Genomic DNA, 72089 nt, shown 5'->3' with positions numbered 1-72089 from the left:
AGATTCAAATTTACTACACCAGTCTAACAAACATTTTTAATGGTGGTTTGACAAATACATGGCAGATCACACAGGGAATGTGCACGTTACACATTTAAACCAGTTTCATTCAGGGCCAGCCTCAGGTTATCTGGCACTCGAGGTGAGGCCCCACCTCCTCACCCCACTGCCCTCCACTCCACAGCCTGCACCCTTCCTCCCCCCATCCTCACCCCAACGAGGGCAAGGGTGAGGTCAAAGCTTCTGGAAGTTGAGCAATGGCAGTTGGGCAGCTCACGTACTCTGAGGCGCAGGAACTGCTCTGCGTCACCATGCTCGCTTGCTTATTTCTCTCACCGAGGAAATTAGGGTAGGGAGGAGGGCCCAACTCTGAGCCCCCCAACGCCTCGCCCTAGGCAGTCACCTAGGGCTGCCAAATGGATGGGCTGGGCCTGGTTTCATTAAAACTATTAAGTCTTCTGAAATTAAAATCCTTTAGTAAACACTAAAGAATGCTGTCAGGATTTCAAACCAAATAATTTTTTGTACATTCACACTGTTTTACCACTTCAGAGACACGGAACGTCAGAACCAAACTACTAAGTCTCACATTGTCCTTTTCTGACCAACAAAGTTTTATTCAGAATGTATATGCATTCATACTTCTCCAGATGAGGGGACAGGGTACAGTGGGATGAAATACATATAGCTGTTGGGTTAAGTGTAGCCCCCTGGCGCAGAGTGTTAATGCTGCAGTACTGCATTCCTAAGCTCTGCTCATGAGCTGAGTTCGATCCCAAGTGGAAGCTGGGTTTTCAGGTAGCCGGCTCGAGGTTGACTCAGCCTTCCATCCTTCCAAGGTCGGTAAAATGAGTACCCAGCTTGCTGGGGGGGAAGCGTAGATGACTGGGGAAGGCAATGGCAAACCACCCCGTAAAAAGTCTGCTGTGAAAATGTGTGTCAGGTCTTTGGTGCCCCTCCCGGTCCCCCGGCGTCGCCGTTGCCCCACCCGGGCACTCTGGGGCGTTCCCCGGAGGTCTCAGAAACAGGGGGGTGGGCACTGGGTTACTTCACCGCAGGCCCCCGTTCCCTCCTGGCTGTGCTATGGCTCCTGTCCCTCTCTCTCGCGAGGCAGCCTCTTTGCGCATCAGCCAGCTCTCCTCAGCGACCTCCTCCCTCCCTCCTTTTATGCTTCCCGACCCATCCTCCCCCCTCCCAGGACCTGCCCCTCTCTGGCTCCTCCCCCCTTCAAAGCCCCAGACGCCCAGGAGAGGTGCCTCGGGGACGGGCTGACTGGGCGTGCCTCGGGCGTCCCAGCCCTCAGCGGCGTGCTGCAAGGGAGCGTCTCGTGCTGCGACGAGCTGAATGGCTCTCCCTCTTGCTCTCCGGCGTCTTGCCCCGGCCAGACCTCACGGACTCGAAGCCGGGCTCGCCGTCTGGGAGGCGTCGCTCGGGTGGCTGCTTTCGCCCCGTCAGTCGAGGTGAGGGGTGGGGCCTCCACAGGGGCTTGGAGAGGTGGGGGGGGGCTCTTGGGGCGATGCCGGGGGCTTGGAGCGGCTGGCAGGCGCCGGGGGGTCTCCTCCGCGCAGTCCCTGCCCGGGCTGGGCGGGACAATGTGAAAGCAACGTCACCCCAGAGTTGGAAACGACTGGTGCTTGCACAAGGGACTGTTCCTTCCTAAGAGTGTAAACTGATACAAAGTTAGGATCAAATGGTGAAATAGCGTAATAAATTGGAAGACCATTTGGACTGGACAGCAATAAAAGTTGCCTGTTAATTGCTGTTGCTGCAAGTCTAGGTAAAACAAAAGGGCATGTATTTCCTAGTGATGTCCTTGTCCACCTAATTTACTTTTAAACATTATTCTATACATTATAAACATCATTCCAGTTTGCCATTAGGAAAAAGGAATACATGAAAACAAGCTAAGTGTATATAATGAGATAAAGAACCAATATCCCTTATTTGAGTATGTCAGTACAAAAAATTATTCTGATACACTATTCTAAAAGAGAAATACATTGGGATACTGTGGATGTATAGCTATGCTCAGTGAGTGGTTTTAGCATATGTAATGAGATTTTTAAAAACTCCAGTATCCCTGCTCAATCCTAGGGAGGTGTTTGTTCCAAGTTTCATAATAATTTGTAATTCAGCAGTTTCTCTCTTCATTCTGTTCTTGAAGTTTCTTTGCAGTTCTTTAAGTTCTTTTGCAACAGGCTCAAGGTCACTCAAAAGCTTCCATGGCAGAGCAGGCATTTCAACCACGGCCTTCCAGGTCCCCAGCCTAGCACTCTAACCACTACACCATTCTGTCTGTCTCATCCATCTCTACCTCTGCTTGTAAAAAAAAGAGTATTCCTAATAATCAGCTCTTAGCTATGCAACACTCATTTTGGACAGGAAGCTCACAGGATCTGAGCTCTGGAACCAGTTGGGTGTAGTGGTTAAGTGCATGGACTCCTATCTGGGAGAACCAGGTTTGATTCCCTACTCCTCCACTTACAGCTGCTGGAATGGCCTTGGGTCAGCCATAGCTCTCGCAGGAGTTGTCCTCGAAAGGGCAGCTGCTGTGAGAGCCCTCCCAGCCCCACCCATCTCACAGGGTGTCTGTTGTGGGGAGAGAAGATATAGGAGATTGTAAGCCGCTCTGAGTCTCTGATTTAGAGAGAAGGGCGGGGTATAAATCTGCAGTCTTCTTCTAAATTTTATTGTGCTCTTTCTTTCTCCCCCCCCCTTGCTTCTGGGCTCTATTGTTCAACCCCTCTGTGAGAATTCTGCTGAACTCTAAGATTTGACAAACTTTCTAATATTTTTCCCCACAAAAAATGTAATGATTTTTGTAATAAATCAAAAGTAGATTCGCAACTTAATGTCAGAACTTAAGAACTTCAAACGGACCCCATACTTGATTTCAAAGCTAGGATTTTATTAGAGAGAACTAAGTACTGGAAGAGACGAGATAACAGTGATGGCGAGGGCCAGCACTGGTACAGTTTTATACACTAAAGAAAACACCTCACAAAGCCACAATTCACACCAGAGCAAGCACATCTGTCTTCCCACCATCCACTATCAGTAAGGAGGTTGCCTCCTTGTTCTGAAGGCCACACGGTTTGGCTTCAAAGGGCACGAGTGTGAGAATGTGCAGAGACACACCATAATTCAGTCTACAGCCCTAAATATTTTGGATACCAGTAGGGCAAGGTTAATTACTACAAAGGCATTCAGGGTTGTTAAGAGGTTACAACATGGAGTCAGTTTGGTTCAGTTACAATCTGAGCATGAGCAATACTGAAAGTACAAAGCAGGTACTGGTTACATTACAGTTAAGCCTCAGCAGTAGTTACAAGTTCTGACATACTGCCCCCCCTAAGCGCCCCCCCCCACGGGGAACGAACTTGGGCTTGTGTGGGTACAGTAGGTGAAACTTTTTCAGCAGTTGCGGCGCAGATACATCCTGTGACTTGACCCACTCGTCACAGCTCGGAGGGAAGTGTTTCCATCTGATCAAATAATACAACTGGCCCCTCTTTACTCTGGAATCCAGAATTTCCTGGACCTCATGGTGACTCTGACCCCTCACTGTCGTCGGAGGGGGCGGCGGGGCCCTGGGATGGAATAACGTAGCACCAGGGTCTTTCCGAAGAAGGCTGCAATGAAAAACAGGATGGATCTTACTTAGAGACTTGGGCAGTTCGAGTTCTACGGTCACCTTGTTTATGACCCTTTTGATTTTGAAGGGCCCCAGGAACTTTAGAGCAAGCTTGCGGCATGTTTGTGGGAGGGGGAGGTTCTTTGTAGATAGGAAGACCGTATCCCCCACCCTCAATTCCCACTCGGGGGAATGTTTCTTGTCGAACTGCTTTTTGTATGCTTTTTTCGCCTCCTCCAGATTTTCCTGAATACCTTTCCAGCCTTCACGAAGGCCCTCCCACCATTGCTGGCAAGAAGTGGGCTCGGATGGGCTGGCGGGGAGGGCGAGTGTGGGGAATGGCTTGCCCTCGTAGCCGTTAATGATTTGGAAGGGAGAAGTTTTGGTAGAGCTGTGGAGGCTGTTGTTATAGCCATATTCAGCGAAGGGGAGGAGGTCTACCCAGTTGGACTGTTGGAAATTAATAAAACATCTGAGATATTGTTCTAGAAGGGCATTAACCCTCTCAGTCTGTCCGTCCGACTGGGGGTGATAGGCGGAGCTGAGACCCTGTTCAATGCCAGCAAGTTTGCAGAACTCCCGCCAGAAGTTGGCAACGAACTGAGTTCCGCGGTCACTAATGACCTTGTCAGGGAACGAGTGTAGTCGTACAATGTGAGTGAAAAAGAGCTGAGCGAGCTTTTTTGCTGTGGGGAGTTGCTTACAGGGGATGAAGTGGGCTTGTTTAGAAAAAGTGTCGACTACAACGAGAATGACCGTTTTTCCCTGGGAGGGAGGAAGCTCAACAATGAAATCCATGGAGACTACTGACCAGGGCCGGTTGGCTGTGGGGAGGGGAACCAGGTGGCCGGGGGGTTTACCCCCCCTTCGTTTTGCCATGAGGCAAGTGGGGCAGGCGAGAACGAATTCGGAGACGTCTTTTTTGATTTTTGGCCACCAAAACTGTCGGGTGAGTAAGTTGAGCGTTTTGACATAGCCGAAATGGCCGGCCAGGCGACTAGAATGGCAACGTTGGAGGACTTCCTTTCTGAGGGGGCTGGGCACATAGATTTTGTCGTTGTGCAACCAGAGACCGTTTTCACCCTTAGTTAGGTTAGGTGGACGGTCAGTTTCTAGGTTTGATTCAGTAAGGAGCCGGGGTAAAAGGTCTCCGTCTGGAGGGGAGGTCTGTTTCCCCGAGCGGGTGGTGACTCCCCCCGAAATGGCGGACGGGGGAATGAGTGAATCTACGATTTCCTCTCGGAGACTGTCGTGTTGGGGCATGCGAGAGAGGGCGTCTGCCAAAAAATTTTTTGAGCCTGGAATGTGCTTCAACACAAAGTCAAATTTTGCAAAGAAGCCCGCCCACCGGATTTGTTTTGCAGTCATTTTGCGGCGCCTGGTGAGGGCCTCGAGATTTTTGTGATCGGTCCATATTTCAAACGGCACCCGTGCTCCTTCAAGCCAGGAGCGCCAGGTTTTAAGGGCAAACATGACTGCAAACGCTTCCTTGTCCCAGACAGACCAATTTCTTTGCTCGTTGGAAAATTTTCTAGAAATGTAGGCACATGGACGAAGCACCCCGTTCTCCCCCCTTTGCATCAATATGGCTCCGATTGCGGCGTCGGAGGCGTCGCATTGAACCACGAAGGGTTTCAACTCGTCAGGATGCGCTAACACGGGTTCTGAAGTGAAGAGGCGCTTTAATTCGGTAAAAGCCTTTTGGCAGTCTGGCGTCCACGTTAAGCGTGCGCCTGGCTTTTTCGCCTCTTCACTTTTGCCCTTGGTTTTTAGGAGTTCGGTTAGGGGCAGCATGACTGTGGCGAACCCCTTGATGAACTCGCGGTAGAAATTTGCGAACCCGATAAAACTTTGGAGCTGTTTGCGGGTTTGGGGGGGTTCCCACTCCAGCACCGCTTGGACCTTTGCGGGGTCCATTGCCAGTCCCTCCCCCGACACTCGGAAACCCAGATAGTCAAGCTCAGTTTTGTGAAATTCACATTTTGCCAACTTGGCGTACAGTTTGTGTTTACACAGGGTGCTCAACACTTTCCTGACTAGCGGAACATGAGATTTGAGATCTTGCGAATAGATAATGATGTCATCAAGGTACACCACCACCCCCTTAAATAGGAAGTCACGTAGCACTTCATTGATAAAGTTCATGAATACCCCTGGGGCCCCCTGTAGTCCGAAGGGCATGACTAGGTACTCGAATTGTCCTAGAGGGGTGTTGAACGCTGTTTTCCACTCATCCCCCTCCTTGATGCGGACGCGGAAGTACGCGTCCCGAAGGTCAAGTTTGGTGAATATCTTTCCTTTTGCTACAGTGTTCAACAAGTCTTTTATCAACGGGATCGGGTAGGCGTTGGACATCGAAATCCCGTTTATCGCACGAAAATCTGTGCAAAGTCTAAGCGACCCGTCCTTCTTCTTTCGGAAGAGGACGGGGGCGGCGTGGGGGGCTGTGGCCGGGCGTATGAACCCCCGCTTAAGGTTTTTGTCCAAAAATTTTCGGAGTTCTGCTTTCTCCGCCCAACCCATGGAGTATAGTTTCGCCTTGGGGAGCTGTTGCCCCGGGATCAATTCAATGGCGCAATCCGTGGGGCGGTGGGGTGGTAGTTCATCTGCTTCCTTCTCGCTAAAAGCTAGTCTTAAGTCCCGATACTCCTTGGGAATCGAAGCGACTTCCTCGAGTGTGAGGCAAGCTCGTTCGTTTTGGGGGGGAGCGTGCGGCCCCCATTCGGGGCGCCAGTGGTGGTGTTCGCACCTCCAATCGGGGAATCGGACGATCTGTTCCGCCCACCTTATGTCGGGTTGGTGGCGGGCGAGCCAAGCCGAGCCCACCACCACATCGAAAGAGCAGGAGGGGGCGATTACGAAAGTTTCCATTCCCCAGTGCTCTTCGGTTCCCACCGGGACCGCTTGGGTCTCAAGAGTACACGGTTCCCCCCTCATGGGTCCCCCGTCCATCTGTTGAAATTGCATCGGCTGAGGTAGAGGCGAGGTGGCTAGTCCCAGTGCCTCTACTAAGCGGGGGGTAATTAGGTCTCTGTTACACCCTGAGTCGATTAACGCTCGGGCGTGCATGAACCGCTTTAAGTTTGGATTAAGGAGGGTGACTGCCATAAACAATAAACCCCCAGTGGCTCTCACCGTGAGGAGTGCCGGCTGTTGCTGGACCTGCTTTGCGGCACCCATTAAAGCAGGTCGCTGTCGTTTCCCGCCGACTCGGTCTCGTCCGACTCCTCGGTCGATTCTTCCACAGCCGTCAGGTCGGTGGTAAAATCCTCGTCAGTCGCCAGGGAAGTGGCGACGGAGCCCCGACTGGGCTCCTTCGAGCGGCTGCTCTTTTTCTTCTTCGGCCCCGAGGCGGCAGGTTTCGCCGAGGGTGGTGTTGCTCCTGCTTTAACTGGGCAGTTGGCGGCGAGGTGATCCGGGTCTCCACATCTGAAGCACCTGCGCGCGGCGGCGGGGGTTGAGGTCGCTGGGGTCTTCCTCCCTTCCGCTTTAGTCGGAGTGTGTTTGGCTCCCTTCTTCCCCAACTGCTGCCGACGCATCCCCACATGTTGGAGGTTGGTTTCCACCTCCCCGGCCAGTTGGATCCATCCGACCAGGGTGTCGGGTCTCCCTTGGCTGTAGCAGCGGTCGAGGATGTTCGGGTTCAACCCGTTGCGGAACGCGGTGTACTTCATGACTTCGTTCCACCCCCGGGCCGCTGCACAATATCCCAGGAACTCAGTAGCATACTCGCGAGTAGTGCGGTTGCCTTGCTCGATGCGCTGGAGGGCAGCGATGGCTTTCTCCTCTCGAAGGGGGTCGCCGTACTGGCGGAGCATCGCGTGCAGGAAACCCGCGACTGTTGCCAGCTCGGGCTTCCTTCCCGTGTAGAGCCCCACGTACCATTTGCGGGCCGGGCCCCTCAGGCGGGATGAAATGTGGTTTACTCGGCTGGCCTCCGTCGGGTAGTCGGCACCCCAATGGGTGAAGAACGTGTCGCATTGTATCATGAAATACTCCACGTCCTCTGGATTCCCGTCGAATGTAATCTTCAACTCTCGGCCCCTGCCGTCGCCCCCACCAGGAGCCGCAGGGCCAGGGACCGCCGGGGGTCCCGCTGGAAGCGGGGCTTGGGGTACTGCCGGCGGCGGCACCGGGCCTGGCGGGGCAGGCAGCGCCGGGGCGGGTGGCGCCGGTTGCACCGGGGCGGGGGGTGCCGGTGGCGCCGGGGCAGGTGGTGCAGGCGGTGGCGGTGCCGGCGGAGCCGGGGCGGGTGCCACCGGTGGTGCTGGGGCTGGTGGGGCCGGCGGCGCCGTGGGCGGTAGCCCCAGCGGCAACCCTCCACCCAACGGCGGGACCCCCAGGACCGCAGTTTGCAGGGTGCGAAGCTGGTCGTAGATCGCGCCCAGGTTCTGCTGCATGTCCTCCGCCATCGATACGCGGGACCTGTGCACGTCGTCGTGAATTTCCCGCACCCAGTCGAATAAGTCGTTGCGGAGGGTCCGGATCGGGTCGTCCCCACCTCGCACCCCGGGACCTTCTCCCAGGTCCTCGTCTTCGTCTCCCGTTCCTCCTTCGCCCAACATGCTCCGGTAGCGCTGCTCCGCGGCGTCGATCGCGGCCGTGGACTTCCGCGGGCTCCAGGGTCGTGGGGCAGGGAACGCGTCGACCGAGAAAGGCGCCGGGACCTTAATTTTTCGCCGGACCCCCGTCACCTTCGGGTCGAGCGGCGGATCGTCTGTAGGGGTGGTGGGCTCTCCGCTGTCTGGAACTTTTGCCGCCATCGGACCAGGTTTCCAGTTCAGATGCACACCTAAACAGCACACTCAAGATTGCTACACCACAGGCATTGCCTCTAGGTTTTGATGCAATAATTCAGCGCAAAAGCTGTCCGTTATCAGAAATAGTTAAGTAAACAGAATATTGCAAGAGTGCTAATCTTTTAAGCATATTTTAAGGGGTTTTTTTTTAAAAAAATAATCTTTAATTGTGTTTGTGTCCTTTATAAAGTTCAGATCTCTGCTATCTGGCATTACATTTTATGACACACATGACCCAGCCCGACAAGGTCTCATTTATGTCAGATCCAGCCCTCATAACAAATGAGTTCCATGCTCTTGCTCTAGAAGGAGGGCAGGAGGTTCTGGGAAGACGTTGCCTGCCTACAGGAGTGGAATTCCAGTCCAATCACACCTTTATTGGCATAATGAAAAGAGATAGAGAGAGACTTGTCAACCAAACAACAATCAGATATGTCTGTTCAAAGCATAAAACTAAAATTAAGATCGCAATAAAACCTGTTTAGAATAATTTTGACAATTTCAGCCAAGAATTTGGCAACATAAGAGAACATAAGAAAATAAGAGAAGCCATGTTGGATCAGGCTAATGGCCCATCCAGTCTAACACTCTGTGTCACACAGTGGCCAAATATAGATATACACACACACACACACTGTGGCTAATAACACTGATGGACCTCTGCTCCATATTTTTATCTAACCCCCTCTTGAAGCTGGCTATGCTTGTAGCCGCCACCACCTCCTGTGGCAGTGAATTCCACGTGTTAATCACCCTTTGGGTGAAGAAGTACTTCCTTTTATCCATTTTAACCCGACTGCTCAGCAATTTCATCGAATGCCCACGAGTTCTTGTATTGTGAAAAAAGGGAGAAAAGTACTTCTTCCTCAACTTTCTCCATCCCATGCATAATCTTGTAAACTTCTATCATGTCACCCTGCAGTCAACGTTTTTGTGATATCGATTATGTTGTCATTTAGTAGGCTATCTAACAGAACCTTCCGGAGATTAGTATACAGTTAGCAGTTCAATCAAATATGTTGGATTGAATCCGGCGAGCTTGACCCACACAGACAATGTCTCTTGCCAAAGGGGACTTGAAGAAATCTCTCATAAAGAACATTGGATTGGCTACATCAGGGGTGTGTGGCCTAATATGCAAAGGAGCTCCTGCCAGAATTCTACCCCTGCTTGCCTATGATCATCTATAGAATAAAGTGCTGAAAATTTGTAGAACCTCCCTTCTTGTTCCCCATCTCTTCAAACTTCTCTTTTGATTAAAAAAATTAAAAGCAAACCCAAATTCCTAATCAGAGGGGAGGAAACTATTTGTTGGGTTTCAGTGAAAAATTAAATAAAGAGGAATGAATAGAATTCATACGCGTCCCCTTTTTGTTGTTGTTGGGTGTCTGAGCCGCAAAGCATCAGAGAGCGTTCTGGTGAGCCATCTTCTGTGTCCACGGCTTCTGTCCACCTGGCAGTGAACACTAAAAGAGTTAAATCGATGGGTTCACAGAGAAAGTAAGGCTTGACGGGATGGTTCAAGGAAAGGAAGGAAGAACCACCAAGGATTTGAGAAAGTAAGGCTTGACGGGATGGTTCAAGGAAAGGAAGGAAGAACCACCAAGGATTTCTAGGAGGGAGTTACAAGCATAAAGGGAAAGCGAAAGAGCAAAGTCTTTGAAGACAGCAGGAAAATTTAAGGGAGCTGAAGATGGTTGGGCTGGAGGACCTAATGTCTTGGACTGAAGGCTGTAACAAAAGGGCAAACAGAAAGGCTTAGGTAAAGCTAAGGAAACTTTGAAAGCTGAGGATTTGCTGCTGGAAGCACAATTCCCTTTTCTGACTCTGCTGCCTTTTATCCGCAACTTAGAAAGTCATCCTCCTGTTAATGATCCTAGAAGGCGCTCGACCTAAACGTGAAGAAAGCTCAGAGAATTAGTGAGGTAAAATGCATTTGCTTTTCTGTCTTTGAAGGGTGTTGACGTTTGAATCTCAGAACTGTCAGCTGAGGTGATAGCCGAACAATAGACCTCTGAGGAGATCTAGAGTCAGAGAACAAGTTCACAAAAGGCACAGGGAGCCTTCTGTAGTTCTGTCTCACAAGCCAAACCCACTTGAATAAGGGAGTCCTTATAACCCCCTTTAAAGGACCAGCAATCTCTGATTGTTGTATACCTGAATTATGGTTTAAGGCCAGTCCTACTAAAAACATCAGCTCAAAGAAAAGATTGGAAGTCGAGCAAGAATATACAGTTTAATAGCAGACAGTAGCATTCTGTTCAGTTTTACTGTTGAATTTCTTCCTCTTAAATCTGGGAAAGGGTAGGTTCTTCCGTTCCGTTAAGACTTGTCAATTATTTGTCAATATCTCCTGAGCTATCATACATTCACATTGAAAATCAACTATGGGTTATTTAATAAAGTTGTAACTATACCCCCCCCCACACACACACACAATGAGTACCAGAACATTGTAGATATTTTCCTGTCTATTCACCATAAACTCTACTTTGATGGCTTTACCTTTCAACAAGTTTTCCCAGCAGCTAATTCTCTCGACATTGCTTCTGGTATTGACATTTTCCCACTTGCTAATGCTCTGTGGGACTGCATTTATATCAAGGTGTGTTTAATTATAGCAAAAGCTAACCTATCTTTAGACCAAGGGCATCGATGTTCGATGGGTTCGAAGACCCAGCTCTCTCTGCTGCAGATGCTCAGAGTCCATGCTCAAAAAAAGTTTTAATGAATGCTAATTTTGGACTGGAGGTAGCAGGGGTGGAATTCTAGCAGGAACTCCTTTGCATATTAGGCCACACACCCCTGATGTAGCCAATCCTCCAAGAGCTTACAAGGCTCTTTTTTGTAAGCTCTTGGAGGATTGGCTACATCAGGGGGTGTGGCCTAATATGCAAAGGAGCTCCTGCTAGAATTCCACCCCGGAAGGTAGGATGAATGGCTAATGTCTGAACATAAATCATGCCAACGAATTCCATCGCAAACTTCCTTAGGCACCTTCATCAATACCACTGCTGCTCCCACTACACCACTTTTCAAATCTCGATACACCTCTTGAGCTCCCACCACCCAAACAGCCAAGCTTAATTCCCACAACCCAATATTTAACCTCCAACATACAAGTCCAACCTGCCTACTTGCTAGTCCTAGGTGACTGGGTAGAACATCAGTCTTCACCGCAACTGCAGGGGTGCCAAGCCAGCCCTCCGCACGGAAACAGTGATCTTGGCTATGGCCCACTGCAGAAAGCAACACCCCTGGATGGTGCCACCACCCAACAGAGAAGAAAGGGGCCTTGTAAGGACCACCACCATCATGCCATCATCCCCACACCCAGCCTACCTGCCTCAGGTTATGTTATACCCTGTGTGTTTCTCTGAGAGGAATGAGATGAAACCAGTTTATTGAGTCTGTGTTTGCATTTAAAGTGCATGTTACCATGTAAAGGGAGGCCCTCATAAAACCACAACGTCCAGAATATTAGTTCGGCTAATGGGACCATTGAAGGAAGATATGAGTAGGCTATATTGGCGGGCAAGTCATGAAGAGCTTTAACTGAGCAGTGTTGCTCTTCTGCTGTGTCCAGAACTAGATAACTTGTGTCTAGATAACTCTGGCCAGCAGGCCCACCTCACCTTCCTGAGGTTTCCCAAATTCCTGGAGAACTTTTCTTTTTCTTTGGGGCAGTTGCTACCACCACCTGCCCTTTTTAAAGCATTTACCCACAGGGGGGAGGGGGGAAGAGGACTCCCAGCTTCCCTTTTCAATTCTGAGGCCTTGCCATTGTGTCCCCCACTGCCCGGCATCTGGCTACCATGGGGAAAGGTTAATGCCTTGGATAGCCTTGGAAGAACAGCTGCTTATCAACCCCCTGGCTCCCCTCTTCAGGTAGCTTATTCATAATGGTGGTCTGCGTGGTACAAAGTTTAAAATTTAAAGTATATATATTTTTATAATGTTTACAACCATACCTACAGCACACCACCAGATTTCAGCAAGGAATACAAAAGACTTTAATCAGGGGTTGAATTCTAGCAGGAGCTCCTTTGCATTTTAGGCCACACACCCCCTGGTGTAGCCAGCCCTCTAAGAGCTTACAAAAAAGAGCCTTGTGAGCTCTTGGAGGATTGGCTACATCAGGGGGTGTGGCCTAATATGCAAAGGAGCTCCTGCTAGAATTCCACCCCGACCTTGGTAAAAAAAACCCTCAAATCCTCTGTCACTTTCTCTATACATGCTCAACCAGCTGTTACAATAGGACAGGGTCCTTAATTTTAGCTAGTTACAGATCTCTACACAGTATTCACTACCTCCAGCTTCCTTCAGATGTCCAGGAGAACCACATGGTCAGTGGCCACCTGATCCCAGCTCAGCGCTCTTCTGACCACAGCATACCAAAAAAGAAACTACTTCCTGTGGCAAGGAAGTTTTATCTCTTTTCCCATCTCCCACTTGACCCAGACAAGCCAAGTCAGAGGAACATTTCCTTCAGCCGCTTCCTGGAGATTATCCCTGGGGCTTTTCTAGCTTCCAGTCCTCCAGACTCTGTTGCCCGCCTGGAGTAATGGGGAGATGGATGCTCAGTCATCCCTTTCTCTGAACCCGTTAGCATTTCTTAAGAGGTGAGCAGGGAGAGCCGTTGAAGGACTTCCTCCCTCCCAGCAAGTTCTCTGCCCAGAGAGAAGGAAAAGAACTTCTAAAACACCAAGTGGAGGTTTGCTGCTTGCCACCTCCCAGGAGAAAATGCATTTCTTCACCTGGTGTTTTAGTGCAGTCACTCTACCTTTGCCTTAACAATTTAATTTAATTTGCGATTTATACCCCGCCCTATCTCGCAAAACAGGCCCAGGACGGCTTACAACATTAAAACATTGCAATAACAAGAAATATATCCAATTAAACACAACAGATTTAAAATATCTCATAGACATAATACATAAAATAGAGAGTCATAACTCCAACAGTAGTCCAGCCAAAGGCCATAGTTCAGCGGTTGGTACGACTTAAGCCAGTTAACACCACTTAGCACAGCTTCAGGCCATTGACACTACTTAAGGTTGTAACTCAAACCCTTGACCCAACTCAAGCACATGGGCAGTAAAGTGCTGGGGGAAGCTTTCAGAGGATGCCCAGTAGATTAAAACCTGGCAGAAGAGCTCCGCCTTACAGGCCCTGTGAAACTTAGCTAAGTTCCGCCGGGCCTGGATCTCCAATGAGAGCTCATTCCACCAGGTAGGGGCCCAGACTGAAAAGGCCCTGGCCCTCGTTGAGGCCAACCGGGCGTCCTTAGGATAAAGTTGTTGTGTTCTCTTATCACTTTCAGTTTGTTCTCGTTTCATGAATAAATTGACAATTCCCACATTATTTTGCATTGTTATACACACACACACACATTTTTCCTCCTGCTGCTATATTTATAAGAAACAGCAGGAGGAGGGTTATCAGTTTGCTCCTTCGGAAAACAGTTTTGCAGAATCGGAGGCCATAAAGGTACAGCGTTCCTTTAGTTGTCCTTTGCAACCAATGAGGATTCCTTTAGGGTTGATGCCTGCTGTTTATGCTAATGTCATATTGATGTCAGTGCCAAAGCAAACCTTTGAAGCCAAGGCCAATGGAATAATCAGCAGCCATCGCTGTGAAGGTCTAGTATTCTTTTTTTTCATCCCCAGGCAAAGAAATTCGATTCTGACGCGGGCTGGTTCGTCCGGTGGCACTCATGAGCTGCCATTACAAAATGGGGGAAATGTGAGATCTGAAAGTGAATTCGCTTTTTTGCCAGGGGACAGAAAGGACACCAGATCACTCGGATGGCGACTGAAGTGATTCTTTTCTGTGCCAAAAGACTTCGTTGGTCTTAGCTAAAGGCGTTATGAAAATGTGCTTTGGTCGATCCCAGCAGGAACCATTTCTATTTTCTACATCTTGGGAAGTTTTTTCTTCTTTTATGAAGGGATTAAAAAAAGGAAACCATGGACAGTGATACATTTCTTTGTCCTGCCTCCAAAAAGGAGCTCTACAGGAATTCATCTTCCCTCAGTGAAGCATAATGAAAGAGGAGGAGGAAGAAGAAGAAGATGATGATGATATTGGATATATGCCCCGCCCTCCACTCCGAATCTCTGGCTGACTTCACACTGTGAAATTGACATGATTTTATCCCGTTCCGAAAAAAATCCACTGAACTTTGAACCATTTCCGGACAATCAGACAGCTGCTGTTGCAGCGGCAGGATCCTGGCAGCGGTCAATGGATCCCGGCAGCAGTCAATTCACACTGCTAGCCCAACTCAACCACAGACCCGCTGCAGAAAGGGTTGTCTTTTTAAAAAAGGACCCAGTGTGTGCACTCAATTGGAGAAGTGGAGAAGCACACCTCGGAGAGCGGTTGGGGGGGGGACCCCGACCTTGCCAGAAACGGCTTGGTGCAATCACGCAGCTCTTCTTCTTATGAGTCATCCGAGGGCATTCAGACAGCAGCTGATTATGCAACCTACATCCGATTCAGGGGGATGGTATCGGGAAAATACAGGTAACTTTTTGAAGCGGATCAGAGGCGTCTGGAGACAGGGTGAGTGTGGGTGCAGTTTGGAGGGCAGATATACTTGTGTGATCATCCATTTTTAATCTCAATGGGAGGCAGGGCTCGGTCAGGGCAAATCTCCTGTGCAAAACCACCCTCAGAGTCTCAGAGCGGCTTACACTCTCCTTTATCTTCCTCCCCCACAACAGACACCCTGTGAGGTAGGTGGGGCTGAGATAGCTCTCCCAGAAGCTGCCCGGCAGCCTACCTTGAAAACCTTTATTTCCAACAGTGTAATGCAGCCTGGTGCTTTGGACATGTTGGAAACCGTGTCCGGGGTCCTGGGGGAGGTGTGGGAGACAGAAATTCTCCTATACTATATATACCTGTTGGCAGGGCTTTTTTTGAGCAGGAACGCCCAGGAACACAGTTCTGGTTGGCTTGGTGTCTGGGGTATGTGGCCAAATATGCAAATGAATTCCTCCTGGACTTTTCCCACAAAAAGCCCTATGTGAAACAGTGATGAGATCAGGGGGTGTGGCCTAATATGCCAATGAGTTCCTGCTGGGCTTTTTCTACCAAAAAAGTCCTGCCTGTTGGTGTACCTGCTGGTGGACAGACAGCTTTCTGCCTGCCTTGCCAGCAGATACCATCACCAGAAGAAATCCAATCAGCAGCAGCTGTCACTAACACAGTAAATTCAGCCAAGGAAGAGGGAAAGGGAATAGTACCACAAAGGAAAGGAAAATAACAAAACTAAAGTAATATTATCAGAAAAGGGGGGGAATGAATGGAACTATTGGGGGGGGGACTTTTAAATGGTACCTGAAAAAGTACACACCTCTTTGGTTTGTTCACAGCATTTAGTGATGAGAGAGATGATTGTCCTGAACATGGCAAGTCTAGTTAGATGCCATTTATAAAGGCAGTCAGCCATTTTCAACGCTTGTAACCAGTGTTCCCTCTAAGCCAAGTTGGCGTGAGCTAGCTCACAGGTTTTTAGCCTCCGGCTCACATGTTTTGTCTTCACTCAGGAAAAATGGCCCCGGAGCAAACCGATTTATGCAGTAGTAATACCAATAGCTCACAAAGTAGAATTTTTGCTCACAAGACTCTACAGCTTAGAGGGAGCGTTGCCTGCAACCCCCACCCGAACACACACACTTTTATATGACATTTCTGAGAGAGGGTGTGTGTTAAGTGTTGTCAAGTTGCTTCTGACCTATGGTGACTCTATGAATTATGACCTCTCAAACATCCTTTTGTTAACAGCCTTGCTCAGGTCTTCCAAACTGAGGGCCCTTGTGGCTACCTTGATGGAGCCCTCCATCTCATGTTGGGTCTTCCTTTTTTCTTACTGCTTTCAACATTTTTTCAAGGCCAGTCCTAGGGTGCACAGCACACCAGGCAGACTTGCCAGCCGCCACCCCCTCCGTGGCGCTGCCACCCCTAGGCTTCCCCCCTCCCCTCTTGCGCTCCCACCACTGATAGAGAAACTGCGTGCCAACCAGGAGCCCTCCGCACCCCTCTCTGATGATTTCGATCATCAGAGAGGGGCAGGGAGAGCTCCTGGCCAGCACGCAGTCTCTGTATCACTCCCTATCTCAGATGATAAAGAGACTGCGCGCAGACCAGGCAGCAAAATGTGGGCATTTTCCTATGGTGCCAAACCAGGATGGTCCAATTTGGCACCCTCCCCAGCCCAGCACCCTAGGCAAATGCCTAGTTTGCCTAGTGGGAGGGCCAGCCCTGCATTTCCTAGCATTATTTTCCTTTCCAAGGTGTTGTGTATGTGAAACTGTCTAATGTTGGTTACTAGTTCCTGCCCGGCTGATTGGAGCCTTTAGGACTGAGTCTGGGGACACTGGAACAAAGCGAAGCAGGGTCCAAATTTCGGTTTCCCCAGACCAATCGCTAGCCCCCTGCTGGTTCAAATGATCCAATGACATACAAGTGCAGGAATTTGGGGCGTGTATATAGTTGGCTCTGTTGGCTCAGTTGTGCAGTCTTAGTAGTCTTAGTTTAACCGTTGCCATGGTGTAATCGCTAATAAAGAGCTTTGATCAACTGTTACCAAGTCTTTTTCCTTTTCTTTTACTGTATTAGTCGTGGATCACACCTAATAGTAATTACTCGATAGTAATTTTTGGAATAATCTGTAATAGTTTGCATAAAAATTATTTAGGCAGTTAAGAATTCTTAGCAATGCTTACTTAATAGTTTAATGATAATATGGGTTCAATTGGATTGATTGTATTTTGATGCAGGGATTATTGCCTTAACTTTAATCTTGTTTTCATCTTGCTCTTTCTCCTTGGATAGAAAATGGTCTACATATCTAGACACATCTATATAACTTAAAATTCTTACTAGATATTTTATTGTATGTATGTAAGCATCTATGCTTGTTTATAACCTGATTCCATAAGATGAATTATATATGAGTATTAATATTGATATTAACTTGTATATTTTCAAAATTCAATAAAATATAGAAATGAGAACTGTTACGAAGTCTCCTCCTGCATCGAACTCAATACATTTCACAGGGACTCTTGCCTTCTCAACCTTCTTGGTTTACAACTTTCCGTTAAAGCACAAAGAATGCATTTCTAAAAACAGTTGCGTCCATCAAAGTCCATTGATCTCTGTGCACCTAGAAGCAGAAGAATAAAGAACGCTGCAACAATGATAGAATCAAATCTTTTTTGTAAGCTCCTGGAGGATTGGCTACATCAGGGGGGTTGTGGCCTAATATGCAAAGCAGTTCCTGCTAGAATTCCCACCCCTGGTGGGGGGCATAGAATTTTTAGGTGGGAGGGGGCTTTCTAAAAATTCAAGAGCCTCTCCCACCTAAAAAATCTAAGCTACACCCCACCTGTTGACCACATATATCTTGTTGAACCCTTCTAGGTGATCATTTACTTCTAAGCCTATATATACATGGGATTGATTTTGGAACAGCCTGGGATTGATTTTGAAACAGAGAACCTGGGGGGGAGGGGAGAGTGAGTAATAACATTGAATTATTCTTTTAAAAGCATTAGAAAAGTATGATAAACAATGGCTCTAATTCTGACAATTTGTCATTTTGCATGCTTTCTACTTCCCCTCCTGCCACATTGATTTGCCCAAGGAAGGGAGCTGATAATTGGTGATTTTGCTGTCTCATAAGGTGATTTATTTGAAGCAACGCATCTGTTTTCAAACTATAAATTTAAATTGCTAATATTGAAGTTATTCACTCCGATTCAAACCGGTATTCATTATAGGCCCCGTGAATTCGCCTCCGCTGCCCGTTAACTGTTATCTTAATGAGTTTTGCATGGAAAAGGGGGGGGGGGAAGGGAGAGAGACATTTATTAACGGTGCCCATGCCCGCATGAAGGAAGGAACCAAATCGGACAAAGCCCTTTAAAAGCTACTCGGAAATTATTGTGGTCCTCACCTCTTTGTAGAAAAAGCCAGCACCGATTGTATAATTAATAAGCAATTTGAATTTTGAAGAGGAAGTTTGGACTGCTCTGGTTAGACACATTTTTAAAGGCAGGGGAGAGAGAGGACAGAACCACCCTTGATATATAAAAGAAGAGAAACCTGATCCAAAGGAAGATTTTTCTAAAAGTAATAAATATAGAAGGACCCTTATTTTATTTTATTTATTTGGTTTATACACTGCCCTCCCTGCAGAAGCAGGCTCAGGGCGGCTTACAGGACAAATAGCGATTAATAAAATATTTAAAACCAATGTAACCACTAAAAAACATATAGGTGCTATATTACAAGTATCAGGGGTGGAATTCTAGCAGGAGCTCCTTTGCATATTAGGCCACACACCCCTGATGCAGCCAATCCTCCGAGAGCTTACAGAAAAGAGCCTTGTAGGCTCTCAGAGGATTGGCTACATCAGAGGTGTGTGGCCTAATATGCAAAGGAGCTCCTGCTAGAATCCCACCCCTGGGAGGAACCATGACAGGATCTCCCTTTTCAAAGCCGGGGAGCCCAAATCATACCAGAGAAGTAGTGCTAGAAGAGGAGTAGGTTAGCTCTTTTGCACTGTAGGGTTGCCAAGTTCCAGGTGGCTCCTGGAGATTGCCCGCTATTACAATTTATCTCCGAGGCAATCAAGATCAGATCCCTTGGAGAAAATGACTGCTTTGGAGGGGGGCTTTATGGCATGATATACTTCGGAGCTTCCTCCCCTCCCCAAACCACGCCCCCCTCAGGCTCCATTTCCAAAATGACCTTGTCTATGCTCTGTGTTATTGGTGCTGTGGGGGGGGGGGGCAACAGTGGGAGGGCTTCTGGAGTTCTAGCCCCATTGGTGGACCTCCTGATGGTGCCTGGGTTTTGGCCATTGTGTATCAGAGTGTTGGACTGGAGGGGACCATTGGCTTCATCCCAAATGGGTTCTCTTTTGTTCACATGTATTTCCTACCCCAGAGTTGGCAGTGCTATAGCTATTTGCCCTGCTCGTTGCAAGCATCAGCTAAGGGGCGGGGAGCATTTAGATCAGGCAAATAGAAAAGGGATCCAAAATCCCTCCCCCGTCTCCCTCATCCAATTCATCCCTCGCCCGGACACTTGCTTTGAATGAAAAAGAAAAGAAACAGAATATCTGCTTATTGATTTCCTAGCTGCTCACTCAGTTGGATCCTACCAACTTTTTAAGGGCCAGTTTGGTGTAGCGGTTAAGTGCACAGACTCTTATCTGGGAGAACCGGGTTTGATTCCCCACTCCTCCTCTTGCACCTGCTGGGGTTAGCCATGCCTATCACAGGAGTGGTCCTTGAAAGGGCATCTGATGTGAGAAGCCCTCTCAGCCCCACCCACCTCACAGGGTGTCTGTTGTGGGGGGAGAAGATATAGGAGATTGTAAGCCGCTCTGAGTCTCTGATTCAGAGAGAAGGGTGGGGTATAAATCTGCAGTCTTCTTCTTCTTAACCGAGTGTTGCTCAATGCTAGAGTCGTCTGCTCCAGGTTGGGAAATCCCTCGAGATTTGGGTGGGGAGCCTGGGAAGGGCACAGTGAAGAGAGGGGAGGGAATACTGCCACTGAGCTCACTCTCTGAAGCAGCCATTTTCTCCAGGGGAACTGATCTTAGTCATCTAGAGATCAACTGTAATAGCAGGAGATCTCCAGGCTCCACCTGGAGACTGGCAACCAGGGGTGGAACTCTAGCAGGAGCCCCTTTGCATATTAGGCCACACACCCCTGATGTAGCCAATCCTCCAAGAGCTTCCAAAAAAGAGCCTTATAAGCTCTTGGAAGGTTGGCTACATCAGGGGTAACCCTCCCTCCCTCCTACCTTGGAGGATCAGCTACATCGGGGTAACCCTCCCTCCCTCCCTCCCTTCCTGCAGCCCCATCCAACGTTGTTTTTGTCCCACAATAACTAGAATTGTCTTTTCAGTGGATGAAATAGCAATTTGGAGCTACCCTCTTTGCTTTTTCCACCACAGGAAATCCTGGCGGGATCCAACCCATCTAATATGATCGTCTGTTAGCGTTACTTATACTGTGCAAAAGGTGCAGAAGCAGAAGAGATAACTATGCTCAGGCTTTCTTCTTGTTCTTTCATTTTCTCTTCGTTTTCTCTTTATTTAAGCTCCCCATCCCCCCCCCCCCAAGCCATTGTTTAAACAAGCATCTGAAATAGCTGCCTGTGTGTTTTTATTGGAGCCCTAATGCATGATGTTAACTAGTTACATAAAGAAAGAAGATGGTACAAAATACCACAGCTCTTTTATGTCAGAGCTGGGTTTTCTTTATTGGTTTCTGTCTTTGCCTAAGTTTCCTGGAGTCTAAATGGGTTTCATTTAAACCAGAGGTGATCAATAAAGCCAGAAATCAGACAGGGTGCCTTCAAAGCACAGAATACAGAATAGAGCTTTATTCCCAGAGCTCGTAGGAAAAGAGGTGTGAGGATGGCGGGTGTTCTCTGTTTTATTAGCCCCAGCGATCTCCTTTGAAAAAGAGTCGGATACCCAAGATGGAAGAACTGGCAAATATCTTCCCTGAAAGAGATGGTGCGTGATAGCTGGAATATAATTGCCATGGACCAGAAAGGAGAGTCTGTGCGCAGAATCCCTGTACGCAGCTGAGAGCAGAAGTACCCATGGCCATGTACTAATGTTCAGGGGTGGTTTTGTAGAAAAATAGGTGGCGGAACTCATTAGGATGTGCCCCCTTCCCCCCTAGCCAAAAGCAACCCAATGCAAGAAAGGAGAGCCCTGGGTGAGCAAGGCCTGCTCGGGCTAGCTGGAGATCCAAGTGTGGGTTAAAAGGCCTAACCCTGCTGGCTGGCTGGCTGCCCGCTTTCCTAATCCAGGGATTGTTATGCAGCTGCACCTACTATTCAATGGACAAGGTGGGTGGGGAGGAAGAGGGGAACCCTCAGAAAAGTTCAGGAGCTTTGCTCCTGTGAGCTCCTGCTGATTCCGAGGCCTGCTGAAGTTCATCTGGCCCCGCTGAACCGCCTGAAGGGGTCTGTAGCGGCAGATGGGACCGGTTGCTGCTGTGCATGACTAGAGGTGGATCTCAGTCTGTGTTTTGAATTCCGTGGAGCTCTCCTGTCGGCTCAGAGCTCTTTCACTGTTGGGAAAGGTTATTGCTCTCCAAAACCAAAAACAAATGCCGCCGTTCAGAGCAGTGAAGGTGCCCCTCCTAGGAATGAGTGAAATAAAGTCAAATAAAGTCAGCTGTCATGGCTTACGAACAAGGCAGTGCAAGCCCTTCTGCTAGAGCAAACCAGGAGAGCCCTGTCCCCATCTGACCTTTTTCTTCTGCATAAAACATCGACAGACAAATCGAGATGCTTCGCAGTGAGCCATGTGACCAGTCCAGCTGTCTGCACCAACTGCCAGTAGGTCTCCAAGGTCTCCTGGCTTAGGTTTCCTACAGCCCTGCTAGCTGAGATCCATTGAGCAAGAAGGCAGGGGGACTTTGGATACTTTGTAAGCACCGAGTGATGACCCTTCCAAGAAAAGTCCTGTGTTGTTACGAAGGCAGATGAGTGGCCAGCGGGGCATGTCGTCAGGTACTAGCCAATCAAAGCCATAGAGTTTCTAGCAATTCCTAGAGCTACCCTAACTTGCTTCTGGGTGACATAAAGACATAACATTACTGATGGTGCCCCTTCCCCCAATTTATGGGGGAGGAGTCCCATGCTTGAACCCCTAACATCAGGTTTGGCAATTATCCACATCCCAATTCCCATCCCTATTGCTAGGTTTGGCAACCTGTGATTTTTCCTCCATGAATCATTCTGCACCCTACCCCGGAAGGAAGGGAGGGAGGGAAGAAGGACCTGGGTGGTTCAATCACCAACCTTCAAGCCCAGCCATTCCAAGACCCAAGCGGCTCCTAGTGTCCTCTGCCTCCACATCTGGACCCGTATCCAAGGCCAGGCCTGAACTTGCACCAGACATCCTCCACCATGCAACTGCCATGGCAACAGAAGACACCTGAAATGGGTCAGGGCCTAGCTGCAGTGGTGGAGGATATCTGGTGCAAGTTCAGGCCTGGCACCAGACATCCTCCACCACTTGCACCAGACACCCTGCACCAGACAACTTGCACCAGACATCCTCCACCACTGCAGCTAGGCCCTGACCCATTTAAGGTGTCTTCTGTTGCCATGGCTAGGCCTGGAGACCTTTCTGGTATCCTCCACCACTGGGGCTAGGCTCAGAGCAACTCCCAGAATCCTTCACCACCAATTCCAGACCTGGAACTATTCCCTACATCCTATGCCTGGTGCCAAGTCTACAGTCACTGCGTTATATGTGCCTGCCCGTTTGTTTTAAAAAAGAAAAAGGGGAGTGAGGGGAATGTAACACTTCCAATGTCTTTTAAAAACATTTCATTTTTTTTGTTGTGATCCTCAGGAGACCGTCCCCCCCATTTGTAAAATCTGTTTAGCATCAGTGTTAGGGTTGCAAAGTACCCCATGACCTCCAGCAGGGGACTTTTTTCTATGGCCCCCATGGCCTCCGGCGGGGGCCTTTTTACTATATCCTCCCAAATTGCTAGAGCATCTAGGAAAACCATAGAGTTTCCCTGGAAATCCCCAGAGCGGCCGGTGTGTGATGTTGCCGGGATGATGATGTCACTTCCAAGTGACATCATCACGCAGGCAACATCAGGCAAGGATCCCCCTTCCAGCCCACTGTGGGTCAGCGGGTTGGGTAGCCCCAAAGCAGGAGAACCCCCACCCAGCCCAGGAGCTTGGCAGGCCTAGTCAGCGTGGCCCCAATCCACAGATATTCACAGATGGGAGCCAGATTTTGCCATTAGATGTATGTGTATAGATGCCCTCTATGCCTGCCCTGCATGTGAAAATACACCTCCTTATAAAATCAAGCTCTATTCTTCTTAATAATCTGAAGTTTGCCAGGGTGGATTCTTTATATGATGTGGGGTTCTGGAGAATCTCATCTCAATTGGATGGGCGGGGAAAGTTACGACTGGAAAATCAGTGGAAAGAAGAAGAAGAAATTGGATTTATATCCCACCCTATACTCTGAATCTCAGAGTCTCAGAGCAATCACAATCTCCTTTACTTCCACAACAGAGACCCTGTGAGGTGAGTGAGGCTAAGAGAGCTCTTACAGCAGCTGCCCTTTCAAGGACAACCTCTGCCAGAGCTATGGCTGACCCAAGGCCATTCCAGCAGCTGCAAGTGGAGGAGTGGGGAATCAAACCCGGTTCTCCCAGATAAGAGTCCGTGCGCTTAACCACTACACCAAACTGGCTCTCAAAATAAGAAACTGAATCACTAAAACAAACAGCATGGATAACACTTTTAACAGAGCCCCGCTGAGGCGCTTCTTTTGAAAGAAACAGAAAATTAACAGGGAAATGCAAATAAAAGTTTTATTTTGTTTACATCCTGAGCCGTGACACCCCTGTCCTCGTTTGAATGGCAGAAGGAAGCGTGGGACGGAAGCCTCATCTCAAGGGACAACTCCCTGACATGGCTTACAGGATGAGTGGAGATGCCTTTAACAACAAAATATAATCAACACCCCCCCCCCCCCAAAGTCAATTATTCTCCAAGAACAATAGCATATAAACAGCATATACATGCTGAGGAAAAAGAGGGAGGTAGCTCAGGACCAAAACAATGTGTATTTATGATTGGAGAGAGGTAATTTAATTTTTTCCCTTCCTCTTTTGCACTTTAATATTTATTACAAGGAATAAACAAAACAATTAAGGGAATAATGAGGGTTATCTAAGGCCTTGGCTCTCGTAGCTGAAGTGCTGACTATTTTGGCTTTAACAGTTGCATTGCTTTTCTCCTGAGCCAATTTATTTTCACCCCTTGTTGGAGGGAAGGTGAGATGAGTAAATGGTGGGCCAGTTACTCTCTTGCCACCTTGCCTACCTTGCAAGGATGTTGTGAGGGTCAAATGGGGTGTGGAGAAACGCCATCTTAGTTAATGGTGGTGCTTGGTTGGGAGGGAACATGAAACTGCTAAGGCAGGCTTTGTGGCCTAGCCTTCCCTTCACTCCCTCCTCCCTTCCGGAGTTAAACCATCAACTCTAGGGGGAAAGCCTCCTAGAGGGGCAGGAAGTTCCTTTTATTATTATTGGAGTGAGGTGGGAAAAGGTCAGTTCTCGGCTGGCCCTCAAGGAGAGAGGTTGTCAGTCTGTGGGCTCCTGACTGTGGGAGAGGTGGAGTGGACTCCAGGCAGTCAGACCGAGGAAGTCATCCACAAGGCAGGGCAAGTTTAGACCAGGGATGGGAGGATGCATTTAAATCCACCTTTTATTTGTCCTTCTGGTTGCTGTTCAGATGCTGTGATAAACTGTTACATGCAACTGCTTTTGTTTTTTTTTCCCTTTCCTTTTCTTTTTCTCTTCTAATTAAATATTTTTATTGTTTTGAATGCTGGCAGTCAAACTTTGTACCACATAGATCCCCAACCACTTTAGACCACACTGCTTTACGAAGGGGGCCCTGGGGAAAGGGGGAAGGCATGTAGTTGGATGAGGTGCCAATCCTCCAGGGGTTCCCCTAAGAAGTGCTGTGGTCTCTGTGATACCCAAGTACAGGGTGGCAAAGGACCTTGAGGCCTGGCCTCAGAGCTGGAGAGGGGGATTGGGAGTCCTGTTCCTCTCAATCCAAACCCCTAGACTGAGCAGGTGGTGGCAGCGAGCCCAAGTGGCCAGAGGAGAAATAGCTCCCTCCAAAAAGGGGAACGGGGTCTGGTAGGCAAACCAGGGCCGTTCCGTCACAAGGGGGAAAGAGAATGCAGTAGACTTCCCTTGTGGGAAGGGTGGGGTAAGAATGCTCTAGATCAGGGGTGGCCAAAAGAGCCACATAGAATAAATATCAGATGTTTGAGAGCTGCATGACAAGGAAGGGAGGGAGGGAGGGAGGGAGGGAGGAAGGAAGGAAGGAAGGAAGGAAGGAAGGAAGGAAGGAAGGAAGGAAGGAAGGAAGGAAGGAAGGAAGGAAGGAAGGAAGGAAGGAAGGAAGGAAGGAAGGAATCCTATAGCACTTTGTTCAGGGTCCCAAAATCTTCTTAAGATCCCCGGACCAAAAGAAGCTCGATTGTCGACCACCAGAGCCAGAGCATTCTTGGTAATAGCCCCTGCTCTGTGGAATGCCCTCCCCCAAAACATCAGGGCCCTGAGGGACCTGCCACAGTTCCACAGGGCCTGTAAGACCGAACTGTTCAAACTCACTTTCAACGGTTAAAGGGAGGCAACTATTCTTCCACAGCACTGACAATCTCACCGAACTAACATGATTGAAATCAGAAACATCAGAATAACCAGAATATCAATGGGCATCTTGGCCCATGACTATAAAACGTATGGAAACGATTTTATTGTATATCTTGTTTTTAATATTTTATGTTGCTTTTAATTGCTGTTAGCCACCCTGAGCCCGTCAGGCGAAGGCAGGATATAAATCTGATTAAATAAATGAATAAATTGTACTCCATTGAGGTCCCTCTCCTCCCCAGGCTCCATCCCTGATTCTTCAGGAGTTTCCTAACTTGGATCTGGCCACCCTACTCCCCCTAAACTGCTGTCAGTTGCCAGGAGTGACCTGGCAACCCTAATTTTTGGTCCTGTTAGGGTTTTGACAGGATATTGGGAGAAGAGGGACCTCATTGGGGTATAAAGCCCTGTATGGCCTAGGACCTGCCTACCTTAGGGACCGTCTCTCCCCACACGTTCCCCAGAGAGTACTACGTTCCGGCTCACAAAATCTGCTGGTAGTCCCTGGGCCAAAGGAGGCCCGCCTAAAATCCACCAGGGATCGGGCCTTCTCAACAGCGGCACCTTACTGGTGGAACCAGCTGCCGGAGGAGGTGCGGGCCCTGCGGGACTTAGGGCAGTTCCGCAGGGCCTGCAAGACAGCCCTCTTCCGGCAGGCCTATAACATCTAACTGATACTTTGGATGGAACATCTTTGGATGGAACAAAATGCTCTTATAGACCGCTGGCTTTATTTTATCTTGTTTTATTAACTATGCTTTTATTGTATCTGTAAATGTTTAAATGGAACTGTATGAATCATTGTGTTGTGAGCCGCCCTGAGACACTTCGGTGAGAAGGGCGGGATATAAGTCCATCAAATAAATAAATAAATAAATAATGCCAGAAATCTCACCCTCTGAGGCAGCCATTTTGACCCCTGTAGTCTGGAGACCACTTGTAATTCTGGGAGATCTTCAGGCCTCACCTGGAGGTTGGCAACCCTAGGCCCTGGTCGACCATCCTGTACGTGTACAGTGACAGGAAACTGAGGGCCACTCGAGCCGTGAATCTCTGAAACGGCAGTTTTACATGAGTAGGAGAACGGAGAGCTGAATGAAATGAGCAGCTGACCTTACGGAACCCCACAAGGGCACACTTAGATTTCCCCTTGCCTGCTTTAAAATAAAGGAAAGGGAGGGGAACCACATGCCAGTGGGCCTTCCTTATTCAGGATTGTTTTAGTGTTAATGTATTTTTAATGATTTCCATTGTTTTTTGGAGCTGGCCTCCATCTCATTATTCATACGCTAAGAGAAGGCTGAAATGTCTCAGTAGCAGGCTTCTTCTCAGACCAGGTCCCAAGTGGCTTTGTTAGATTAGAAGCTGAGAAGAGAAATGGGGTTCGTTTCACTTTTTATTTCCAGATTCAATTGCAAGGACTTTCTAATAAATGGCTAATAAATTAATAGGCGGAAGCTATGAAAAAAAGCCCCTTCCTCCTAACGGACCCTCTAACCATTTGAGATGTGAAGGCCGGATCCAATCTTACCAAGATTTAGTACTTTTTATCAAAAAATTTCAGATGGAATGTGTTCGGGTTCAGCAGATCCAGTTTGGTATAGGGGTTAACAGCAGTGGACTCTAATCTAGAGCCCCAGGTTTGATTCCCCACTCCTCCAGATGAAGCCAGCTGTGTGTCCTTGGGTCAGTCACAGTCCGCTCAGAGCTGTTCTCTCAAGAGCAGCTCTCTCAGAGCTCTCTCAGTCCCACCTGCCTCACCTACCTCACACGGTGTCTGTTGTGGGGAGAGGAAGGGAAGACGATCGTAAGCGACTCTGCAGCCTGGGTGGTAGGGTTTTTGGAGCTCAATGCTGCACCCTGCACAGGCGCCCCTTTCAGTCTTCTTGCGTGCGCAGCTGGATGATGTCACCGGAAGTGACATCATCAGGCCACATGCATATCGTGCAAACACTCAGCCCCGCTCTCTCACTTCTCAGAGGGAGCCGGGAGAGGGACTCCAACGCGCCAGCAGTGGGTGCTCGCTGCTATGCCCCCCGACTTCGCTGAGGCTTCGCAAGCCTCTGTAAGGTCTGGATAGCAGCGAGCGCACTTAGAGCACTAAGCACACTCGCTGCTAGAGCCCCCCTGACCTCGCTGAGGCTTGCAAAGCCTCCATGAGGTCTAGATAGCAGCAGGCTGCTTACAGTTCTAAGTGCATTTGCTTCTACAGCACCCCCCCCCCCAACCTTGCTGAGGTCTGGATAGCAGCAGGTGCGGCGTGTGAGGAGGGGGCGCCTCATGGTGCCCCTAGGCCAGGTGGTGCCTCAGGCTGCCCCCTACTCGGCCTACTCCCACGCGCCGGCCCTGCAACTCTGAGACTCCAAGTGGAGGGCTAATAAATTCAATCTCTTCTTCTTCTACTTCTTCTTCGACTACGAACAGAGCCAGGCTAGGCTAGCCATAGCAAGTTGGACATTTTCTCTAAGTAAATATTCTGAGATGGCCCACAGCAGAGTGGTCTGTATTATTTTTCCATAGATGCAAAACTCCATCTAAAGTTTTGGAATTGGGGAAGGAAATCTTCGAGCGTGTGATTTTCCTTTTCCAGCTTTCCGAAGTGGGACATGCTAGGAACAGTTCAATGCATTATAAGCTCTTTTCCCAGAGGGCCTCAGTCTATTTCAGAGGCAGGGAAAAAAATGGAAAGCATTTTGTCATGGCCCTGGTTTAGGGTTGCCAAGTTCAATTCAAGAAATATCTGGGGACTTTGGGGGTGGAGCCAGGAGACTTTGGGGGTGGAGCCAGGAGACATTAGGGGTGGAGCCAAGATCAAGGCTGTGACAAGCATCATTGAACTCCAAAGGGAGTTCTGGCCATCATGTTTAAAGGGATGGCACACCTTTTCAATGCCTTCCTTCCATAGGAAATAATGAAGGATAGGGGCACCTTCTTTTGGGGCTCATAGAATTGGACCCCTGGCCCAATCTTTTTGAAACTTGGGGGGTATTTTGGGGAGAGGCACTAGATGCTATACTGAAAATTTGGTGCCTCTACCCCCCAAACAGCCCCCCCAGAGCCCCAGATACCCACAGATCAATTCTCCATTATTTTCTATGGGAATAAATCTCCATAGGGAATAACAGAGTTCCCAGCAGACGTTTCCCTCCCCTCTCCCCGCTTTATGACGACCCTGAAGCGGGGGGAGGGTCTTTAAACCGGGGGATCCCCTGCCCCCACCTGGGGATTGGCAACCCTACCCTGGTTGGCTCTGTGTTAAAGTTTCATTTATTTGCTTCATTTACATTCTCCCTTTTTCCCCACCGGAGGCACAAAAATGGCTTACGTTGTTTTTTGTCACCTCCTTTTTATCCTCACAACAAGCCTGTGAGGTAGGTTAGGCTAAGAGTGTATGACTGCCCCAAGGTCACCCGGTAAACTCCCATGGCAAAGTGGGGATTTGAACCAGCATCGCCCAGATAACCTAGGGTTGCCAGGTCTTACCTGGCTGCCAGCTGGAGATTTTTTCACATGTGCTCTGTACGCGCAGTGCAATGATGTCACCCGGAAGTGACATAATCATGCCACGCACGTTGCATAGGGGATACCCTAGGATTTGGGTGAAAACTTTATAGCACTATATGCCCAGCATGATGATGTCACTTCTGGGTGATGTCATCATGCTGGGCACATCAGGCAACGATGGAGCTCTTTGGGGCAGAGCTCCCCCCCACCAGCCATCTTTGTGTCGGTGGGTTGGAGGCCCTAAAATTGGGGGGGACCCCCCACTAGGGGTGGGGGAATGGGAACCCTATCTTAATGTGGCACTCTATGCTGGCTGGAACAACCCAAAAGGGAAACCTAGCATAAGCTACATACTGCAAGCTTTTCTGCTTTCTTTTCCCAAAGTTGTTGCAGCCCTCCTTCAGCCTACCTGGCAAAGTGTTAAGAGCTGAGCTGATTAATCTACCTATAAAAATACAACCACTCCGCTCTCTTCATTTTGATCAATCAGCTCCCAGAGGCATCGTGAACTCTTATTGAAACTCAGTTGACAGAGGACAGTGCGGAACTTTTATTTAAGCATATGTGCAATAGAACCCAGGCTCATTTACATGTGCAATAATCAGTGAGTGAAAAGAAAGAATGTGTGAACTCTCAAAAGAGGCCAGAAGTAGATCTGCTCAATGCAGGACTGCTGCGGTTAGGAACAAAATTCCCTAGTCCAGGTTGCTCTGGAGGCCTGTATGTACACCTAGAGGCAGAAAGAGTCCTCAAAGGGGAATTATACATCCTTGGACATAAGGAACAAACTTTTGCACCCCAAAACGGAATAAAGAGGCAGACAACTGTAGTTGGGAAATGGGCCACTTTATTAACATAAACACAAAGCAGGCAAGGTGAACTAGGAGGACGAGCCCTGGGGTCACCCATGACCCCGCCAAGTCCTACAAGGGCGAGACACCCAACCCCCGGTCCTAGCCATACCAACGTGGCTATAACCGGGCGGCAGACCAAACATGTCATCCCTTTACCTCTGCCCCAATCACCAGAAGGGGGTGCCAAAGGGATACATGAACCCGATCCGCATTCCAGGACATTGAGCCATAAAGCCCATCTGCCTTTCATACGGATCGCACGCACAACACAGGTGCCAAGGCCTGGGCGCTCACCGGCAAGGTCTGAATCCCTTGCATATTCCGCCACCGCAATGCCAAGCCTCTGCTTAGGCATTTGCGACCCGAAGACCTTACCTTAATTCAGACAAAAAGGCCCAATTCCCGGCGTCAGACAGATGGACCCCATCTGGCCGATAAAGCTCAGCATTATGCACGTTAATGCCAGGATGCGGAAGGAAGGTGCCCAGACCTCCTTCTAGGGCCAACTGCAGGGCCCGGTTTGCCTTTCTCCTGGCTCGCTTGAGCCCCGCGGGGTTCCAAGCGGGCTGCCAGTTCCTTCGAGGCAAAATCGCAGACCAAATGATCCGGACCCCGGGCCACCTCCTCACAATGGCCCGCAAGTCCAAGATCGCCTGCAAAGAGAGAGCCCTGCCTTGCAACAGGCCCAGGTCATTCCCACCAAGGTGAATGACTAAAACATGGGGCGGGGAACGGGGCCGACTGTCAAACAACAATGACAACAACTGAGACCATCGGAGCCCCCGTCAACCCAGCCACTCAACCATGGCCCACTCGCTCAGCCCAAGCTGTGAACCGAGCGACGATCTCCTAGCGAAATGGGTTGCCCAGAAAATCATGCTGTGCCCGCATACAAGGATCCTCAGCCTCCCATGACGAGCCACAGCACCTGAAACGAGAAGAACACAGTCAGAACAAAACAACAACGAAACCCCCCCCTTCACTCAGGGGAGCAACAATGGGCGAACATAGGTACGGTAAGCCGGGGATGTCCACCGTCCTACCCGCTGAATGGTTGGTCCAGGATAACCCATGGCTGCAGCTGTCGAAGCCGCCCCAATCCGAAAGGAATGGGTCTCAAATCGGAAACCCCCCAGACCTAGTTTACCCAAAGCCCGGGCAGTCACTGCCCAGAACTGGTACTTTGTGAGGGGGGGCCGCCCTCATGACGGAAAAGGGGGCCCGTCTCAGAACCCCGGGCCCTAGAATATGCCAATAGTGCCTGAACCGGGCAAAGCCCAGGCTCGGAGCAAGGACCGAGCTTAATCGTCGTGCCCTTGCTATGCTGGTCCGTTTTGGACCTACGCACCTGCAGCATCACGTGCTCGTCCTTAAACGACACGTCACCCATCTGTAAAGCGGTGTCGGATGTGTCCCTACGTGAAGACTGTACCAGTTCGCTAACCCGCAGGGCTCCGAAAAAGGCCGTGAGGGCCGCAGCATGAAACAAGGTTATCTCGTAGTCTGAGCTACAGACCTTGGGCCAGACACCTACCAAGCCCCGCAAAATAGCGGGGGATATGGGCTCCCTAGTATCAACTCTCGCCCCACGCTCCCTGGACCAACCTTCGAGCATCTTCCTGATTCTGAAATCATCCCCAGCGGCCGAGTAGCCTTGGGCTTTGCTAAAGAAGGCCAATGCCGCCAACTGGCCTCTAATAGTTTTGACCTTCATACCCTTAGATTTCTGGAATACACAAAACTGCATCAGATGAGCAACCGGGATGGGCCATACTTCACCCAACCCAGAGGATTGACGGAATACCTTGAACTGCGACGCCGCGCGGTCATAAGCCCTCCGCGTAATCGGGGCCAGCGCTAGAAGGATTGCCCTACCGGCTTCAGCCTGCCAAGCTGCCAAAGGTGGGGTGGCATCCGTGACGGGAGGGAATCGGCCTCCGGGGCGAGAAGGCGGAAACGCTCCATCTGTCAGCGAGACAGGGCGTCCGCCACCCCGTTATTCACACCCGGCACGTGCTTGGGCATGAACACGATATTTAACTGCAGGCAGCGCAGGACAAAAACCCGGATGAGTGACATAATTGGCTTGGATTTAGAAGACAAAGAGTTAACCACGTGAACGACCGCCAGGTTGTCGCACCAAAAATGCACGACCCTGTTAGCCATCTGCTCGCCCCAAATAAAAACTGCCACCACTATAGGAAAAAATTCCAGTAAGGTCAAGTTTCTGCAAAGACCACTGCGGAGTCACTCCTCAGGCCACAGCTCAGAGCACCACTGACTTCTGAACAGGACTCCGAAACCGATAGAGCCCGCAGCATCGGAGGAGATTTGGAGGTCAGCTTCAACCCTCAGATCCTCCCTCCAAAAAGACACCCCGTTGAATGAAGTCAAAAACGCCTCCCAAACTTCTAGGTCACTACGGACGCTCTCCGTTATCCTGACCCTATGATGGGGCAAACGGAGGTTCGCCATAGCATCACAAAGGCGCCGAATGAATGCCCTTCCTGGGGCGACAACTCTACAAGCAAAATTTAGGTACCCAATGAGCTGCTGTAGCTCAAGGAGTGACACCTTACGCCTGCCCTTCAAAACGCCCAGCCTGGCCCTGATCAGTCGGACCTTGTCATCTGGCAACCGTGAAGTCTGCTGCACGGTATCCAACTCGATACCCAAAAAAGTAATGCGAGTGGCAGGGCCCTCTGTCTTTTCATGAGCGAGAGGTACCCCCAGCTCGGCCGCCCACCTTGTAAAAAGGTAAGCAACCGCGCGCAACTGCCCGAACCGGGCGCGCCAGTGAACAGGAAGTCATCTAGATAGTGCACCACCTCACGGCAGCCCGACCTGTGCCTGACCAGCCACTCCAAAAAGGAGCTGAAACGCTCAAAGGCGGCGCAGGACACCGAGCATCCCATCGGCAATGCCCTATCCAGATAAAAATTACCTTCAAACTGGAAACCCAACAACTCGAAGTCCTCCGGGTGGACCGGCAATAACCGAAATGCAGACTTTATGTCGCATTTTGCCATTTCCGCCCCTAAACCGCAACCCCGAATAACTTTAACCGCCTGATCAAATGACGTATAACGAACAGAGCACAGGTGATCGGGTATGCCGTTGTTAACTGACCCCCCAGAAGGGTAAGATAAGTGATGGATCAGCCGGAACTCGCCCGCGGCCTTTTTGGGGACCCAACAGGGATACCCGCAAATTGGGAACGGGGGGGACTGTGAAAGGACCAATGACTCGCCCTTCAGCACATTCCTTAGCGATTTTTTCCCTCACCACGTGCTCCAAACCAACAACAGAACGCAAATTGGCAGCCCCGCAGGGGACCCTAGGTCCAACATATGGGATGCGGAAACCTAACGTGAAACCTTCCAACAAATAAACCCTGTCCGCCGCCCTTGGGTAATTCTGAAGGAATTGTTTAAGAACCCTCAGACGAATGGGGCTGGGACCCTTTTCCCAGTGATTGTGAACCTCCACTGCCACCGGGGCGCTTGGGCCCACCTTTTGGCTTTGCCTTGCTGCATGCCGAAAAGGCGTGTGAACCTCCGCATAGCGGGCACTCGTGCTTGAATTTACAAGCCTTCCTTGAACAGACGCCCTGCGAGGTGTACTCCCAACACAACAGCCGGGGTTGAACCGGCTGACCCGCCGTAAAGCGGGCTGTTGGGGTACTAGTCTGTTTATGGACCAAATGCCCACTATCCGCCCGATCCCCAAGATTGGGTTTAGCCGGGGCCATCAGTTGCAACCACAACTGTTGGTTGATCTGGTCCCACGGCAACAACGGGTTAATGGCTGCCCTCATACTGAACGTCTCGTCGTACTGCAACCAGGCCGACCCCGCAAAATCGGTGTAGGCCCGGTAAATAATGTCGCAGTACTGAAACAGGGGGGCCACCCTGCTAGGCTGCGCCCTAGCGATAACCCCTGCCTAGATGAGAAAACCTGGAAGCCAATTGGCCCAGGTTCTGTCTACCTTCCGCCTACTGAGTTTCTCCTTTTCCTTTTCATCTAGCTCCTCTTTGCTCTTCTTTTCAAGTTCCCTGTACAATAGACTGAAAACGTCCACGTACTCCCCCCTCAAAATCCTATCCCTCGTAGCAGGGGTGAGATGGTCACCCAGCGGCATCGCTGGGTCACCAAACGGGATAGATAGCAAAGGGATAGATCCGTAAGGATTCTGCGGATATCCCCAAGGATTACAACGCACAGCCGGCCACCCGAATGAGTGCACACCATATATCTGACCGCCCCACGGCAAAATTCCTGTAGCCGCAGCCGTCGCTGCGGGAACTAAAGAGGCAGGCGCCCCTGCGGAGGCCGTGGATGCCTGCCCCCAAGTTGCCGGAGGACACTGCACCCGCCCCATGGCGGCACCGCCCGCAGCCCAAGATGGGCCCAGCACTGCAGCGAACAACCCTTGCCTGCCCTCGGGGGGGGGCAATGTCCTGCCCATAAACCCCGGACTGCTGGGATATATTAGGGCCCCAAACACCCCAAGGCCAGTTTGTATGATGGGAAGGCAACACCGCCCTACCTTCCTGCACTGCTGGTGTCACTGCCACGGCCGCAGGCTGCTCAAGCTGTTGCTGGTCGTTAGCTTCCTCCTGGCCACCACCGTCACCACCCGACGCTGGTTCTCCGCCAGGCTCACCCTCCTGTGGACGCTCAGACCTTGACCTGGCGACCATGTTATCCTGAAGAAAAGAAAGTCTGCATAGCAACTCCCTCTCAAATGTGAGAGTCCCCAACCTACCACTTGCACTATGACGCCCTGGCCACACCGCTTGTGACCCAGACGCCCCCTGGTACTCCTCCATCACCCTCACCCAATCCAGAATAGCCTGGCGAATCACTGTACTATCTAGCTCCTCAGAAGGGGGGTCTGTATGCCTTCGCTTAGCAGCTGCCTTGGCTGGCTGCTTGCCCTTGGAAGGGCCCTGACCCTTCTTAGAAGCCATCGCCTATGCCACACAATGCCAATCAAAGATGAGGAGAGGGAAGGGAGTGGGTGGAGCAGTAGTGACAAGCTGGTCCCCTAATGGGGTGTGTTGAAGGAAAAGGGGGGGGGGATAGGCCCTTTAAGCAGGTACCCACCAAGCCCACTCACCGACCTCTCCAGCAAAAGCCCAGCCTTCACTTAACAGCAGGCAGCCCTTGCCAGCCCAGTACCCTAAACACAGAAGCAGTCTACCCAGTAAAGCCTACCCACAGCCTTCATCTGAATTAAGCCCAGAAAGGGACTGAAGAGGAAAAGGGGGATGAGAAGGCCCCTTCCCAGCCCCTATTAAATCCCAACTGTGGGCACCCCGCCTCCGCGGCAGAACAAACCAGACCGCCTAAAATAGCCCCACCGGGCTGGAGCGTCCAGACGTCCTCTGCGGCTTTGGCCGCCGCACGCAGTTCGAAAAACAGGCGACGGGCAGCTACTCGAGCTGCGCCCCGTCGCTCCACTACAGCCGGCCTCCGCGCTGCAAGCTCCGCGGCGTGACGCACACAGCAAGCCGCTACAGTAGCTTCGCCTGCTCGGCGCTTACAGCCGGCCCCGGCTCGGCAGCGTAGCACACGCCGAAAGCAAGGCCGCCTCCTGGCCTGCCTCACTGGCCACGCAGCTCCAATAGGGGGTCAAGCAGCACTCCCTGTTGATCCTCCAACGACTCCACGGAACTGCGTGGAGGAATCTGGGGCCGAGGCTACTTAAAGCCTCTGCCCCCGCCCCTTGTAAAACTCCCCGGATGCCCGGGAAAGCTGCTCCTAATCCTGCTGGGGCTGCAAAAGATGGCCCCGCGGCGCGCAGCCGCTTTGCGGCGCGGCCGGGGCGGGGCCGAATTCTCTTGGCTTTTGACCTTATCTCTTCTTTGCCCAAGCCAAGAAGGACTAAACCTTTCCAATGGGACTTAGCATGCTGTGGGATGCTGGGAAGAAGTCCCAAAGTCCAAGAACTAAAGTAATGGAGGAATTTTAAATGCTGCCACTTTTAAGGGTTACTAACCTATCCCGCTTTAACAACGTTCAGGATTAGTATAGAGCAGGGATGGCCCAACTTGCTTAATGTAAGAGCCACATAGAATAAGTGTCAGATGTTTGAGAGCCGCAAGACATGAATATCAGATCTTTGCAAGGAGGGAGGGAGGGAGGGAGGAAGGAAGGAAGGAAGGAAGGAAGGAAGGAAGGAAGGAAGGAAGGAAGGAAGGAAGGAAGGAAGGGAGGGAGGGAGGAAGGAAGGAAGGAAGGAAGGAAGGAAGGAAGGGAGGGAGGGAGGGAGGGAGGGGTGGAAGAAAGCAACTTTTACTTTAAATGCATTCTCCAAGCTCCTGCCTGGCTTGGTTTGGAGAAATGATTTAAAGAGACAAATGCCATCTCCAAGCTGGCTGACAGGGCAGGGGGGGCTTCAAGAGCCACACAATATGTGTGAAAGAGCCACATGCGTCTCCCAGACCACAATTTGGCCACCCCTGGTAAAGAGTTGTGGTTTATAGGATAGCATAGCAAGGCACTTGACAGTTTACACCATTTCTTTTTATCCTTGCTCAGACAGACGCTTGCGCGGACCATGTCTATGCTTTTTATTCCTTTATTATTGTTTCTTACATTCTTTATCCGCATCGAGTCCAATTCAGTCCTGCTTTCCAAAGAGTAAAGGCGAAGGGCAGCAGTTGAGCTCCTCATCCCTAAAGTGCAAAGGCCTGAAAGTGCAATAGAGCATCCCCCTGTTAGCTAGCCTGAGTGGAGTGAGAATGCAGCAAGCAGGCAGCGCCTCTATACAGCGATGCAGTATAGAGTGACAGAAGTATTGACTCTTTTAGCAGGAGGTATTCTTCCAGATTAGTTGAAGGTGACAGAAAAAAGAGAAAAGCTGATAAGACAGGGGTGGAGGGGGAAATGTGCCTCATGTGATGACGGTTGTACTTCAAAATCCCCAGAAAACAGGCATGAGGCTTGCAAGACTGTGTCCCAGCAAAAATAAAAACTAAATTACAAAAAGACTTGCCGAGTAGAGGTGCATTCTGGAATTCCTGAGCTGAAAATATACATCGAAATATACGCCCCAGAGGTCGCTTCGCTCGGCCTCCAGGATCTTCTGACAGTCCCCACCCAAGAGATGCCTGTCTTGCCTCTACCAGGGCCAGGACCTTTTCGGTGCTGACCCTGACCTGGTGGAATCAGCTCCCTATGGAGATCCGGGTCCTACCTGGCTTGCTGGCCTGTAAAATGAAGCCGTTCCGCCAGGTTTTGGGGTGAGGCAGCGGGCATCTATCTACTAGACCGGTTGGCCTCGCCTTACGGCCCTACTGCACTACAGTATTGTGGTGCTGTATTGTAGTACTATTTCTATGCTATACCACCTTGCTGTCATATCATCTTGCTGAATCATCTTGTTGCACTTTACTGAACGTTGAAGTTGGCTTTATTATGATTTTATTGTGATTTTATTTCTATCTGATGTACTCCGCTCTGAGCCCCCGAATGGGGGAATGGGCAGAATATAAATAAACGACTACTAATAATAATAATAATAAATAACTGCTGGGTCAGGTCGTTATCATGATCTTTGGGGAATGGTTTCACAATTCTGGAATTCTTAAGTGTTACAATAAACATCTCTCCCCGCCAGGGCTTTTTTTGTAGTAGAAACTCCTTTGCATATTAGGCTACACCCCCCCCCCCCGATGTAGCCAATCCCCCAAGAGCTTACAGTAGGCCCTGTACTAAGAGACCTGTAAGCTGTTGGAGGATTGGCTACATCAGGGGAGCGTAGCCTAATATGCAAAGAAGTTACTGCTACAAAAAAAGCCCTGCTCCCCGGTGTAGTTTTCCATGCTCTGGTGTTTACTAGCAGTAGCAGCAGGTGCCTTGTTTTTCTTTGATGCTTTTAATTTCCCAGGCAGTGACCTGGGGAAGGTGTTATTGGCTGGTGCAAGCCCCGTGCAGGGCCAAGCAGAGCTGCAGTTCGAGCTGCTCCTTCCTCCCTCCCTCTTTTACGGGGTCTAAGTTGTTTTATTCTCTGCAAGTAGAATGCCTGGGGGCACCTTGTTCGCGTGCTGAAGTTTGATATTTGGCGATGCACACTTCAATCTGGGTTGTAAGCTCTACTGAACAGACCTACACATTTGTATGTGGTTTGTTTTCACTCTCACAGTCAGGGCTTTTTTTGTAGAAAAAGCCCAGCAGGAACTCATCAGCATATTAGGCCACATCCTCTTACATCACTATTATTTCACATAGGGGTTTTGTACAAAAAGCCCAGCAGAAACGCATTTGCATATTAGGCCATACCTCCTGACACCAAGCCAGCCGGAACTGCATTCCCGTGCATTCCTGCTCAAAAAAAAGCCCCGCTCACAATAATTGTTTTTATACCTGATTATATTAGCTCGTTTTGAGCAAACATCTTGTGTGTGTGTGTATTACTATCGTTCGAACACAAAATATGGATTTGTAACAAAAAGGTCCGCTGTTCAATGCTGAAGTTTGAGTTATTAAGAGGGCAAATGTGAAAGCATTTCTATGGCTCATTTCTGTAATCCACGGGAGGGTGGGGGGAACATAATGAAAATGACACACCTGTGATTGACAGTTGTAACGGGTTCTAAATTACCCCGTGGGACTACCATGTTTGGCGCAGCCTCTTCCGACAGGGTCAGAAGCCGAATGAAGACTTCCTGCAGGGGGGGGAGGTTAACAATAAAATCTTGCTGTTCTGACAGAATAGCGACTCTCGTCTCAATCAGCAAGGTAGCCTTGGGAAATTATAAATGCCACTTAAAAAAAAACACCCTTACCTGACAAACTAGTCAGCCTCTTCCCCCCCCCCCTCTCTCTTTGTTTCGTAGCACAGTTAATAAATTATCCTTCTCCTGATGATTAAAGTTTGCCAGATAGGAAAGTTAAAAGTTTCAATACGTAAGAAACAAAGTTGTGATGGCACGTACTTGGGAATATTAGAAGGTACCTGGATCATTCAGAGACGTTGCGAGTGCCACCTCTAGGTGGTTCTAGCCAGGGCTTTTTTGTAGAAAAAGCCCAGCAAAAATTTATTTGCATATTAGGCCTCACCCCCTAATGCCAAGCCAGCCAGAACTGTGTTCCTGCTCAAAAGAAGCTCTGGTTCTAGGTCACTGACAGAACCCCACACAGTGCCAAGCCCTCACAGAAATTAACAGAGTGCCTGAGCAAAAGATGGAATTTTGAAAAAAGATTTTAACTAGCAGTTAGTTTTCTCCAGTGGAAAAAAAAGAAAAGCGGGGCTTTTTTTTTGGACAGGAGCGCACAGGAGCAGAGTTCCACCTGGGTTGGCCAGGGCTCTGGCTGGCACACTGGAGAAGGCATGGGGAGAAGAAGATGACGACTTTGGATTTATATTCCATCCTCTACTCAAGAGTCTCAGAGCAGCTCACCATCTCCTTTACCTTCCTCCCCCACAACAGACACCCTGTGAGGTGGGTGGAGCTGAGAGAACTCTCCCAGAAGCTGCCCTTTCAAGGACAACTCCTACAAAAGCTATGGCTGACCCAAGGCCATTCCAGCAGGTGCAAGTGGAGGAGTGGGGAATCAAACCCGGTTCTCCCAGATAAGAATCCACACACTTAACCACTACACCAAACCGGCTCATCTTTAAATGCCTCCCCGATGGCTTCAGCCTTCCCCAGCATGCCTGCTGTGGCAGGTACGCTGGGGGAGGCACAGAGGAGCCCCTGTTGGGCTTTTTCTACAAAAAAGGGAGCCCTGAATAAAAGAATACAGTCTAGAGCTTGTGGTTCAATTCATATTGGGGCTTTTCACACTTACCAAAGGAAACGGGAAGGGAATCAGTATTGTGCTGCCTGGAGTAATCCAGGACAGGGATGGGAGTTTCAAACACTTTATTTTCTTTCTGGGAGGGTTCCGTGTTTGAAGCAAACCATTTCAAACTGTTCTGCTTTTATCTTGCTTCTGGGAGCACCAGCTGTTTTCGCGTCTTTTTTTGCCAGCTGGCGCACGATCTTTGCAATTTGGGGGGGGGGGCATCAGGCTAATGTGGATACGCAGTTCAAGTGGGAGAGCAGAGCACCAGGCATTGGTCTGTCACCTGTTGGTAACCCTTCCATGCCCACTTCATGGGAGTCAGGAGAATGTGATGGGTTTCTAGGTGAGACTGAGGCACATCTACCAGGGGGGGGGGCTGTTGCCACCTGACATTTATACCTGCTGCAGCTTGGCACAAGTCATTTTCCAGCCAATAGTCTGTGGGCATGGATGGGTACATGTCAGGGTGGATTAGCAATATCCATCTCACCAATCACTGTTGGTCTGATCTCCTGCCCAAATCTGATGCCCTATCGGCAACTTCTCTCCAGGTGTATCCAAGGGGGAACTTGTTACTAAGTGTCAACAGCAGCAATCTCAAGCATCTCAATGGAGCTCAGCACTGTTTTGATACGTCACTATAGTGCTATAGCGCTCTTAGCCCAACGTTATCCCCCCACACAAAAAATTGTGGAGATTCATATCAGGGCTTTTCACACTTACCAAAGGAAACTGAAAGTTGAATCAGTGAACCTCTGAACATCTCTCGCCTTGAAAACCCCACAGGAGCTCCATAAATCAGCTGCAACTTGAGAGGGGGGATAAAGGTCAGAGCAGGGCACAAGGTACACCAAAGCCTTACCAACAGTATATAGACTCTAGGGCAGGGGTGGCCAAACTAGAGCTTGAAGGCCACATGTCCCCTACTGCCCCATCAGCCAGCTTGGAGAAGGCATATGTCTCTGTAAATCATTTCTCAGAGCCAAGCTTTCTTTCCACCTATCTTTCCCTCCTCCCTCCCCCACCTATTTTCCTTCCTTCCTTCCTTCCTTCCTTCCTTCCTTCCTTCCTTCCTTCCTTCCTTCCTTCCTTCCTTCCTTCCTTCCTTCCTTCCTTCCTTCCTTCCTTCCTTCCTTCCTGTCAGAACTGGAACGAACTTCAGACGATTCCAAGACTTGTTGCAAAGTATAGAATCTTTATTAGAGAACTACAGTGCTAGAGCTACGAGATAACAGCAATGCCGAGTCCGGCATTTGGTTACATTTCATGCCTTCAGCAAAAGTACAATAAAACGATCATTCACACGGGTTACAGACAAGCGTCTCCTTTCCCAAGCTCTGTTATCAGAAGGGAGGATGCTCTCCCATCTCGAAGGCCAACTGGCCCGGCTTCAAAGGGCACCTGTGGATGTTGACCAGAGCCTATCTGTCACCCTTCAGCGAACACAGAGTATTTAGAATATTTGCAAGGCACTTGGGTTAATTGTTAGGCTATATATTCTGGGTTAGAGTTAGGTTACAACATGGAGTCAGTTTGGCTAACAATAGGCAGAGAAAGTTACAAGTTCTGACATACTGCCCCCCCTAAGCTCTTCGCCTTGGGCTTGTGTGGGTACAGTAGGTGGAATTTTTTGAGCAATTGCGGAGCGGATACATCACATGCTTTCACCCATTCATCACAGCTCGGGGGAAAGTACTTCCACCTGATAAGATAGTACAAAACCCCCCGCTGGATCTTGGAATCTAGGATTTCCTGCACTTCATGGTGGCTCTGGCCCCTCACTCGAGTAGGAGGCGGTTCTGGAGGGCGAGGGTGATAGGATGTGGCTCCAGGATCTTTGCGAAGCAGGCTGCAATGAAACACAGGGTGGATCTTACTCAGTAATTTGGGCAGTTCCAGTTCTACGGTCACCTTATTGATAACCTTTTTAATCTTGAAAGGCCCTAGGTATTTGGAGGCCAGTTTGCGGCATCCTTGAGGGAGAGGGAGATTCTTGGTTGACAGGAACACTGTTTCCCCCTCCTTCAGCTCCCATTGGGGGGCGTGCTTTTTGTCAAAGTGCCGTTTGTACTCCTCTTTCGCCTCCTCCAGATTTTCTTGAATTACCTTCCACCCCTTACGCATTCCCTCCCACCACTGTTCGCATGAAGTGGGCTCTGGGGCTCCAGATGGCAGAGGGAGAGTTGAGAAGGGTTTCCCCGCGTAACCATTGACAATTTGGAAAGGGGAGTCTTAGTGGAGCTGTGGAGGCTGTTGTTGTAGCCGTACTCCGCAAAGGGGAGCAGTTCAACCCAATTTGTCTGTTGGTAATTTATATAGCACCTGAGATACTGCTCCAGAAGCCCGTTTACCCTCTCAGTCTGTCCGTCGGTCTGGGGGTGGTAAGCGGAGCTAAGCCCCTGTTCAATGCCGGCGAGTTTACAGAACTCCCGCCAGAAGTTGGCAACGAACTGCGGCCCGCGGTCGCTAATGACCTTGTCCGGGAACAAGTGGAGGCGGAGCATGATTTGCTCTTCCCACCGTATGTCCGGCTGATGCCTTGCTAGGGAAAGAGCCCAGTCGGGGCACCGTCGCCGCTTCCATGGCGATTGACGAGGAAGTTACCACCATTGGGGAATAGAGCAAGGAGTCGTGGGATCAAGAGTTGGCGGAAAACGACAACGACCTGCTTTAATCGGTGCTGCAAAGCAGGTCCGAGAGACGCCGGCACCAGTAACGGTGAGAACTACGGGGGGCTCTTGTTCATGGCAGTGACCCTACTGAACCCCAACCTCAAACGGTTTATGCACACCCGAGCCCTAATAGACTCCGGGTGCACTCGAGACATTATCACCCCTCGTTTGGTAGAGGCGCTAGGCCTAGCCACGTCCCCCCTGCCCCACCCGATCCAATTCGAACAAATGGACGGGTCCGTCATGAGTGGGGAACCCTGCACCCAGGAAACCCAAGCGACCCCCATGGGGACAGAAGATCACTGGGGGATAGAGACTTTTGTAATAGCCCCCTCCTCCTCATTCGACGTGGTGGTGGGAGCAGGGTGGCTCGCAAGGCATCAACCAGACATACGTTGGGCGGAGCAGATCGTGCGCTTCCCCGACTGGCGATGTGAGCACCACCACTGGAGAACCGAGTGGAGCCCCAAAGCACGCCCCCCCCCCCGAGCTGCCGTAGCATCGCCTGGAGGAAGTCGGCCACTGTGGCTAGCTCGGGCTTGCGCCCGGTGTACAGCCCCACGTACCACTTTCGCGCCGCTCCCTTCAGCCTGGATGCAATGTGGTCTACTCTGCTCACTTCCGTGGGGTAACTCGCTCCCCAGTGTGTGAAAAAATTGTTGCACTGGATGGTGAAATATTCCACCTCGTCTCCACCCCCGTCGAACATGATTTTCAGTTCTCGGGTCCCCCCTCCGTCGGCTCCGACTGGTCCCCCGGGCGCCGCCGGTACTGGTGCTCTCGGAGCCGCGGGGGCAGGAGGTGCCGGTGATATTTATTCTCCGAGGCTCTTACATGCTTAATCTCCAGCCCTGCTCTAGGGCAGAATGTGCTTAAAGAAATAAAACAGCTTATATATTACATATATGTTATATATATATATATATATATATATATATATATATATATATATATATATATATATATATATATAATTTGAGTACCTCCCCCTCCAATAATCTTATATGGCTGTCTCAGGAACTAGTCTGGATGCCCAGTCTGCAGCGCCATGCTACCATCCCAGCCACTTAAAACCCTCTTTTTGCTAATCCTGCACAAGTGGATAATTATTAACGCTCTAAGAAGCTTATAAATCCAGTGATTTATTGCTGTGCTAATCTCTCTAAATGGTTGATCCAGCAGTCCTGCACATAAATATGTTTTTCTCCCTGCTGACAATGGTAAGGCCAGGTTTACAGCCCATCTATGGTGCCTGATGGGAAAGAAAAAAGAAATGGGCATCACGTCTTCACTCTGTTTAAGCCTCAGTTCTCTTACACTCCGATTCCCCCCCCCCAATGATAAATTATACACAATAATCCTAGTGGTTCTTCAGGGTTAACTAGCTACCATTAGGGTATAGACTACATCCGTGGAAACTTGGCCACTGACTTCAGTAGCATTTGCAATGGGGAAAACCATCACTTATTATTATTCCGTAATCATAAATTCAAAATGTGGCCTCCTTCATTAAGAGTCTGGTATGATAAAGTTGGGGATGAATTCATCATGCATAAAATTGCGACCTTTGTGAACCACAACTTTTCGAATTCAGAAAGTATTCATATCAAGTTTAGATCTATCTGGGCCCCGATTTTAAATTTTATGTCAGAACAATGTATTCTTCCTTCCAACTGCACTTATCATTCTTGGCTTCATTTTACGTTGTTTAAGGTCTGAGAGGCGCATTTCTGCGTGCATTATTTGGTTGGCTCGTATTTAGTTGTCATTTATCTGTTCATGCTATTTTATGCAGTATTTCTTTGGACTAATTTTTGCAACGCTATTGAATGATATAATTTTATGCTCTTCATGTGCATTTGTAAGTCAAAGATCTTTGTTTTTTAATCAAGATTTATTTATTTAAAAAATGTAAAAAAAAAATAAATTCAAGAGTTGTGAAGTGCCTGATCTCCACACTGAAGCCATGGCATGCACAGATGGGATTCGTGCCAGGGGAAGAGAGCAAAGGGGACGGGGAGCCCAATGGAGGATAAACTACAGAAGGAAGATCAGCAATCCGGTTATGGAGGCCCAGGGCAGCAATCAGCCCAAGAAGAGGGTGACTTGACACTAGTAGTACTGTGGTCTGACATATTTCTGCATATGAAACTGGGAGGATTATATGTGGTTTAGATAGCCATGGCACTCATCTTCAACCCATGCATTGGGATGCTCAGGTGGGTCACGGAGGCCAACTGGCTAACTACAAATCTTTATTAAACCCTTCTGTTGGCTTTCGCAAAGAGCTGCTCTTAGGACCAAACTACACCTTATCTATGACAGAAGTCATAAGAACATAAGAGAAGTCATATTGGATCAGGCCAATGGCCCATCCAGTCCAACCGTGGACAAAAAAACCCAGGTGCCATCAGGAGGTCCATCAGTGGGGTCAGGACACTAGCAGGACTGGATCTACATGTTTTTGAGGGGGGAAATTTAAAAATGACACCCCTTTATGGGCCCATTCTATCTTATGGGCCCATAGAATAGAATGGACTCCATATCCAATTTGGCACCCCCCCCCCTCCATCAGCACCCAGGGCAAGCACCCCCCCTCTGCCCCCCCCCCCCAGATCCGGCCCTGGATGCTAGAAGCCCTCCCACTGTCCCCCTCCCAAGCACCAAGAATACAGAGCATCACTTCCCCAGACAGAGAGTTCCAACAATACGCTGTGGCTAATAGCCACTGATGGACCTCTGCTCCATATGTTGACCCAATCCCCTCTTAAAGCTGTCTGTGCTTGTAGCCACCACCTCCTGTTCTCAGGGAGGCTATTTCAGCTTGGGAAAACAGGATGGGAGGGAAGGCTGAAGCCTCTCCACTTCTTGCATCATGTTTGTGAGCCAAATCAGGCTCTGGCCCACATGAGAATGTTAGTTCCTTGATGTCACATCTGTCTGCAAAAAGAACGCTAATGTATAACATGTAGTTTGGCCCTATTAATACGCAGAAAGCACCTCTGTTTGCAGATGTGCTGAGAAGATAGGGCTGCCAGCCCAGCACCAACAAATCCAAGGAGATTTGGGAGGTGGTTCCTAGGGAGGGTGGAGTTTTGAGGGATGTGATGTCATATCCACTGTGACACTCTAGGAATTATGTCACATTGGGGGTTTGAGTGACTCTGACTCAAAGCATCACTGGATGTCAGGGCTTCTTTTGTAGCAGGAACTCCTTGGCATATTAGGCCATACCCCCTAATGTAGCCAATCCTCCAAGAGTTTACTAGGCTCTTACTAGAGGGCCTACTGTAAGCTCCAGGAGGACTGGCTACATCAGTGGTGTGTGGCCTAATATGCAAAGGAGTTCCTGCTACAAAAAAAAGCCCTGCTGGATGTCATTTCTGGCCCAGGCCTTTACTTCTGCTGCTTGGAAGATACAGGTAGGGGAGAGAATCCACTAGCAGGAGACCTCCTGCTATAAGGGGGCAAATCTGGCAACAGAAGTGAAAATCATTGCCTCCATGAATAAATGTGCTTAAAATTCTCTTAAAGTACCTTCATATCTATTAGTAGCCTGGAACAGACTTAATAATATTCCAAAAATACAAAACTTCAAAACACAGAATATGTAACAGAAGGTAGGACACACCCCACATATACAACAAGTACAGTTCAAAAATAATTAAAACAAATTTGCTTCTGTTTCTTAAAGCGGATGTCCGTGGCTCTCACAATGCAGTAGAAGAATTTCCAAAGGGACTCCAGTCCCAGTCAAATGTGTAGTTCAAGAATTTCCGTCATGTAGCCTGTAGCTAAACGGGCATTTCCGGAACATTCAAACCTCGTTTTCGCCAAAAGCTTCCTCTAAGCTTTATATTCAAGACAAGGCTTTTCATCAGATCCAAACTTCAACTTTTACACTTCCCAGAAGGTTCTTGCTGCTTGGAAGATACAGATAGGAGGGAGAATCCACTAGCAGGAGGAGACCTCCTGCTATCAGGGATGGCCCTGAACGAGGCAAACTAGGTGATTGCCTAGGGCGCCAGCCTTCTGGGTGCGCCAAATTGGACGCCTCCCGATGTGATTCTGCAACTATCCTATAGATTCTCTTTGTTTGCTGTTGCAGCTAAGAAGATAAGAGCAAGAGTGATATAGAATGTTGTAACTTCTTGAGGTTGGCCCTTCTGGGAACTTTTAAGATGTCATCTGGGAATTTTGGTGTCTGTGTTCTGTTTTGTAATGGCCAATGGCTATACACAATAAAATTTTGACTGGCTGACTGATGCGATTCGGTGACGTTATTAGTGTGCGTGGGAGTGCCTTGTCTAGGGTACCACACAATCTAGGGCCCCCTGCCTGCTATAAGGGGGCAAGTGGCATCCCGATTATAGATAATGACAGCTTATGCTACACATCTGAAAGCGGGAATGAGGCAACAAAGGCTTTTCCTTGCCTCCACCACCTTTGACTTCCCATACCTATTCGTCAATTTTCCCTTCAGTGGGCCATAAATCATTTTATGAAGGCACATTTCCATGGATTGTTTTCTCAGCAGAAGAGAAGTTCTTAAAAAAAAACACTGTAGAACAAATTTTAATTTTGATTGCCACTGCCTTTTCTAAAAGATGCCAGCAGGCTTTCAACTAGATGCCCCCCCCCACCACAAAAGAATACCTCAGTCCTGGGGAAACAAAATACTTCATGTGATAACGACATGTGTGAGGAAGAAAAAACATGGCAGACCTATTTTGAGTTCACAGCTGAGGTGTGTGGGAACAATGACCAGTCCATTTAGAAGTTAAAGTGAATTGTTTTCTGAGTGGCGATTACACAATGAGGGAAGGCCCACCTACCTAACTCACATGACCCTTCCTTGGGCAAAATGGTCCTTAAAAGACATGCAAATCACAGCCTGCACTTGCTGTCACAGTCCACAATATTCAGGGCTCGTGCCATACCGAGTCAAGCTGTGTCCCAAAAGCAGTTCTAATCAGTTCCTCACAAAGGCTTGCAAACCAAGTCTAGAGGCCAGCTGAGATCAGGACGGCAAGACCTTTTCCTTCACTCCGGCACACTAACTGTTCTTTTTTCCCTTTCTCTCTCACGCTGTGTGGATTACGGACCTTTAAGCAGAGCCAGCAATTTTCGCACGGGGAGCTTTTCAGCACACCGTATTTCCTTTGATTCTGTTTCTCAATCTTTCCAAGGTTGGGGCTTTTTTCTCCTGATGGAGGCTGTGCGCCTGGAACTGCTGGGTGTCAACACAGAGATCCGATGGTTCCTCTCTTTCCAGCTCCATGCAAGATAACTTCCCCTCCCCCTGCTTTGAGCCTCCAGCGTTGCTTCTCTCAGGGGAAATTGAGCAGCCTAAATACTTTAAATCCCTTCGCAATTTAATAAATCTTTCCAAGTAGAAAACTTTGCAGGATTCAAGAAGAATGCATAAAACAAGTGGCTAGTCCTTATTGCTCACTAGGGTTGCCACTTTCCATGTGTACCTCCAGGTACAATTGATTTCCGGATGACAGAGATCAGTTCCCCTGGAGAAAGTGGCTGCTTTGAATGGAGGACTGTATAGCAGGGGTGGCCAAACTTGCTTAATGTAAGAGCCACAAGAAATAAACGTCAGATGTTTGAGGGAGGGAGGGAGGGAAGGAAGGAAGGAAGGAAGGAAGGAAGGAAGGAAGGAAGGAAGGAAGGAAGGAAGGAAGGAAGGAAAGAAGGGAGGGAGGGAGGAAGGGAGGAAGGAAGGAAGGAAGGAAGGAAGGAAGGAAGGGGAGGGAGGAGGGAAGGAAGGGAGGAAGGAAAGAAGGAAGGAAGGGAGGGAGGAAGGGAGGAAGGAAGGAAGGAAGGAAGGAAGGAAGGAAGGGGAGGGAGGAGGGAAGGAAGGGAGGGAGGAAGGAAGGAAGGAAAGGAGGGAGGGAGGAAGGAAGGAAGGAAGGAAGGAAGGAAGGAAGGAAGGAAGGAAGGAAGGAAGGAAGGAAGGAAGGAAGGAAGATCGTATGTTTGAGAACCACAAGACATAAATGTCAGATGTTTGAGGGAAGGAAGGAAGGAGGGAGGGAAGGAAGGAGATAGATGGGGAAGGGAAGAGAGGGAAAGGTGAAAAGAAAGAAACTTTAAATGCTGCTGGCTGGCTTGGCTTGGAGAAATTATTTAAAGAGAGAAATGCCTTCTCCAAGTTGGCCAATGGGGCAGTGGGAGCTTTGAGAGCGATGTAATAAGTGTGAAAGAGCCACATGTGGCTTCTGAGCTGCAGTTTGACCACGTCAGCTCTACAGCATGGTACCTTGATGCAGTCTCTTCCCTCCACAAATGCAACCCTTCCCAGACTTCACCACCCTCCCCCCCCCACACACACCAAATCTCCACTTATTTTCCAACCAAGAGCTGGCAATCCTATTGTTCACATATTATCTAATGGAAAAACTTGATAAAACATTGGAATAGGCTGAAGAATTTCCATAACCCTGTAGCATCTCTATGGCTTTCTACATTTTCTTTTTCCGCAGGACCATTACTGGAAGGGGGTGGGGCGCAAACATGTGATATTCAAACAATCAGAATTTCACAGAGCTAGGGAACTAAATCCATGTAAAACCTGTGTGTGTGTGCAGGGCCTTTTTGGTAGAAAAAGTCCAGCAGGAACTCATTTACATATTAGGTCACACCCCCTGATATCACCATTGTTTCAGACAGGGCTTTTTGCAGAAAAAGCCCACCAGGAACTCACTTGCATATTAGACCACACAACCTGACACCAAGCCAGCCGGAACTGCGTTCCTGTGCGTTCCTGCTTTTAAAAAAGCCCTCTGTGTGTGTGTTCGATCAACCAAAGCAGCACGCAACATCCCCCCCTCCATTTGTTTCTTGAATATTCAGTCTGATAGAATATTCTGAATATTCCGTCGGATACCGAATATTCAGTCGGTACAAAGTCCGTCCTCTGTTTTTTTGACATATGAGTCATTGTTAATAAAGTTAATACACGGATTTGGTGTCTGCATTTTGTTTTCCCTTTGGGCCATTGGGGAACCTCTACTTACTCAATGTGCTAGGAGACCTATTAGAACTCCTTTTCTTCTCACAAATGCAATCCACCAAGCCCTCGGGAGTTCAAAGAATGGCTGCATCAAAAAACAAAGACATTTGTGTGTGCCGGGGTGGGGGGGGGGGGAGAGAAGTAGATTTATCCCAACGTATTAATGAATCTTTCAATAATTTAACAAACCAGATGACAAGGCAGCTTTCTGAGCATCAAAAGGAGAGAATTTGGTATGCAAAGAATGTATAATGCATATTTATAATAATGTTAAGGCAACCAACCCCCTGCTGTATGCCCTTATGCTTCCGAATGTTAATTGTCCTCATTCAAGATGCATCTCAAGATGCCTGATGCAACCTGCTCAGCTGGGATCCTGGAGTACAGTTTGTTCCCACTGCCACTATTCCCTTTCCTCGCCTCTTTCTTTCAAAGAAATGCGAGGGATCAAACTCATGTCATTTGTGTGGTTTATGCAGCCCCGTGGTGCCCCATGGTGCAGAGTGGTAAAGCTGCAGTACTGCAGTCCAAGCTCTCTGCTCACAACCTGAGTTCGATCCTGGTGGAAGCTGGGTTCAGGTAGCCAGCTCGAGGCTTACTCAGCCTTCCATCCTTCCGAGGTCGGTAAAATGAAGACCTGGCTTGCTGGGGGGGGGGAAGTGTAGATGGCTGGGGAAGGCAATGGCAAACCACCCCATAAAAAAACTGCCCTGAAAACGTGAAAGCAACATCCCCCCAGAGTCAGAAACAACTGGTGCTTGCACAGGGGACTACCTTTACCTTTATGCAGACAGGGCTGGTCCTGCCACTAGGCAAACTTAGCAATTGCCTAGGGCACCAGCATTCTGGGGGAGCCAAATTGGGCATCCCCCATGTGACTCAGTGATGTCATTAGTGTGGGGCGGGGGGATGTTAGCATAGTCTAGGGCGCCAGACAGTCTAGGGCCAGCCCTGTATACAGACACTTCTGTATGTTCGCCAAGACAGCCCACAATAAATTGAATTGTGGCACCTGGTAATCCCCATCAGCACTGGCCACTTGGCAGTGTACCAATGAGGGTTGCTGACCTAAGAACACATTACTAGGAATTTTCACCCTGGGGATTCTAAAATGCGCTTATGATTAAGATTTTGGCTGGCCAAACCTCGAGTGAGGTTAGCATATGCATTACTGAGCATAAAAGCAACATTCTTTTTTTTTTTTTAAATGAGCATCATTCCACTTTGTGACTCTGATCAGGGAGAAAAGGAGGATATAAAAAAAATATCTCCAAGAAAGAAGAAGATATTGGATTTATATCCCGCCCTCCACTCCGAAGAGTCTCAGAGCGGCTCACAATCTCCTTTACCTTCCTCCCCCACAAGAGACACCCTGTGAGGTGGGTGGGGCTGGAGAGGGCTCTCACAGCAGCTGCCCTTTCAAGGACAACCTCTGCCAGAGCTATGGCTGACCCAAGGCCATGCTAGCAAGTGCAAGTGGAGGAGTGGGGAATCAAACCCGGTTCTCCCAGATAAGAGTCCGCACACTTAACACTTAACCACTACACCAAACTTGCTCTCCTGTGAGCTCCCACTGAATCTGAGGCCTGGTATTGCCTTAATTTTATATTATCTGTTTCTATGTTGTAAATTTTTAATCTGTAATATGTTCTGAAATTTGCTGCTGTAAGCCGCCCTGAGCCCACTTGCAGGATAGGGTGGGATATAAATCCAAAAATTAAATTAAATTAAAATTAAATTAAATCTCTGTAGTCTGGAGATAATTCTGAGGGATCCCCTGTTCCTACCTGGAGGCTGGCATCCCTAGGTCCAACATTTCATAGAGAACAACCATTGCCCCATAGACGCCACATTTTCAACTGTATAGCGATCAGATTGCCATAATAACAGACCATTATTGTAAAAAAAAAAGAAAGAAAAAAAAGAAAGGGGGACACAGTGGATTAAAAACTCAGGTATCCAATGGGTTAAAGGAAAGTTTGAAGTTGTTACCACTCATTTCACATAAAAGCTCTATTCTGCTTGTACTCTTTTCTTTAAAGCTTAGCTGCTGTGGGAACTTCCTGGCAGTGCTAGTACTCAAGTAACGTTTATCTGTGAGACTTTGCATGTTTTTGCTTAAGAACTTGGATTCCATTAATGTGCATTCTGTCGTATGTTCTTATCCTAGACCTGTGGGGAAACTGACAATGGTTCACGCAAGGTGTCCTACCTTCCACCTCCTAGGACATCAGTGTGTTAACTATTTTCCCTACCTGCTCAGTTATCACTGTCTTTTCAAAATGGGTTTTGAAATATGTGGCTTTGAATGATATATGTATCTATTATTTTTGGGACTTGTCTATATTTAGAGTTATTTATTTTTTTTACAGATCTCCCTGACAAAGAATAGACAAAATGTATAGGAGTCGTCACATCTAATAAATTACTTTTTTTCCATGGCACCAATCCTCCCTGCGAGAGCCAGTTTGGTGTAGTGGTTAAGTGTGCAGACTCTTATCTGGGAGAACCGGGTTTGATTCCCCACTCCTCCACTTGCACCTGCCGGAATTGCCTTGGGTCAGCCATAGCTCTCGCAGAGCTATCCTTGAAAGGGCAGCTTCTGTGAAAGCTCTCTCAGCCCCACCCACCTCACAGGGTTTCTGTTGTGGGGGAAGAAGATAAAAGAGATTGTAAGCCGCTTTGAGTCTCTGATTCAGGAAGAAGGGCAGGGTATAAATCTGCAATTCTTCTCTGTACCGGTTTGGCCCTCTCTTCTGAATTTCTATCAAACTACCCTCGGTAAGCATCCCGTCTTGTAGAGTTCCTCTTTATTGAGGGCCAACGGAGAGTGATCAAAATGTGGAACTTGCTGTCAAAGGATGTAGTGATGACTATAGGAACAGAGGGTTTTTAAAGGGGGATTAGACAGATTCATGGAGGATAGGTCTATCGATGGCTACTAGCCGTGGTGACTGAGGGGAACCTCCATGTGGGTGTTTGGGTGCAATGAAACAAAGTGACTTTTGCCATTTCAAAAGGAATTGGGGGGGGGGTGTCATTTTATACACCAAGATACACTGGAATTGGATATGGGCTATGCATATAATGTGTTATGTTTGGAGTGTGTGTCTATCCAATCCAGAATTAAACTTGGAATTAGCTGTTTTGGGTCAACTCACAAACACAATACCCTAAATGACTCCAAACACTCCCAGAATTCTGCAGTAATGAAAATTTATCTCTTTGGATTTCAAGAGTGTTTTAAGTTTGGGGGAGGCACAGGGGTGAGAGTAGAGAAAAGAGGCAGCTGGCCCCAGGGAAACAGATGTTAGTCAGCATATCTTGTCCCTTTAAATGTGATCAAAATGAGTATGTTGCCAAATGTGGTTACTGGTTAGATTCAAAACTTCAAGTTACTTTTAGAATTTGTCCATGCTTGGGGTGAAGTATGGCCATCCCGTTTCTCAGCCACGTTAACAATGCTCAATCAAAACTTTGTGGAAACGGATGCATCTGTAGCACAGAAAACAGCAAGATAAAAATAGGAAGGCTAAAAATGATCGTCTTGGCCATGCATGAAAATTAAAAGAGCAGGAGGAAAAGCTATGTCCTTAGCCCTTAGACAGGAATCACATGCAAAAGAGTGATACAACGAGCTGAGAGTCAATCTTCTCATTGAGATTTCAAAACAAATTATTAAAATCATGCACAGTCTGCCTTTTGGAGAGAGCCAGTTTGGTGTAGTGATTAAGTGTGTGGACTCTTATCTGGGAGAACCAGGTTTGATTCCCCACTCCTTCACTTGCACCTGCTGGAATGGCCTTGGGTCAGCCATAGCTCTGGCAGAGGTTGTCCTTCAAAGGGCGGCTGCTGTGAGAGTCCTCTCAGCCCCACCCACCTCACAGGGTGTCTGTTGTGGGGGAGGGAGATAAAGGAGATTGTGAGCCGCTCGAAGACTCTTGAGTGGAGGGTGGAATATAAATCCAATGTCGTCGTCTTCTTTCTTGTTTTCTAAGCAGCTCAAAGTATTATGTAAAACCAATGCCACTCAGGAACTGACAACATAGTGAAAATATGCACCAAAACAAAACTAAAAAATCACCCACCCCAGGCCCAATTTCTTCTAGAGTTGCCATGCCCCCTCAGTCACTGGCAAGCATGGTAGAGTATGGTTGCCACCTCCAAGTTGGGAAATTCCTGGAGATTTATGAGCGGAACCTGGGGAGTACAGGGACCTCATGTGGTACAATGCCACACAGTCCACCTGCTAACGCAGCCATTTCCTCCAGGGGGATTGATCTGAACTGATGTAATTTCAGGGGGATTTACAGCCACCACCTGGAGGAGGTTGGGAGCTCCAGTGCTGAGAGAACTTTTTATTTAAGCTTTTTGGTGTTTCTGGGCCAACAGCAAAGCCTTCCGATCCAGTGTTGTGAAAAAGCCCGCCTCTTCTTTCTCTAGAGTTGCCAAGTCCCCTCTGGCCTCCAGCGGGGGACTTGTTTCACATGCGCACGCAAAGTGTGCAGAGCGCAGTGACATTACCCACGAGTGACATCGTTGTGCCAGCAATGTCGCACACTGGCTGCTCTAGGCGTTTCCAGGAAAACTCTATGGTTTTCCCGGATGCTCTAGCATTTTGGGAGAGAAAAACTCTATGGTACCTATTGTACCATAGAGAACCCCAGCCTGGACTGGGGGCTTGGCAGCCCTATCTTTCTCAGATGTTACAGATGGGAGGAAAACTCCTCCCCCTCAGAAGTCTGGCCTAATTATCTCCCAATCCCAGCAAGCTGGATCACCTGGACAATGATCTGTGGGAAATTAGGCATTTCCAGTAGTTATGAACTCATTTGGCAAGGGCCTGCCTCAAACACTAGAAAGGCAAAGCAGGCTAATGTAGAAACACTGGCAGTTATCTACAGTTAGCGGATAATTAATGAGTCATTGTGAATAGTTTATTACAATAATATTGCGCTTTTTTAAAAAAGGGGAGGGGGAGCTGGCAGCTGACAAACCAAGTGCACAGCTGCGAAGCCATTTAAAAAAATCTGCCATCTCCAAGTGAATGCTCTGTCCCCCTCCCCCACACATTGGAAGGAAAGAGGGTCTGCTTCTCAGAGGCTAATTTAGGATTGCTGACTGTACACTGGGAAATTCCTGGAGATTTGGGGTGGAGCCTGGGAAGGGCAGAGTTTAGGGAGGGAAACGATGCCATAGAGCCCACCCCGCCCTCCAAAGCTGCCATTTTCTCCTGAGGCACTAGGGCTGCCAGGTCTGAATCAAGAAATATCTGGGGACTTTGGGGGTGGAGCCAGGAGACCTTGGGGGTGGAGCCAGAGTGTGACAAGCACAATTGTACTCCAAAGGGAGTTCTGGCCATCACATTTAAAGGGACTATGAGCCTTTTAAATGCCTTCCCTCCATTTGGAAGTATGAAGGATAGGGGCACCTTCTTTGGGTGAACTCGCCCCCTGGTCCAATCTTTTTGAAACTTGGTGGGGTGGTTTGAGGAGAGGCAAGGGATGCTATGTGGAAAATTTGGTTTCTCTACCTCAAAAAACAACCCCCTCAGAGCCCCAGATACCCAGGGATCAATTCTCCATTATACCCTGTGGGAACTGGTCTCCATGAAGTGCCCAGCAGACATTTCCCTCCCTCCCCCCACTTTCTGATGACCCTGAAGCGGGGGAGGGCCTCCAAACTGGGGGATCCCCTGCCCCACCTGGGGATTGGCAACCCTTTGAGGAACTGATCTCTGTTGTCTGGAGAGCCAAAAGAGCTCCAGTCCCCTCCTGGAGGCTGGCAATCTTACTCATTTTGCAGCCCTAGAGTTTGGGCATCCCGGAATCTCTGTATTACCCATGGATCACCTGACTTTTATTTTTTAAAAGGCATTGCCAAAGACACCTGTCATTTCTCCAGAGAAATGAAGAGAAGCAGTCTGGTGATCTATAACCCTTGAACATCTTGGTACCTTCACCATGCTGAAAGTGAAGGTTCCCGCAGATACCTTGCAGGAAAGCACTGGATCATCCTGTCAGCAGTGCCGGCACCGAGTAACTGGCAAGACTGGTTCTAGGAACTAATAAATTAGGCCTCATTGATGCCTGTGGTTTCTCCAGCCAGAGGATTCCATAGGGGCAGCAACTCCTGTCTCAGAAGCCAGGAGTGCAGAAATGATGGGAAGGAGGAAAGAGTGGATCAGACATGGTGGAGAAGGGAGGAAACCCAGACAGACAATTTATCATGTTGAAATAGTTTCTCTTCTTCACCACCTGAGGTTTAGATTGTGGAGTTTACTTTACATTTTAACAAAAGACTGGCTTCCTTCTGCTGGAAGTATTAGTTGAGTAAGCTGTCGATAGCTCGGTCTCTACTGAGAGGTTCGTCTCGGGAGGAGAGACTCTGGGCTGCATATCAATTAAATGAAGAAAAATGGAGGAAGTGCAAGAAATAATGCTTTGGATCTCACCAACATTTGTTCTTAAATTTGGCCTCTTCCATCCAAGGCTGGCTATATAGTGAGATTGAGGTTAGGGTTCTGAGATCCCTCCTGGCAACTGGCAGGAGATGAGGGACTTATGAAGAGCAGCAGGGAGGCCCATCCAACATACAGTGATATATCTACATCATGGCCCACATGACCCAGAAGTGATGTCATCACATCTGGGATGTCAGGGGTGACACTTTGGTATCTGGGCAAAAACTCTATGGTAAATTTGGTTTCTCACATAGAGAATTTGCCCAAATACCAGAACTAACCCTGATGTCTGGGACGTGATGACATCACTTCCAGGTCACATCAGCAGTGACATAGACATGTTGCTGCGTATCAGATTGATTTCCATCTTTGGGGGGGTATAAGTTCCCCCCATTTCTGGCCAGCTAATTGGCGATGGGAAGGTGGGGCCTCTCAGTGGGTCTGGCAACCCTAGATGAGGTCAAGTAATGGTCTCTGGTGATAGATTTGGAGTGGGAGAGGGGCCTATGCCTCTGCTGCCACCACCATCTCTCCCACACCTCTGATACCCTCATATATTTCCAGGGGTCGTTTTGTAGAAAAATAGATGGTGGAGCTCATCCTGGGATTGTTATGCAGCTGCACCTACTATTCAATGGACAAGGTGGGGAGGAGGAGGGGGAACCCTCAGAAAGGTTCAGGAGCTGTGCTCCTCTGAGCTCCTGCTGAATCCAAGGGCTATATATTTCCTATCACCCACTCTCAGTCTAATCTACCTCACAGTGTCATTGTAAGGATAAAACAGGAGAGCATAAAACTAGGGGGGGGGAAGGGTTAGCAGGAATGCACAGGAATGCAGTTCTGGCTGGCTTGATGCAACAGGGTGTAGCCTAACATCCAAATGAGTTCATGCTGGGCTTTTTCTACCCAAAAGCCCTGTGTAAAACAATGGTGGTGTCAGAGGGTGTGGCCTAATATGTAAATGAATTCCTGTTGGGATTTTTCTACAGAAAAAAAATCCTGCATAAGCCTATATACACCACTCTGATTTTTCTGAAAGAAAGGACAAAAATGCATCAAGGAGATAAAAAGGTATCAATAAATGCAGTAGGGGTTCTCCCTAACTCTCGTAAAATGTAGGGCAGAGTCTATGAGTCAGTGGCCTAAACTGATACTCCTTGTTGGACTGCCACTGTCTCCATTTGGTGTAATTATGGGCATTTTGCTATTTCTTCCACCAAAGTTGACTCTAAATCTTTAATAGCAATAATAATAACAATATTTACTTTATTGATAGCCCATCCTTCTCACTGAGGGTCAAGGTGGATTACACAGTGTACGATAATGCAAGAGCCAGTGTGGTATACCGGTTAGAGTTTTGGACTAGGATCTCAAATTCAGACTGGTTTTCCACTCACCTTACGCCACTCTCAAGCTCCTCTTCTCAGCGGGGCTTCCCTCCGAATTCACACTCTCTGCCCTGGGGCTGCAGCTAGCGTCATCTTTTTCGTGCGGCAAACAGAAACCTCTGAAAACCCATTTCTATTTACCACGCAAAAAAAGGCGATGCTAGCTGCAGCGCCAGGGCAGGTAGTGTGAAATTGGAGGGAAGCCTCACTGAGAAGAGGAGCTTGAGAGCGGCGTAAGGCAAGTGGGAAATCGGTCCAAGTTTTGAATCCGTGCTCTGCCATGGAATCTGACATACTCTCATCCCAATCTGCATCACAGAGTTGTTGTAGGAATAGAAAGGAGGTGAGGAGAGTGATGTTCTAAGCCACTTTGGGTCCCCTGCGGGGAGAACGTTGGATTATAAACAAAGTGAGTAAATAAATACATACTAAATCAAGTAGCCTGACAGATTCAAAATCAAATTGATGAGACATCGATAGGACAAGGATTATGGAAATCAGAAATAGTGCCAAAAAAGTATCAGACGTGATATAAACATTGTAAAAAAAAAAAAGTTGAATTAAATAACAATGAAACAATGCAACATTAACTTCCTCTAATAATCAATCAATTCTCTATTACAGTCCAAAGACCAGCCAGTTTGAAGCAAGTAGAAAGCAGGTTTGTAGATGTACATAAAAATAAGTTCTAAATCAATTACATTCCCTTAATCACGCATTTCCTTTTCCTAAGAGCTAATACCCGAATTTTTGCTACCGCACGTGTTACCCATTTCTGACTATCCCTTAACAAGAATGTCTGCAATATTTCAGGTCTGAGGTCAATATAGTCTTGCAAAGGTTTGAATTTAGAGAGTAAAGGAGTGATTATTTGACGTCTCTCATCCTGATAGAGGTTGCAGTGTAACAGTGCGTGTGTGATAATCGCATTACTCGAACAAGGGCGACAGCCTGAGGAATAGACTATGATCCTGCTCCCTCGATAAAGCATTCCTGTACTTTGATCAAAATGCAAATGTTTTTAATTCTTAACTATCGAGCACCAGTCACACAGTCCTTGCTCTGCCCCCACTTTCAGCATGCTAATTTCCCCGGTTTAAAGTCTCTGGATTGTTCTGCGGCTTCCCGGGTTATAAATGCTGGGAAATATTGGCCTGCTCATTTATCTCCTGTGTACATAAAGCCAGTGCGCCTCTGCAGGACGTGAGGATGTGCGCTCAGTCCGATTATTGCCTGCCGCATCTTGCTTTGCTGAAGGAGGCAATTGTCCAGCCGCGTTACTATCTTCCCAGGTGCTTCTTCAGAATGTTCAGCTAGAGATTAAAAACGAATCCAACCTACACGAATCTTTGAACTATAGGAACGAACAGATGGAGTTCTAGAAAACCTGGCACAATAAATAAGTTCTGGCGAGGGTCTAATTTTAGCGACAGCTCTGTTTTTCAGATCATGGTAGGAAGAAATGCCTTCTAGCCAAAATTCAACGCAGTATTTTGATAACTGGGGCTGTTCTTTACATAGGTTCCAGAACCCAGGACTTTTTTTTGCAGCAGAAACTGCTTTGCATATTAGGCCATACATCCCTGATGCAGCCAATCCTCCGAGAGCTTACAGTAGGCCCTGTAAGAAGAGCCCTGTAAGCTCTTGGAGGATTGGCTACATCAGGAGTGTGTGGCCTAATATGCAAAGGAGTTCCTGCTACACAAAAAGCCCTGCCAGAACCTGTTCAGGTTAATTTAAAAATGGCCAAAAGAAGAGTCCCCACTCTCCCTTCCAGCATAGAACACTTGCTAGAATGTCACACTTGGGGACAACTACACTAATAGTCCTACATTAATACACCTTTATTTTTAAAAAGGAACAGGTTAAAAAAGGAACAATCCCCAATTTCAAGGTTCTAGATCCCCTCTCCTTCATTTCACCTCCACACCCATTCTATGAAGTAGGTTAAGCTAAGTAAGAGACTGAGTGGAGATTCAAACCCAGGTCCTTCCCATTCCCATTCGTGCCAAACTGACCATTTAGCACAGGGGTGTCAAACATGCAGTTGGGGGGCTGAATCAAGCCCCCGGAGAGCTCCTATCAGGCCCTTGAGCAACTGGCTGTCATCTGCTTCCTTCTCCCTATCCCTTGCTTCCTTCTGCATCACAGCTTGCTTTGCAAGGCTTGCTCAATTGCACAGGAGCTACAGAGCAGAGCCTCTATTTTCTCCATTGGATGAGGAAGGGGGGAGGAATAGCTTGCTTTGCCAGGCTCTCTCAATTGCACAGCAGAGCTACTGAGCCAAGCTTCTCTTCCTTCTATTGGCTGAGGCTCCCCCCCCCAGTCCCCTGGGGAAGAAAGGAAAGAGCCAGAACTTCCTTTACCCAGTTCCCTGGATCCCATGGAAGAAATACAAAGAAAGCATCTTTAAAACCAATGAGTGCTAACGTTTTAAGCATGTTTTTAAATATATATATATTTGTGTTTGCCTGTGTTCTTTATAAAATTTATATCTCTGCTACCTAATCTTAAATAGGTACACACATGGCCGGGTCTGGCATGGCTCGGCCCAAGCCAACATGACCTGGCCCAACAAGGTCTCATTTATGTCAGATCCGGCTCTCATAACAACTGAGTTAGACACCCCTGAGAACACCTCTTGTACTACTAAATCTGTTGGGGGAAAATCAAATTCTCAGAGAATTTCCTCTCCCCAGAGACCTTGGTACATTAGATGTGGATATGGACCAACCAGAGAATTGTACTCTTCCCAGATCCAGAGACTAAGGACCTACAACTAATTTTAACAGGACCATACAATGATTTGAGAAAGCCAAATCACTGAAGATCCAGCATTCCTAGCTCCACCCCTAACTCACTCCCTCTTCCCCAATGTGAACAGCAACTGAAGCTTGGGTTGAGCCTTCTCCAGGCTGTTCCTAGTCTGTTTTTCGAATAATGTTGACTCAGATAGGCATTTAGTGATAACAACATATGGTGGTACACTGAAGGAGGTCATTTGCCTAATTTCAGAGAGGGGTGCACCTTTCCCCACCCTTCCTCTTCCACCATTGTTATTTCACCCCCTGGTACTTCACCTCTGCCTTCTCATAGAATGGATAAAACTACTCACTGAAGAACAAGAACATGAAGAAGAAAGCAGCAGCTATTGGATTTATATCCCACCCTCCACTCCGAATCTCAGAGTGGCTCACAATCAATGTTCCCTCTAAGCTGCAGAGTCTTGTGAGCAAAATTCTACTTTGTGAGTTACTGGCATTGAAGTTGTGAGCTACTGCATGAATTAGTGTACTCTAGGATCATCCTTTGTGAGCTAAAACAAAAATGTATGAACTGGAGGCTAAAAATCTGTAAACTAGCTCACACTCACTCAGCTTAGAGGGAACACTGCTCACAATCTCCTTTACCTTTCTCCCCCACAACAGACACCCTGTGACAAGGGTGGGGCTGAGAGAGCTCTCCCAGAAGCTGTGCTTTCAAGGACAACTCTGCAAGAGCTACGGCTGACCCATGGCCATTCCAGCAGGTGCAAGTGGAGGAGTGGGGAATCAAACCCAGTTATCCCAGATAAGAGTCCATGCATTTAAGCACTACACCAAAATGAACAGTTAAGACAAGAGTGATAAATATACAAGCATCCTCACACCTCAGGAAATCAAATAAAAATATGCCCCATGTCCTCATTTTATGCATTTGTCATCAGCAGCAACATCATATCACCAGGGCTTTTTTTGTAACAGGATCTCCTTTGCATATTAGGCCACACACCTTTTCTGGAGCTTACAGTAGGCCCTGTACTAAGAGCCCTGTAAGCTGTTGGAGGACTGGCTACATCAGGGGTGTGTGGCCTAATATACAAAGGACTTCCTGCTACAAAAAAAGCCCTGCGTATCATGTTTCAGAGAGATCGCCAACCGAATGGCTGCCCCTTAATCCCATCCCGGCTATTCATTTTCATGGCTTCTTCCAGCCACTCATTATATACATTTATTACCTTTCCAGTGAAATAATGTCCAACCTGATTTTTCCATTTACTCGAATGTCCTCATAACTGTATTTTAGGCTTGGCGTTTCTGAAACCACCCTGTAACTAACCCCCGGCCCCTACTTTGACGATGTTTTATTGGCCATTACAAATTTGGAAGCCTTTAATTCAGTCCCATTGAAATTACCCTTTTGTCAAGGAGAGTAAACTTTTCCAGTAATAAAGAAGGTGGAGGGGTGAGGAATTGCTTTGTGTGGAAAACATCTCCTTACCACCTGTCAGATCTTATCCTGCGAAGTACATGAAGCTTGGCAGGGCTTCGGGTTCCCAATCCCCCTCTGTTCTCCTTGTTTGGTTCTTTTTAAGGGAGGCTAGCGCTTGGTTGGTGTTGAGCCAGTTTGGTGTAGTGGTGAAGTGCGCAGACTCTTATCTGGGATAACCGGGTTTGATTCCCCACTCCTCCACTTGCACCTGCAGGAATGGCCTTGGATTAGCCATAGCTCTTGTAGGAGCTCTCTCAGTCCCACCCACCTCACAGGGTGTCTGCTGTGGGGAAAGGAGATAAAGGAGATTGTAAGCCACTCTGAGACTCGGATCCGGAGAGAATGGTGGGGTATAAATCTGCATTCTTCTTCTTCTTCTAGAACCCCATGGCACAGAGTGGTAAAGCTGCAGTACTGTAGTTCAAGCTCTGCTCATGACTTGAGTTTGATCCCGGAAGAAGCTGGGTTCAGGTAGCCGACTCGAGATTGACTCAGCCTTCCCTCCTTCCAAGGTCGGTAAAATGAGGACCCAGCTCACTGGAGGTAAAGTGTAGATGGCTGGGGAAGGCAATGGCAACCCACCCAGTAAGAAGTCTGCCGTGAAAATGTGAAAGCAATGTCACCCCAGAGTCGGAAACGACTGGTGCTTGCACAGGGGACTACCTTTACCTTTAGTGCCCTTTACCTTTATTACTGGATAGCTCAGGCTAGCCCAATCTCATCAGATCATGGAAGCTAAGCAGCGTCGGTCCCAGCTAGTATTGGGATGGGAGACCTCCAGAGAATACCAGGATTGTGGTGCAGAAGCAGGCAATGACAAACCACCTCTGAATGTCTCTTTCGCTTTGAAAACTCTTCAGGGGTTCCATAAGTCAGCTGTGACAGCAACAACGACAAAGGCTTTAGAGCCCTGACCTGAATGCCCCAGGTGAGCCTCGTCTCATTAGATCTCAGAAGCTAAGCAGGGTTGGGCCTGATCAGGACTGGCCCGGCCACTAAGCAAACTAGGCGATTGTCTATGGTCAGGGGTGGAATTCTAGGAGGAGCTCCTTTGCATATTAGGCCACACACCCCTGATGTAGCCAATCCTCCAAGAGCTCACAGGACCCTTTTTGGCAAGCTCTTGGAGGCTTGACTACATCAGGGGTGTGCGGCCTAATATGCAAAGGAGCTCCTCCTAGAATTCCACCCCTGCCTACGGAGCTGGTCTTCTGGGGGTGCCAAACTGGGTGCCCCCACATATTCATCAGTGCAGGGTGAGGGCACCAGAAGTTAGGCTAGCCTAGGGTGCCAGATATTCTGGGGCCACACCTGGCCCTGGTTAGTACTTGGATGAGAGACCACTAAGGAAGTCCAAGGTTGCTAGGCAGAGGTGGGCAACGGCAAACTGCCTCTGCTCGTCTTTTGCCTTGAAAGCCCCCTGAAGGGTCACTATAAATCAGCTGAGATTTGACAACACTTTCCACCCCCATCAGGGCTTTATAGGACCTCATGGATTTGGACTGACCCTAAAGTTCAGACGACTCACAGTGCCATCCTAGGAAGATAGATTCAGGTGGGCGGCCATGTTGGTCTGCTGCAAGAGAACAAAAGTTTGAGTCCAACAGTACTTTTAAGACCAACCAAGTTGAATTCTGGGTATAAACTGTCATATGTGGGTGGGAATAAGCTTTCTGCGTATAAGCTTTCATGTGCATGTAGGCAGGGCTCTTTTGGTAGAAAAGGCCCAGCAGGAACTCATTTGCATATTAGGCCACATCCCAATATCACCGTTATTCGCACAGGGTTTTTTTATAGAGAAAACCCAGCAGGAATTCATTTGCATATTAGGCCAAACCTATGACATCACCATTGTTTCATGCAGGGCTTTTTTGTAGGGAAAAAACCCATCAGTAACTCATTTGCATATTATGCCACACCCATGACATCATTGTTTCACGCAGGGCTTTTTTGTAGAAAAACCCAGCAGGAACTCATTTGCATATTAGGCCACACCCATCACATCACCATTGTTTCACGCAGGGCTTCTTTTGTAGAAAAACCCATCAGTAACTCATTTGCATATTATGCCACACCCATGACATCACCATCGTTTCACGCAGGGCTTTTTTGTAGAAAAACCCAGCAGGAACTCATTTGCATATTAGGCCACACCCATCACATCACAATTGTTCCACGCGGGGCTTTTTTGTAGAAAAACCCTCAGCAGGAACTCATTTGCATATTTGGCCACACCCATGACATCACCGTTGTTTCACACAGGGCTTTTTTGTAGAATAAACCCAGCAGGAACTCATTTGCATATTAGGCCACACACCCCGCCGCCAAGCCAGCCGGAACTGTGTTCCTGCTCAAAAAAAGCCCTGCATGTAGGTATCTGATGAAGTGTGCATGAACTTGGAAGCTTATACCCAGAATTAAACTTTGTTGGTCATATAGGTGCCGAACTTTGTTCTAGTGCCTTCCTATGCAGAGTTACACCCATCTAAGCCATGGAGGCTTCAATGAATTTTGAAGGATGCCAGTCTACCTAGCACAGTACTGTGAGCATTCAGAAAGATCTAGTACAGGGGTGTCAAGCATGCAGCCCAGGGGCTGAATCAGGCCTCGAGCGACTGGCTGTCATCTGCTTCCTTCTCCCTCTCTCTTAATTCCTTCTGCATCACAGCTTGCTTTGCCAGGCTTGCTCAATCGCACAGGAGCTACAGAGCACAACCTCTATTTTCTCCATTGCCTGAGGCTCCTCCCTTGGAGAGGAAGGGCGGGAGGAGGCGGAGCTTTCTTTGCCAGCCACAGCAGAAGTACTGAGCCAAGCCTCTCTTCCTTCTATTGGCTGAGGTTCCCCCTCCCCTCTCCTGGTCCCCTGGAGAAGGAAGGAAAGAGCCAGAGCTTCCTTTGCCCAGTCCCCTGGGCCCCATGGGAGAAATACAAAGAAAGCACTTTAAGATTGCTAATATTTTAAGGATATTTTAAGGGTTTTTTTTTTAAACAAAACCAACCACTTTGTGTTTGCCTGTGTCCTTTATAAAGTTTATATCTCTGCTACCTAACACACATAGCCCAGCCCAACCCGACATGGCTCAGCGTGACAAGGTCTCATTTGTGTCAGATTTGGCCCTCATGAGTTTGACACCCCTGATTTGTAAGACAGCCCAAGCAGCATAGTCAAAAGCTCTGAGCTTAGTCCGCTAAGAATTAGTGTGCTGTTGGGCCAGTCTGAAAGCCGTTTCTTTAACTAAGTCATGCAAGGAACAGCTTGGGGTTCTACCCTTTCAGCAGGGCAGGTACCTCACCAAAACAGCAATGCTTTTATTGTTTCTGACATTAATAGGCAACGTGCTTAGCAAGAGACGCTGACCCCCTCCTACGGATATCATAAACAATTGTCTTCACCAAGGTGCGCGCACGTATATATCATTCCCCGCTTCTGAAACGTCCACAGAAGTCTAGCCGGCCACTCTGAAAATGATACATTTGCTTTCCTCCCTTGTGCAAGTTCTCACCTGGACGGAGAAATTGGCATAGAATGTAATTTTTGAGTCATTTGCCGATTTCCCCCCACCCCTTCTCTGAACTGTTTTTTTGCAAGAGCCTCGGTGTCAAATGTAAATGAGATGTTTTCGCTTTTGCCTGGTTCTTGTTCCACCCAGTGAGACGCTGCTCAGAGCTGCATTAAGGGGATGGGGGGAAAGAGAGAGGTAGAAAGAGCTTTCTTTAGCATCGCAGGCTTTGATTTATTGATCGCGCATCAAGGGGAACATTGAAAACACACCAGGTGCTTTCTGCTTCTTTGTAAACGTTCTCTTTTTAACATATAGGGGAACAGGAGGGAAATTGGGTTGCCAAATCCAATTCAAGAAATATCTGGGGACTTTGGGGGTGGAGCCAGGAGACATTGGGGTGGAGCCAGGAGCAAAGTTCTGACATGCATAACTGAACTCCAAAGGGAGTTCTGACCATCACATTTCAAGGGACCTCACACCTTTTAGATGCCTTCTCTCCACTGGAAATAATGAAGGATAGGGGCACCTTCTTTTGGGGCTCATAGAATTGGACCCTCTGGTTTAATCTTTTTGAAACTTGGAGGGCAGTTTGGGGAGAGCCACTGGATCCTATGCTGAAAATTTGGTGCCTCTTCCTCAAAAGACAGCTGCCCCAGAGTCCCAGATACCTGCAGATCAGTTCTCCATTGAGCCCTATGAGAATCAGTTTCCATAGGGAATAATGGATTTTGCAGCAGGCATTTCCCTCCCCTCCCCATGCTTTCTGATGACCCTGAAGTGAGGGGAGGGCCTCCAAACTGGGGGATCTCCTGCCCCCACCTGGGGATTGGCAACCCTAGGGGGTAATCAGGCAGATGGGATGGAAGGGACAGCAAGGAAGTCAGGAGTACAGGCAAAAAAAAAAGAACCAAAAGGGTGGGATTGTAAACTCTTATGCTTGAAAACTAAGAGGTGACCTGCAGTTGATTTCTAAATAAGGGTGGGGGCAAGAGACTTTTCATTATATTTATACCCTGCCTTTTCCCCTAGGCGGGGACCCCAAATGGCTTACATCATTCTCCTCTCCCCCATTTTATCCTCACAACAACTCTGTGAGGTGGGTTAGGTCACCTAGCCCAGGCCACCCAGCGAGCTTCCATGGCCAGGAAGGCAGTTCCAGCTGGCTTGGTGCCAGGGGTGTGGCCTAATATGCAAATGAGTTCCCACTGGGCTTTTTCACCCCCCCCCCCCCAAAGCCCTGCAGAGTAGGGATTCAAACCTGGGTCTCCCAGATCCTAGTCTGAGTCCAGTGGCATCTTTAAGACCAACTAGCCAGTTTGGTGTAGTGGTTAAGTGTGCAGACTCTTATCTGGGAGAACCAGGTTTGATTCCCCACTCCTCCACTTGCACCTGCTGGAATGGCCTTGGGTCAGCCATAGCTCTCTTATCTGGGAGAACCGGGTTGGATTCCCCACTCCTCCACTTGCAGCTGCTGGAATGGCCTTGGGTCAGCCATAGCTCTCTTGGAGAACCGGGTCGGATTCCCCACTTCTCCACTTGCACCTGCTGGAATGGCCTTGGGTCAGCCATAGCTCTCGTCCTTGAAAGGGCAGCTGCTCTCTCAGCCCCACCCACCTCACAGGGTGTCTGTTGTGGGGAGGAAGGTAATGGAGATTGTGACCACTCTGAGATTCAGAGTATAGGGCGGGATATAAATCCAATATCTTCTTCTCCTTCAGTTTTATTCTGGGTCTAAGTTTTTGTGTGCTTGCACACGGAAGCAGATGGTTTGCTTCGGAATGACGTGGTTGCCCACCTGAACCAGATGCTATTTGAAGACTCTGCCCCAGACTTTCTCTCGACTTGTGTTTAGCAATCAAACAACAGTGTTTGGTGCATCCTTCGAAGTCCCTCTCTTTCCTGTTCCTTTTCTCAGCCCCGCAGCTGGAAACAGGCTCCTAGGCAAACAGTCCCGGTAAGGTCTTAAAACAAAATTAATCAAGGGAAACAGAGCTGGCCCGCAGCAGTAATGCTTTGGCAGAGAATTGTGGGGAAGGGGCTTGTTGCATGAAGCATAGAGGGGAAATGAATGACTTTCAGACAGGAGCCGTACATACGTATCCTCCAATCGTTGGTGTCAGCTGGTAGACCTATGCTTGATTTCTAAAGAAAAGGCAGAGCTTGGGTTCATTTTCAGGGTAAATATTGAAACTTATTGAATATATTGAAAATATTGAAACTGGACTTCCATTCCTTTGAAATACAGATTTCCATTAGAGTGTGTGGCACAGAGTGTTGCACTGGATGGGCCATTGGCCTGATCCAACATGGCTTCTCTTATGTTCTTCTGTGACACAGAGTGTTGGACTGGATGGGCCATTGGCCTGATCCAACATGGCTTCTCTTATGTTCTTCTGTGACACAGAGTGTTGGACTGGATGGGCCATTGGCCTGATCCAACATGGCTTCTCTTATGTTCTTATGTGACACAGAGTGTTGGACTGGATGGGCCATTGGCCTGATCCAACATGGCTTCTCTTATGTTCTTATGTGACACAGAGTGTTGGACTGGATGGGCCATTGGCCTGATCCAACATGGCTTCTCTTATGTTCTTATGTGACACAGAGTGTTGGACTGGATGGGCCATTGGCCTGATCCAACATGGCTTCTCTTATGTTCTTATGGCCCTGCTGGTAGACCTCCTGATAGCACCTGGGTTTCTTTGGCCACTGTGTGACACAGAGTGTTGGACTGGATGGGCCATTGGGCTGATCCAACATGGCTTCTCTTATGTTCTTATGAGTTGCCACTTCCACATTGGGAAATACCTGGAGATTTTAGGGGTGGAGCCTGATTGTTTTTGAGAAGAAGAGGGCCCTCAGCAGGGTATAATGGCACAGAGTCTGCCTTCCGAAGCGACCGTATATTTCTCCAGGTGAACTGATCTCCATTGCCTGGAGATCAGTTGTAGTAGCAAGAGATCTCCAGCCACCCCCTGAAGGTTATGCAAAGAACACATTGTGAATTAGTATCTATAGAATCCAATATATACAATTCCCATAAATATTTATAACCATCTCATTGGAGTGTAAATTCATTCAAAATGGCATATGCAGTCTGCAAAGTTTGTTTCCGAACTCTCTAACATTCATATAGATCCAAAGTTTCGTATCCATTCATTAAGTCCTGAAAGTTCAAAGTGCCAGTTGGACCCAACTTCTGAGTAGATTAAAGTGCATCCAGCTTCTTAATGGGTTAAAGTGCTTGGGCTACAGTATCGATACAATTCATAGTCCAAGTTTCTCAATCTTGGATCATTGATAGGGCCCCTACGCACCACCTCTAATGGAGCCCGCCTGCTCTGAAAATAGGGTTGCAAACAGGTCCAATTCAATAAATATCTGAGGACTTTGGGGGTGGAGCCAGGAGCAAGATTGTGACAAGCATAATTGGACTCCAAAGGGAGTTCTGGCCATCACATTTAAAGGGACCGCACACCTTTTAAATGCCTTCCCTCCATTAGAAATAATGAAGGATAGGGGCACCTTATTTGGGGACTCATAGAATTGGACCTCCTGGTCCAATCATTTTGAAACTCGGAGGGTTTTTTTGGGGAGAGGCACTGGATGCTGTGTTAAAAATTTGATGCCTCTACTTCAAAGAACAGTCCCCTTAGAGCCCCAGATACCCACAGATCAATTCTCCATTAAACCCTGTGAGATTTTATCTCACTAGGGAATAATAGTGCCCAGCAGACATTTCCCCCCCCCCCCCCGCTTTCTGATGACCCTGAAGCGAGGGGAGGGCGTCGAAACCGGGGGATCCCCTGCCACCATCTGGGGATTGGCAACCCTATTTGAAAAGCCCATTTCCATATACTTTCCCAAAGAGGAGGTTGGATGTAGTCCCGTAAATCTATTCCTCACAATCCTACATTAACACGATCCAAGTATATTTCTATTCAAGCATATAATTTTCCAACAATAACAATCTCTAGGTCATCTTGGGGTTTGTTCTTATTAGTGCGCCCATAGTCTGTTCTGGCGCTACCTGACTCTGCTCCTGAGGAAGACTCAGATTCATCCCCCTGGAGGTTAGCAACCTTAATTCTCATACTGAAAACATCAAACATCAGAAATTCAGGGCAGCAATAATTGGGTCTCATTAGTGGAAAGCCCACAAAGGTGTTCAGAACTTCCTGAAAAGTTCTGAGCAGAGTGCACTAGCTTACCACTGTTGATCAGTCCAGATGTCAGACTGAAGGTGATTTATCCGTTGCCTATGGGCTCCTGTGACCGTTCATGAAAGGAGAACATTTAGGCAGATCCTTTTTGGAATTCCGGGTTGGCTTGGTGCACTTGCACAATACTTCAACAGTAATTCACCAGAGATGAAAACTGAGCTTTTGGACCCAGGCCTGGCCTGCTGTGTTACAAAGGTATAGGCAGTGCAACCTTTATGGTAGGAAGGTAGTCCCCAGTGCAAGCACCAGTCGTTTCGGACTCCGGGGTGACGTCGCATCAGGACGTTTTCATGGCAGACTTTTTACGGGGTGGTTTGCCATTGCCTTCCCCAGTCATCTACACTTTCCCCCCAGCAAGCTGGGCACTCATTTGACCGACCTCGGAAGGATGGAAGGTTGAGTCAACCTCGAGCCGGCTACCTGAACCCAGCTTCCTCTGGGTTTGAACTCAGGTCATGAGCGGAGAGCTTCCGCTGCAGACTGCAGCCTTACCACTCTGCGCCACAGGGTTGCTAATGCAATCTTTAGGTGGAACCAATCTCTGAGTGAGTCACGTTTTTTTTTTTTCCCTCCTCTCTTCTCCTGGAAGCCCACTGTTCCGCTCAGTCAGTGCTGGGTTTAGAAAATGGTGTGAAACTCTTTTCAGTCTTCTCAAGCTGTCAGTTCAGAGTCCGGCTTCTCCAGGAGCAGAAGCTTCAAAGACCTTAACCAACTTTCTTGAGACAGAGGCTGTCAAAACCATGAAAGGACAGAAGTGAGGGAGAGTGACTCATCTCATCTCAGATTTCACTGCAAATCAGTCAGACTCTGCAAAAAAAAAATAATTAAAATTTCACCAAGTTTTAAGTAAGGCATTTTTTCTTTTTCTCTTTTTAGCTGAATGGTGGGCTCTATGGCATTATACCCTGCTGAGGCCCTCCTGTGCCCTCCCTAGGCTCCACCCCCAAAATATCCAGGTATTTCCCAATACAGAGCTGTCAATCCTAACTAACAATGTATTCTCTTTGGCGATGTTTTGTGTTCTCCTTAGCTTCAAGATGTCAGCAAAGAATTGGGCATGTGGAACCACCCTTTCTGTTCTGCTCTCTCTCTCTCTGAGTTGTCCACCTCCTTCTGACACAACTGAACGACAAAATGACGGAACCAAATTCTCCCAAGTCAGTATAGCAAATTAGGCTACTTCTCTCACATCAGATGAAACAGTAGTATTTCGTGAAGTATCGCAGTGACCCTCTGTGGGCCTTCTCGTCACAAAAATTTCCTTTTTAATTCCTGAAACTATTAAACCAGCAATAACTGTTCCACTTTTAACAGCATGCGGGGGCTCCGAGATGACAATTTAGACTTTGGTGACAGGCTGCAAAACTGTCTTTCAGCAGTTAGCCCTTTAAACGTCACTCCCTCCTTGCCACCTAAAACACTTTTATTAAAAGCTAATTTAGTGCCATGAGAGGTAATGGGATAATTATCCTGAAGTCAGAAGTCCCCCTTTAGGACAAGTATTTCACATGCCCACACTAAAAAGGAAAACTGACAGTCACACCTACCAGTTTACTAGCTGCTAATTAGCTGCTGAAAGCTTATTCTTTTCTTTAATTCTTTAAGCTTATTCTTTTCTTTAATGAAGAAATGACAAAGGACGGAAGGCTGTCATCGCCTCAAGTGATGGTGACCACCAACTTTATTACAAAAACCCTGACAGCAGTATGGGGGTGGAAACTCATGTGCATATTAGGCCACAACCTCTGATGTGACCATTGCTTTTCACAGGACTTTGGGAGTAGAAAAAGCCCAGCAGGTACTCATTTCCATATTAGGCCACACATCCTGATGGGACCATTGTTTTGCAAAGGGATTTTTGGGTAGAAAAAAACAAGCAGAAACATATTTTCATATTAGGCCACACCCCCTGATTTGGCCATTGTTTTTCACAGGGCTTTGGGGGGGGGTAGAAAAAGCCCAACAGGAACTTATTTGCATATTAGGCCTCACCCCCTGATGTGTGCATTTTTTGCACGGGGCATTTGGGGTAGAAGAAGCCCAGCAGGAACTCATTTGCATATTAGGCCACGCCGCCAGACCCCCAAGACAGCTGGAACTGCATTCCTGTGTGTTCCTGCTCAATAAAAGCCCTGGATGCTTAAAGGTGTTTTTTCTTTAATTGCATTACACATGCATAAATCTATCTATGCCATCGTCTTTGAGGCCTTTCCTAGCTCCCAGTCAATAGGCCTAAATTGGCAAGCAAATATTGAATTTCAAAAGTATGAGGTACTTTTCCAGGTATTTTACTGCATTAAGTACCCTTCTGCCAATAAGGCAGATATAAGCAGGGTGCAAGGTATAGATACGGGCAGGTGAAATCTATGTGCGGCCAAAGAGGATACAAAATCTGTCAGATTTCCCAACACCTGAAGGGGAGGGAAGCTATTATCTGGCCAAATGAACAGGAGCCTCATACATGCAGAGAGATCATTGCAGATGTAAAGATAGGCAGTGAAACCCAGGGTTTATAGAAAAGCCTCTCTTTTTTAACATTCCGCGAGACTGCTTCAAAAGCTTCCGGAACCTGTAGGATGACGGCCCTGAAGTAAATCCCTTCTCCATTGTACATGGCAGGATTATCCTTGGGGTGGAGGGGAGAGAGCTGCTTTTGAACATTTAGAAATGGCATATTACAAAGAAGAGTTCCAAAGACCCCCCATTGCGTGAGAGGA

Source organism: Heteronotia binoei, chromosome 10 (assembly GCF_032191835.1).
Source record: "Heteronotia binoei isolate CCM8104 ecotype False Entrance Well chromosome 10, APGP_CSIRO_Hbin_v1, whole genome shotgun sequence".
In the NCBI taxonomy this organism is placed as follows: Eukaryota; Metazoa; Chordata; class Lepidosauria; order Squamata; family Gekkonidae; genus Heteronotia; species Heteronotia binoei.
Note: the sequence above shows the minus strand (reverse complement) of the source record.